General features: G+C 53.0%; 1 protein-coding gene across 12 annotated transcripts; it reads left to right on the forward strand.

Moving 5' to 3' along the window:
- Nucleotides 1-7,609: 7,609 nt before the first annotated feature.
- On the forward strand, nt 7,610-51,644 carry TLE3 (TLE family member 3, transcriptional corepressor). 12 transcript variants are annotated; one of them, XM_036028627.1, is made up of 20 exons: nt 7,610-8,737; nt 9,318-9,418; nt 9,902-9,965; nt 10,894-10,938; nt 26,405-26,467; nt 27,968-28,072; nt 36,484-36,688; nt 38,255-38,271; nt 41,741-41,860; nt 42,645-42,695; nt 43,361-43,513; nt 43,960-44,101; nt 44,599-44,798; nt 45,548-45,648; nt 46,431-46,680; nt 47,035-47,282; nt 47,737-47,884; nt 48,655-48,805; nt 49,653-49,729; nt 50,433-51,644. In XM_036028627.1, the coding sequence occupies exons 1-20, from the start codon at nt 8,381-8,383 to the stop codon at nt 50,538-50,540; spliced, it is 2,706 nt and encodes a 901-aa protein (XP_035884520.1). In that variant the 5' UTR covers nt 7,610-8,380; the 3' UTR covers nt 50,541-51,644. The 12 variants fall into 12 exon arrangements, with proteins under 12 accessions (XP_035884520.1, XP_028361250.1, XP_035884534.1 ...); XM_028505449.2 differs by having other exon boundaries at nt 45,572-45,648; XM_036028641.1 differs by having other exon boundaries at nt 44,599-44,783.
- The last annotated feature ends 17,923 nt before the right edge of the window (nt 51,645-69,567 follow it).

The raw sequence follows: 69,567 nt of genomic DNA on the forward strand, positions 1-69,567 counted from the left end.
GTTGCTTCAGACTCCCTTCTACAAAACCTTAATTCCAAGAAGAGCACCCCCCAAAGAAGGCAAAGTATACACCATTCCTGGCCACTTCTCCTCTCCCTCCAACCCCCAGTTGCACATGACCTTGACCTCTCTAGCCTTCCACCTTGATATTTCTCAGAACTAAGCCAACAGCTACTTGTCTGACTATTTTCCAGTGTAACACAGATACCCAGAGGGCCCAGTGGTGTAGGAGCTACCAAGGAATCTCAGAACCTCATCTAGAGCCAAGTCTTCACAGACAGACTTCATTTGAATGGATACACAATTGCTAATTTATAGGGCTACCTTTAAATTTGCTTAATCTGTACACAAGGTCAGATCCCAGAGCCAGTTGGTTTTACCCGGTCTTTTTTTTTTTTTTTTTTTTGCGGCAGAGGGTGTAGAGAGCACTGAGACTAGAGAAAAGAGAAGAAAAGGGGTCTGACAACCCTGGTAAAGAATGTGACGACAGAGAGTCTGAGTTCAACAATCACTCCTTCCCTACCTGCACACATATTTTCCTTCCTGTATCTCAGTTTGCTCATCTGCAAAGTAGGAATGTAGAGAACGACTCTATTTGTTAAGATTGAATAACGTAGTATCTGTCAGCATTTCTCAGCGTCAGTGCTATTGGTATTGGGGACCAGGTACTTTGCTGCAGGGCTGTTTTGTGCCATGTAGGATGTTTATAGGCATCCCCGGCCTCTACCCACTAGATGCCAGTAGCACCCCTACCCTGAGTTGTGACAACCAAATATATTGTCCGATGTCCCCTTGGGAGCAAAATCATTTCCTGTTGAGAACCACCTGTGTATGTGAATGTCACTATTATTGTATGTATGTGACAAACACAGAGTTATCAAGTCATTTACTGAAAGGACAGAAAGTTGAGAGCAGATTTAGAAGTGAAAATCAAAGCTCAGTCAAATCTCCTCTCCTCTCTCCTCCCCCCACCCCACCCACCATAAAAGATCAGGTGGGCTCGGTGCGAGCTCTAACGCAATCGCCCAGGTAGACCCAGAGCACGCCCCTCCACTGGCCTGGATCATTCTTGCAGCATGGGCCTCACCCTTGTAAAATTGGATGCATTAATGCCAGCAAAATATTTCTTAATCTCCTAAGCCTGTGCTTTGAATCCTTAAAAAGAAAAGAAAGAAAGGGCACAAATCTTTTAATTAGGATGCCCAATCACTTCAGTAAATATTTACCCGGTTGGACATGAGGCACGGACACCCTGCACCATCAGTCAATAGAGGTCAGCGCAGGGCACCTCAGGAACTGCGGGGTGCAGCTCAGCTTGGCTTTGGATGGTGTGTTGGAAGGATGTTTCCAGTCATGCTCCTGCTAAAGACAGGTGAACAAACACATTTTTTGCCTACTCTGCATACCCGCCCCCCACTATGCCCCAGGTGGACACCCGGGCCTCCATGTAAATCACTGCATGGCTTCCTTAGCTTTCTGGAGAGAAGTGGTGGCTTTCTCTGCCAGCTGGGCCACCAAACAAACCAAACTATCCTCAACGTTCTCTGAGTGTCCTGGCTGGGCACCTGGGCCCTTTCTGGAACTCTCTCCCTTCCTCTCTACTTGGGCACACCTAGGGCCACCCTCCACAGGCAGCTTTCCTGACCAACCCCCACCCTTCTACCCTATCTGCTTCCCTGCGTAGACTCTGTTTAGCTCTTCAGGGCCTACACACAGGCTGGAATCAGGAGCTGTCTGGCCTTGTATATGTCCCAAAGACAAGGGCTTCACTTAGATTTTGGTACCTACCAATTGGTCTTACATAGAGTGGGCTTTGTGTGAAGTGCTACCAGGTAAACAGTCAAGTGCCACTATTCCCATTTTGCAGATACAGACACCAAGAACCTGAGAGAGAAGGTCCTCGGGCCTCCTGACGCACATGCTGGAGCTGCCACACGACACTGCTGAGTGGATTCCTCTCTTCTAACGTTAGGAGTCTTCAGAGACAGATTTCATCGCAGCCCTGAAATGGAAGTGGGAATGAGGGAAGCAAGCTCTTAGCTTCCTTTCTCAGGGAGCAAAGATGCCTTGTCAGATGGCAAAATACAGACAGAATCCAAGGAGGCAGGCTGAGGGGGAGGAAAGTGTTTCCAAGAGAAGTTTTGCTCATCCTGGCTCCACTGCCCACTGCAACTTCTGTCCATCCTTCTGGGCAGAGCTCAAGTTCTGCCCTTCCAGGAAATCCTCTGGGAAACCTCCTTCCTGACTCCTGTTCTCCCTCAGGGCCAGACTGCTTTATACTCATATACTTCGTTGTTGCAGTCTCTTCTCAGAGGTGCTATGGGCTCCACTGCTGTCCAAGTCTTCCGATTTCTCTACCTCTGCCTCATTCCTACACCTCCATTTCCACAAGGCTGTTGTCCCCTCATTCTTTCCTCACCACTCCCCACACACGTCAAGAGTCCTTGGGTAGCAGGGATTGCCCAGGTCATCTGAGGACCATGATAAAAACTGGGAATTCCAGAAGAGAGGGGAAGGCCTGATGAACTCAGCTGGATGGGGTGGGTAAGGTGTGTGTGTGTGGGGAGGGGGATCTGGGTGTTCACAAATGTGTAGAAGAAGTTTGGGGCTTCTGCTTGGTTTATTCCCCACAAGGGCTGGGACTTTAGACCTTCCTCTCTCTGCAAGCATCCAGAAAATGTATGAGGAGTTGAATCACTCACTTGTTCCACATCGTCATCATAGCCATTAACTGTTCTTAATCACCTAATGTGCCAGGTTCTCCACTAACTTCATCACATGCATGATCTTCATCGATCCTCAGAACTATCCTCTGAGGCCAACTGGATTGTTATGTCCACTTACAGATGAGGAAATAGAGGTTTAGCAAGATTAAATAAGTCCCCCAAGATTGCATAGTTTAGACCAGCCAGAAAATTGGAAGCAAGGTTGGGGAACCCTGGGAGGTCCTGTGACTTTTCAGAGCTCAGCGGCCTTCCTTGAAATGAGGTGGCTTCAGGGGGAGATCTATAGTGGCTCCCTGTGGGATTTCCTGGGGCCCTCCAGCATCCTATGGTCTGCCTTGAAAACCTGATCTGCATTTTCAGGAAAGCCAAGTTGTAGAGACAGTGGGGAGTGGTGGTGAATATTCTAGAGCTGAATTGCCTGGGTTCAATTCCATAAGCCACTGAAGTGACCCTGGGCAAGTCATTGTACCACCGCATGTCAATGCCCCTTCTACAAAACAGGGATGATACTGATAGCAGCCACTTCATTCGCTGTGAGAGGATTCAGTGTGTTAACATCTGTTGAGTGCTTAGAACAGTGTCTGGCACAGAGTAAGCACTATATAAGAGTTGGTTAAATAAATAGAAATTCCCTTTCCTCTCACTGTACGGTGAGGTGCTTGCTTGTGGAGGAAGGCATAGTATGACTGGTGGGTAGTGGGAGTGACAGTGGGGGAATAGTAACTGTCCTAGCAATGGAGTCAACAGCCAACAATCACAGGAGTGTTACAGAGTCAAAAAAGGGGGGTGGTCAAGGGAGATTTACCCTCTCTTTGGGCAAGTCCCTACCAGAGACCTCCCAAAAACCAAAGCTAGAAGAGGCTGTAAGGGAAGGGATGGCAACCCCTCCCAAGGCACTGGGATCAGTTCCTCAAACAGGAGGCCACAGCCTGGTGACTGACCTGAGCCAGATCCTTCAATTCCCAAGAAAGGAAGAAAACATTTATTAACGTCTATCTAAACTGTTTGACAATGATTTTTACAGAATCAGAGGAGCAGCTCTTGGAGCTAGCAAGCAGCTGCCCACCAATTGACCCTGCACCCCAAAAGGTGCTGGAAGTCTTCATTCTGGAAATCCAGGCCAGACTTTCTGTCTCACCCAGATGACTTTTTTCTCTTCTTTTTTATTGTGCCAGGAATTCCTCTCCCACGTGGGGTGAAACTCCGAGGTACTCAATTAAGCAGCCAATGAAAAGTCAGCTCTCCGGTAGCAAATGACCCTGACACTTCTGTAACATAAACAGTTGAAACGTTTCCAATTAGAACTGGAGACAGAGACGTTTGAACTCTTTCTCTCCCACTCCCCTCCTTCAAAAATAATTGTCAAGCGCTTTAGACAGTGTGTTGTATACATGTTTTTTATTTTCTCTTTCTCGAGCATAAAAGAAATTTATTTTTCTCCTTGTTTTTCTTGATTTGTGGGGGTGGCATGGGAGTGGGGGTAGAGCGGCGTGGTAAGCTTAAAGGGGTGCTGGCCTAGTTAGTTACCTCCTCGCTCCTCCTCCTGCTGTTCCGGCTCAGGCAGAGCTCGAGAGCTGGAATTGACTCTGGATGCGGAGTGACTGGGAGCCAGCTGCGGGCAGCTGGGCCTGTGACCCTACAAAAAGAGCTGGTAGTGGATGAATGAGTGAACAAATATGAACTCATGCCTTTCCTTCAGTAAATCTTCGCACGGATCCAGCTCCAGCAAGCAAAGTGGGAGCTGAGGTTGCCTCCGGAGTCGGCTGCTCTGGATTCGAATGCTGACATTTCTGCCCAGCTTGGGGCAAATTACTGAGTTTTCTCGGCTCCCCCCCGCCCCCCACTCTGTTAAAATTGGCGCTACCAGGTAGGGAGAAAGGTGAGGAGAGAGTTCTCTCCTGGGTAACAGTTACCTGGCTTGTACATTTAAGCGCTCCAGCGCAGTTCTCATTCCCAACTGCCAGGCCAAGTCCCTCACAAGCTGCCACCGGCTCCTCAGGGGCCCGACCCAGCGCTGGCGCTGAGGTTCACAGGTGAACTCTATAGGAGTCTGTCCTGCAGAAGCGCCCTGGATCTTGGGGTCCCCAGTATTAAGGACGTCGGGACAGGAAGGCAAAGCTGCCGTCGTTTTCTGTCCACAGTCCGCGTAGACCTGACCTGCGGGCCGGAGCTCGTAGGCCAACTGTGAGCGTGCGCCGTCTGAGCCAGTCCAGAGTGAGACCGAGGACTGAGAGGCCTGACGAAGCGCCGAGTCCCGGCATCTTGAAGGCATTGTGTTTAATAAATCCGGGCGAGACGTATACCCGCTCACCCCCCTCTGCTCTAGGCTCCCAAATCGAGACCTGCTGTGGGATCCCCAGTTATGGGGTCTTAAACACCTTCTACTTTGATTTAGCGGCTTCAAAGAAATCGCTTTAAAGTTCTCCTCCTCCCATCCCCCACTCCTTTTTTACAGGCCACCCCTCTCCCCCACCCACTCTTTCTAGGCTTCTGGACAACAAAACACTTAATGCAAGTTTAAGAGCGGAGGCGATCTTCAGGCTTCCTTCTTGCACACTGGCCGTAGAAATTACCTGTTTCAGGCGTGCGCAGGAGTCGGGGAACCGTGGAGTTTGGGTGTTTTTTCCTTTCTCTCTCTCTCTCGCTCTCTTTTTTTTTTTTTTTTTTTTTTTGGTTTGTGTGTGTGTGTTTTTTACCTTTTATTATTTAAATTGATACGTTTTCATTACTAGGGAGAAAAATAAAATATTCCTTTGATACACAAAATCAAATTGATATTTAGGCCTCTGCTTACTTTTTTATGCATGGCTCCTTTATACCACATGGTAGTGACAGATTGTTTGAGCTGGAAGGAAAAGCCATTCAAAGCTAATTAAGCAGCCATTCCAAGCACTATTTGCAAGCGGGAGGCTCAGAAGCCTCCGCGTTTGTCAGCGCTCCCCCACCCCTCGTGGTTTTGACTGACAGCTCTGGCGCGGACTGACAGCTCCTAGTAGCTCCACCAATCAGTAATTGACATTCCCCTCAGCGGCCTCTGATTGGTCTTTCGAGCCTGGCTTGGGGGCGGGGCTGGCGGCCCCCCACGTGGGAGCAGAAGGGAGAAAGAGGGGGGGCTGGTAGGAAGCGGGAGCGCCCACCCGTGACGTAAGGGGGAGGGCAGAAAAAGGGGGAGGGGAAAAAGGAAGCTCCAAAGAGGAGCCATTTTGTGTCTAATGAATGCTGCGGGCCAGATTCTTGCATCTGTCGAGCTGTGTTTCTCCCCACCCTTCCCTTCGGTGCGCGCCGCACACGATTTATGTTTTTTATTTAGGAAAATAAATAAATGAAGAGAGGAGCGCTGCTGGGGAGGGCGGCCAGAGCGGGCGTGGAGAAGTTCAGCTCCGAGGCAGGCGCTCACGTGTAACTCCCTACGCGCCGGCCTCCGAGCACAAGCTCAGTAGCAGCTCCTCATTAAGATGCATAAGCGAACTCGGCTTCTAATGAGGGGAAAGTATAGATCCTGGGGCGGGGGCGGCAGCCACCGACCAGGGGGACGTGCGGGTTGGTGGAGATGCAGGAGGGAGACCCGGGGACCGCCCGGGCCCGCCCACGCGGAGGACGCCCCTGGGGTCAAAGGTGCGACCACTTCGGCCTCGGAGCTGTTTGGGAGTTACTTCCCCATGGCCGGTCCGCCCTGACGTAACCCTGAGCCCTTGAAAGCTAGGTTATCCGTTTGCAGGCAAACTGGCCGGGAGTTGAGTGGTCTGTTGAGGTCTCTAAGACCTCGCGGGGAGTCCTGGAGTCGCGCACCGGGATGGGTGAGCATCTGTGCCCCCCGGGGCGTGGAGGTTGACGGGCATACTCCCACAGGCATGCTCGCGGGCCCCTGCACAGGCCCTCCGCTGATGCTGTGATACTGGCGTTACAGGCTGAGAAAACCGGGTCGGAACTCGGGGCACTCTGGTCGGGCGGGGCAGGTACGTCACCCCATTCCCTACTTCTCTCCCCCGGCCTCGGCGCACAGTGAGGAGCTGCGGTCAGGGCGTCGCTTATCCCCAAGAAAGAGCCCCGAGTGGGGACAGCGAAAACTGAGCCGGTTGTCCGCGGGCGGGCCAGGCCCGCCCTTCTGCACTGCCCTCGGAGCAAGAGTTCCCCAGACTTCTTTTTCGCAGGCATCCGTCGCACATCAAAGACGTATTTATTTGACTTTTCGAAAAGAAGGACGAATGAACAAAGAATAGTTGGGGGCTATAGGGAGTAGGGTGCTGAGGAGAAGGAGAGAAGAAAGGGACACCCTCAGTTACGAGCAAATTTTTAAAGGTGGGATACAACTTTGGGAGCCACCATTTTCTTCGTCCTAAATCTTGTGAAGTGAAAACATTAAAGTGACAAAGTGATTTTGTTTGTTTTATATAGTATCTAATTGGACCGCTCTGCAGACCTAATGAGATTAAAGGGAGGAATCGTTTGCCGCCACTGCAGAATAAACTGATACATTACACCAGCCACAGGTTTTGAGGATTGTACAGCTTGTCTTTTTCCCCCTTTTGTTATTATTCCTGTCTTCTCTCTTTCTCCTCCCGCCAAATAGTTATTTGCTAGTAGATCGTGGGGGGATAAGAAGTGGAAAAAAACTCTAGCAGCCCAGGACTATAATATATATCTATTTATTATATGCCTTTCGGTTAATTCCTGATCTGAGGAGCGCTGTTTTTCACTCTCATGCGAAAGTCACCAGCGGGTAGGGCCTGATTGCTAGTTTTTCATGCATAGTTTTAGACACAAGAGGGCATTGTGACGTTGCGCCTGGCGGCGCCCAGTCGCAGCCCGAGCCCAGTGGCCCCACGTGGGGGCCCTGCGTTCTCATTGGCCAGCGCGGGTGAAGCTGCCACATTATTTTGTTACTTTTCAGTCCCTATTTGGAACTGCTCTCGCGGCAGTTCAGACCTCGTGCTCGTCCCCCCTTGTCTGTCTGTGTGTGGTATCCGCAGGTCCGGGGCACTCTTTGGGGTGTGTGTGTGTGTGTGTGTGTGTGTGTGTGTGTGGTGTGTGTTTGAGGGGTTTGTCGGGGTGCAGACCGGAGAGCTGAGCAGAGCCGAGGGGAAGGAAGCTGTAGAGCTCCCGAGTGTCGGGCTGCGTCTCCCCTCCGGCGTTCTTTCTACTGCCAGAGCGCTCCGAGGTGGCGGAGGCGGCGTCGAGTGCTCCTCGTTGGAGACGCGGCGCTTGAGCTGGGAACAGCTAGGACCCCTTTGAGAAGGCTTCCTGTGCCCGCTGGAGTTAGAATGGCAAGTCGGCCGATTTGCACGCACTGAGCCGGAGTTTCCTCCTCGGCCCTGGGAAAGGCTGGCGACTGCGGCGGCGGCGGCAGCGGCAGCAGCAGCAGCAGCAGCAGTAGCAGACGGAACAGCAGGCTCTCCTTTCCGAGGGGGGGCGTCAGGAGCCCCGCTCCCGCCCTCACCCGCCAGAGCTTCTGCGGCCCCTAGCCGCTACCTCGGAGCCGACCTTCTTCCTCTTCAAGCCGACAGTCACCTCTGGGCTTGGACCCGTACGCCGCGAATGCTGGGGCTGCCCCAGCGCGTCCCCCTCCCACCTGAGTGATTGGAGGGGGCCTGCACTCGCCCCAGAAGAGGCTCTGGCCTCGGGACCCCCGCGCCGTACCCGCCGGGGAGGAGACGATGTCCGCTCAGCTCCCGGTTCTGACGCGCTCCACGCAGCCTGGGAAGGCTGCTGGCCGCAGACCGCCGAGCCCTAGGCTCACAAAGCCCGCGTCCGCCACCCGGCCTCGGCGCCCGCCGACGACTTTGCCGCCCGCTCCGAGGCTCTTTGTCTTCGTTTGGGGTGGGCGCCCGACTCTGGGATTTCGCTGCGAGAGCGGGCTGGGGGGGCCGGGGGCGAGCTCTCGGTTTGCCCGCCGCCCCCCTCTCGGGCTTGGTTCCCCTCTCCCCCGCACCTCCCCGGCCCGGGCTCTCGGCGCTTCCACGCTCTCAGAATCACGACCCCTCCCTGCCATGTATCCGCAAGGCAGACATCCGGTGAGTAATTGCAATTCGGTTTATTTAAGCATCTATCATGGCTGGGTAAACGAGGCAGTTTATCTGGCACCTCCATTTTGCTTGTTGCTACCTTTCTCCTGTGTGTGTGTGTGTGTGTGTGTGTGTGTGTGCGCGCACGCGCGCGCGTTCACACAAAGGGGACGGGCGGGGGGCGCCGTTGAGAGAGGAGGTTCATTCCACCCGAGTGGCACTGGGGGCTGCCTGTGTTCCCAGGGACCTGTTTGTTTTCATGCTGTCCCTGCTTCCTCTCCTAAGACTCCCAACTCAGCCGCTTGTCTCCTCCTCCCCCATCTTACTTGGGAATGTGGGGGGCTCTTCCTGAAAGGAATGGGAGCCCTGCAGCCCATAGGGAGGGGTTGGGGCGCCCCCCTCCTGCCCCGTCCGGGAGATGAGAAACTTGCTGGGAAGGTTCTCGAGGGCTGAGACGGTGTCTTCTCCCGTGGGGCGGGGACTGGGGGTAGGGTACCTAGGGGCAGCCGCCGAGGGGCGCGGGCGGTTGGAGCCCCGTCTGAGTCCCCTCTTCCCTTCTCCCTCCTTGTCTTGTTCTCGTGGGCTCCAGGCTCCCCATCAACCCGGGCAGCCGGGATTTAAATTCACGGTGGCTGAGTCTTGTGACAGGATCAAAGACGAATTCCAGTTCTTGCAAGCTCAATATCACAGGTAAGGCCGCTGGGGGCCGCCTCGGGGCTGGTGAGGAGGGGGCGTCTCCACCTGGCTTCTGCCAACCCCCACGGAGACGGTGGGGGCTCGCGACCTCGGGGCGGCGGGGCAGACGGGCCTCCGCCTTTTGTTTCCCCTTTCCAGGCGCGGCGCCTTAACCCTTGGCTGCCCGCAGTCTCTGGGCTCCCTGTGCCGCCTGCCGGGTCCCTGGGGTGTGGGTCCGGGTCTTGGGTGGGCTTGCTCCGGGTTCTGGAGATCGAGAGCGAGCGTCAGGTCTTGCCTCCCTGTGGCCGGCATCAGTCTCCTCAGTCCGCCGCGGGAAGTTTTAGTTGTTTTAACTCCCCTTCGCCCTGAGGCTGTGGGGCAATGGGGTACCTTGGGGGGTGTCAGGGAAGTGGGTAAGTGGCTCTCAGAGGCCTTTGGTTGGAGCCTTGGGGAGACCTGGCATGCCCCAGGCCTGAACCTGCTGCTCCTGCCTTGCAGCCTCAAAGTGGAGTACGACAAGCTGGCGAACGAGAAGACGGAGATGCAACGCCATTATGTGATGGTGAGAGGCTGTGAGGGCTGGGCTGGCGGGCGGGCACGCAGGCAGGAAGGCTGGCTGGAGTCGATTCCCGCCACCGCCCCCCCCACCACCCCAGGGCCTGCTGGAGGAGGGTGGTTGAAGGAGGGGCAGAAAGAGAACCCAAACCCCAGGCCCGCACTTCTGCGATACCTTTGTGCCCCTTTAGTTCATATTTTGAATGTTTCCCAGAGGGCTGGTTGCCCTATCTTGGCAAGTAGGACAGGGCTCAGTTAGCCGACATCAAGGGTTGGGTGAAAATCTCCCTTAGAACCCTCCTGGGAGTGTTTGGAAACTTTGCTACCCCAGGGATGTAGCCAGAGTGGGCCATAAGCCCTCCCGGCTACCTCCTTCCTTCCCCAGACATTTCTGAGAGTGGAGGAAGAGCCTCCACTGCCTTCTTAGGGATTTCCCAACTGAGAATCTTATCAGCCCCCGGGGCAGTAGATGGCCATTCTCCCTTTTTCCCAGTGTCTGTTCCAGCCAGTTTACATCATTCCTCTGTGAAAGGGCATGGAAGGCACTTAAGCGACTCCCTGCACTGCTTTCCACATAAGAGGCCTTCGACACATTGCTAAATAACTCTCAGAGGACAAGAGGGTCCCAGTGTACACACGATTCCCTGTTGAACCTGAACCTTGTATAAACAGGATATATGGCACATGCGGTGCTTGTGGGAGGGAGGGAGGGCCCAGCTTCTCTGGCTACTGGATGTATAATGTTCTGTCGAGAACAACCCTCACTGGTGTTCAGCCCTTAAACTATTCTAGTACTGGCTTTGGGGTTTGATTTAAAGTACTTTAGCAAATGTATCCTGAAAGTACAATTTGACCAAAACCTTCCCAAAAGCTGATTTAGGAAAATGAAGAGATTTCTGTGTTTGTCTGTTAATAGCAGTTGTTTTCACTTTTAGTACTATGAGATGTCCTATGGCTTGAACATTGAAATGCACAAGCAGGTAAGTACTTTTCTCCTTTAAAATATCTATATACAATTTTTAAAAAGTTATATAGTGCATGGTTTGTCATGGCCCCTTCTGTTTGAAAACGAGCCTAGTTTTTCTCTGCCTCCTACTTCTCCTTGAAGAGTGAATGGATCCAGTCCTTGAAATACGGGGTCTGAGGCTTTGCTGATTTCTTGAACATTGAGCTTTCAAGCTTGTGAAATTTGTCCTTGTCTCAGATTTTGGCGAGGATAAAGGAGCAATGGGAAAGTTGTACTTTCAGGATCTTCTTTAGAACTCCTGAAACCCAGAAGTGGCTGGCTGCTTTTATCTGTTTTAATGTAAAATTCTCAAGAGGAAATGCAGGAGAGGGTGTGTGTGTGTGTGTGTGTGTGTGTTTGCTTGCTTGCTTGCTTGCTTGCTTGCCTGCATGAGCAAAAATGTGATGTTCTTTCTGCCTTGATAAGATTAAACTTCAAGAGTCTTAAAAGCTAAGCTGAGCTGTCAAAACTCAAATGGAACAAGTCACTAACTGCTTAAAAATATAACTGGAATGAAATAAAACCCTAATGCCCTGCGTTTATGAGGGAGCTTTCTCATCTCTTCTTAATTGAAGGCAACCTCCTTCCCATTTTACAGAGAAGGAAGGTGAAGAGGAGAGGTGAAGTAACTTGCCCAGGGGCAGCCTGGCCAGGACTTTTGAGATGGCTGGGAGTTGAGCTCACCTTTGAAATCCTGAAGTCAAACCAGTTTAGCTAGTGTGGTGCTGCTTGATGGATATGTAAACTACCTCTTATTGTCACTCTTCTAATAACAGTATACCTCCAACTGAGCAAATACAAACACCCTTTATCTGGGTGCATATCAGTAAGTAGTCCCTGGTGCTAGGCTGGGCTTAGAAGAGGCCTGTTTGTGTATTTGTGCTCCAAGGAGAGGCTGCCTATAATTTGGCTTGGCCAGCGATTAGTGTTGGCACGTATAAATGGCACAGGCCTGTTGTTCTTTTTAACAATTGCTGTTCTTGAAATCTCAGAAGGCTGTTGACTCATGCTAGTCTTTGGTGACCGTGACTTGAATGGATTTTCTGCTATAAATTAACAGTCGTTTACAAGGTTTCAATTTTGCTGTTTCAGGGGGCAGGACCCGGGGCAGGTGAGAAGGGCAGGTGACCTCTGGAATGCTCAGAGATTCCTGCCCGCTCCAGTGGCTTGTGTAGAGCCTTGTCAATCTGTAGTTTCCTTTCTCCTCCTGGAGGGAGCCCCAGTGTTGGGTGAAGGGCAGCCAGAAAGGGGCCTGAGTTTACTGAGCAACGTGGGAAGCCAGTTTGTGGCTTCCTGAGGGATTAGCTCTTTAGGAAGGCACACAGAAATCATAAACAGATACCACGTTGTATGTAAAGGTGTTTCTTCTGGGCAGAATGGTTCAGCCCAACCTGAGGTGGAACTAACCAGTTCTGGCTGGTGCGGTAAGATTGCTTGAAGTGGAACTGGGGTCCCAGGTGTTCGTGTACCTTTGGGGTGTTATGCAAGGTGCCATATCCTCCCTTTTTCCACCTCTTCCCCCTCCCACCCCCATCAGCGCTTAATATCTTGGGTGTGTTTAAAGAGAGTAATTGTACCCAGGTTTAAAATTTATAGCAGCAGTTATTCTAAGAGCTTCATAATTAAGGTGTAATATGTTGTTGCATGTTGAGGTGTTCCTCCCTGTGTCTGGGAGTGAATGGTTCTTTGGCAGAGGAAATCCATCTTGGCTGGTGGAGCACAGCTGTTCCCAGGGTCCTGAGGACACTGAACTCGGGAAGAGTTAACCACCTTAACGCATTTGGTGGTGGGGTTTTCATAAAGAGCAGCTGTGTGCATCTGGGGCTTCTGGCCATTCCCCAAGCAGGGTTCTTAGGGGGAGAATGCCTGAGGTTTGGCTGCATCGGCTCATTTAATCCTGTCAGCTGCCAGAGGCAGATAGATGGATTCTCTGTCCCCTTTTATAGGCCAGGAAAGGAGGCTTCAGGGACGCCAAGTGGGCAGAGCTGGGACTCAGATCTGTGCCTCTAGATTCCCAGCCTGGTGCTTCACCCTTCTCGCCTCACCTTTGCCTTCCAGCCTCAGTTCCCATCTGCTTCCCATCACGGATGTGTGTGTTCTGAATGCTGTGCCTTTGCAGGGCTTATGGCAATCTCTGAGTTGGGTGAAATCACCCTGTGGCTGTGTAGGAACAAAGAGACGAGGAGGTGAAGAAACCTCTGCTGAGAAGTGCAACCCTGACCTAATGGGACCGGCCACTCCCTGGGCTTGTGAGCTTTCTGCTGCAGAAGAAAACCGGGCCACTAATTGTAGTGTGGGGTTTGGGTGCATTTGGCGGATGGTGGTTAGGCCTGAGCAAACAAGTTTATCAGCTGACCTGTTTAGCGGTTGACTGGTGTTTTATCTGCACACACAATCAAGTGACTGGAGTGCTTGAATTATTCATGCAGTGTCCTGCCCTCTAGACTTGACTGTTCGTGTGATTACATCTGCCTGGAACAAACAGGCTGGATTCTTCATCTTTCAGCTCAGGGCGGGGGGTAAGGACTGTCTGTACTTTTTATATAATAGATGATCTCCAGAGTTAGCACCTTGGGAAGTGTGGCGGTCCTTAGTCTGCTTTCTCGCACGCACATCCTCTTACCACCACCACCATGGGAAATGCCTATTAGTTGGGAACCACAGGTTCTGTCAAATGGGCCCTGTATTGACAGAGGGCAGCTGATAAGGTGCATCCAGCCCATTTTTATTTTACTGAGAGGTTAAATTCATTGTGGCTGGCTCCTCTCCTGGCTGTGTCTCTGTCTGCCTCTTGTTCTTTTTCCAAGCTGTCAAACCCCAGAGAAGTAATAAATGCTTTCTCCTCCCACTCCTCTGCCTCCGTCCCTAATTATGGTAAAGTGAAGATTACAGAATCACAGGCCTGGCCTAAAGACTTGAAGAGGTCACTCACCTCCTCTAAGCCCTTGCTTCCAGGCAGGATGTCAAGGGTGATTCAGCGAGGCCGGGGAGGCGAGGATAGCTCACCAGCTCATCAGTTCCCATCTTGTTCCTGCGCAGGCTTTGCAGTGTCAGCCACAAATCACAAAGCCACTTAGAAACAAACGCGTCATCAGGCCGCTCTGCGTCCTCTGCCCGTGAGTGCTGAGGGTTTGAAAGAGGACTTGAGGGCTTTGATTTGGGGGAAACCTCATGCCAGCACTGTAAGGTCACCTTCTTCTAGAAACTGAGTGACTCTTCCTCTAATTTCCTTTTGCTGTGCCGGAGCTGGGAAAGCCCTGTGGCTTCTCACCCAGACCTTTAAGACACAGATGAGGAAGCTGAGGCCCAGCCGGGAGTCGATGCGTCCAGAATCTTCCAGTCCCTTGTTAGCAGCAGAACTGCCACCGCAGCCTTTCCTCCTGACCCCAGGTCTCTTCGGCCAGACTCAGGACAGGAAGAGTCCCCGTGAACTAACTAATAGCACTCTGTGAACTAACTAATAGCACTCTGTGCCTTTAATTACAATTGCTTCTTTTTGTGCTGTTATCTCAAGAGCCTGAGGCTACAAACCTGGCTACACCAAAGTCCAAAGTACCCCACTTTGGGTTGTATAACCAACCATATCAGCTGAACCCTCTTGTCTGTGGTCCTCTTCTGAATTGCTAGCTGCTTGCACAATTAGTGATGTGAGGTGCGGATAATACATGGGATGTGTAAGTAGAAAAGGTCCCAGAAAAGGTTCATGAGGGAGGTATAGTGGTCAAGCCTGTGGACTTTTTACTTGAGGATACAGAAACCCATGGGGGTGGCCCTGAACACAGGGCTGAGGGAGAGATGGGAAACCTCCACTAGTCACTGCCCCTCTCTGTGTCATCTCCCGTAAGTCATGAGGGGCTTGGGCTAGAAGATCTCTATGTATGACAGCTTGAAGTTCTGTGACCATTGCGAAGGTGTGGGTGGCCAGAGGGAGCTAGCAGGTGGCAAAGTTACCAAGACCTGCCCAGGAGTGGTCTGCCTTGGTGGAGAGAAGGTGACCACTCTCAAAGTTGACGGGGACACCTGTTTGTGTGGCACCTTTGTTGAACTAAGAAGAGATCCCAGTATCATTTCTGGTCACAGTGCTGGCATCTAAGAAGCCCTCTGCACCGTGGTTTCCATCTGACTTTTCCTGCCTTGCCACTCCTACCTGGAACAGTCCCCTCTAGTCACACAGCTCCTGTCACTGTCCTGGGTCCCCACCTCACTTGGCTTTGGGCTCTGCTGAGCTCAGCGCTGTCTTCACTTTGTCCTGTCCCCTCAGAGGAAGTCTGCCCCCACCCTTCAAGACTTCCAGCCTTCTCTAGCCCCCGTTGTTGCTGATGGCGTTGTACGGAGTGGGGGTGTGGTGCTTCTCTGGGTCTTTTTCTTCTCACGTGTTTGATCACTAAATGACCTGGGAGATGGGCAGATGCTCCCTTGTCCTCACTTTGCCCATTAAGGAAACTATACTGGGAGGGAACCTGGCTCCTAATTTAAGACTCTTTGCATGGACCGTCTGGACGAGGAGGCTCCAGATTGCGTAGAGCTCTCTCTCTCTGGATCCCTTCCTCCTCACCTCATATCATATAGAAGGGTCTATTCTGTGTCAGAGTTCATCTCCGTTTTTTTGTTCCTGCATAGGGAAATGTTTTCTTATCCCATCTGCTGTACAAAATCCTGGGACACCAGGAACAAAAAGGTGATCCAGGCCAAATCTCAGTGGGGTGTCCCCTGTGATATGGCAATGGTGATGTCCTTTCCCCCACTTCATTGTCTCATTTTTGTGGTAATGGAGGAAGGCCCTCTGCTGAGATGTCTTATGTGCACTTAGTACATAGTAGTTGCTCAGTAAACAGTGTTTGTTTTTCTTTACCCAGGGTAGAATTCTGATTGCCTGTGCCCTGTGAGTAGGAAGTGGAGGTTTTAATTGTGGGCTGGCTGCTGGCTCTGCAGGCTTCCTCCTACTGCTCAGCATTCAGTTTCTTCATCAGTCAAATGAGGGGGTTGGCTTCATTCCCGAAATGGTGATTAGGGGCCCGGGATGTGCCGGGTGTGGGCTGACGCTGGTGAAAGAGACACCCTTCCCTCTACTGGGGAGCTGGGCATCTAAATAAGTCATTGCAATGCAGTGAGGTAAGTGCTAACATGGCCGAGTGACACAGGAGGAGCACTGGGGACAGAACAGCTTATTCTTCCTGGGCGAGGGGAGTCTGGTAGAAGGCTGCCCCTGAGGGCTGTTGCTTAAGCCACGTGTCAGAGGGAGGGCAGGGGCTTACAGGCTGCAGCAGCATCAGAGATTCCTCCAGGGGTGGCAACAACTCCATGGAAAGGCAGGCAATGTACTCCGGAAGCCACAAGTCCACAAGTCTTAGGAGTAGTGTGGAGGGAGTGAGGCGAGGTGGTGACATTTTGCAGCGGTGATCTCTGAGGCCTCTCCGCTCTCACACTCCCGACTCTGTGGCTCCTGCCTCCCCATATGGCTCTCCAGCGCTGGCCTGAGTCCACCTGCCTGGGGTGGGGGTGGGGGACACTGTGTGCTTCTGCCGCCTCACCTCCCCTGTCTCCGTCCCCACCAGAATATGCTGGTTTGAACTTTATATCCTAATGTGGTATTGTCTCCTTTCTCATATTGATAATTCCGTAATGACTGGTTGTGACCTGCCCCTCCCCCATATTTAATTCTCATCAGCCCAGCTCTCCACTTTGCTATTAATGATAGCAGCCAGCAAAATAGCTTTCAACATGCCATTGACAGTCTGGTTTAAGAGCGCACTTGAAGTAGTGCTAGACAGCTGAAAGCACCCATAATTGTGTACCAGAGTGAGAACTGCGTGCTCAAGGGCCTTGTTTTTATATGCTTAAAGGGACAATATCTTGTTTTCAGCAAATGCTCTCTGAGACTCACAGCCAAGATGCTTCCTTCCCTTCTCTCTTTACTGTTGCTACTTTTGCCTTCCAAAGTGAATGTTGTTGTTTTTTGTGTTTTTTTTTTTTTTAAGTTGGGGCTAGGGAGAAACTTAGGGAAGGGGCTTTTCCTGCCATCCAGTAAGTAAGGATGATTCCCTGGATTTGTTGCTGCGAGTCATCCCTGGCAGACAGCACGCGCAGGGGAGGGCTGCACCGCCTGCTTGAGGGTTCTTAGGACCTGGCGTTTCTCACTGAGATTGATTTTGAATTCTTTTGTTTGCTAAGGAAGTTGCACAGTCAGCACAGCACAGTAGGCAGGCAGGCTTCCTAGCCGTCTTGGTTGTTTAGGCAGAAGTCACCTTTGTGGGGGTTGTGGGGGAAGGCTTCTCCGGTTGGAGAGTCAGATCAGGGATCTCTAAGCCCCTTTCAAATCAGAGGTTCTAGGTGGCTGCTTTTGTGCAGGGGCCCCTTTGGAAATGTGAGGCTGGGTGGGGCGGAGGTTTATCTTCTCAAGTGGAGGCTCATCCAGGCTTAGGGGTTTACCCAGGGGCCCCATTTATTCAGCCCTGAAGATTTTGCCTGAGAACAATACCTCCCACCCCTTCACCCCAGCCAGCTTCATTTGTTAAAGATGCAACGACGTTTTTTTGGGAAGAGGCTCTCTCCACCCACTGTCACCAAAGCCTCCCTTTACCAGTTGTATCCATTGACGGGTGTGGGAAGAGCTTGTTCCCAGCATCGGGAAAGCCCGGGGCGGGGTGGGGGGACACCCTGCAGCGGCAAGTCCTTTGGGTCTGGAACCTAGCTTTGGCCTGCTCTCTCCTTGGGGGTCCTGGAGCAGGGACCACCACCACCACCATCACCACAAAGTAAGCCCAGAAAGAAGGCTTTTGTTGAGGATAAACAGTTTGGAAGTTTTGATCTTCCAGATATCATGGGTTATAATATAACCCTAAGTAGCACTTGATTGTTTATAAAACAGATGAGACATTTTCATCTTAGGAACCTAAAACAATAGGCATTTGGTCCAGACAAGCAAACACCAGGATGGAAGCCTCAGAGTGCGGTGTGAAATGCCTGGGCCTGGAAGATGACCTGCGTCTTCCCGGGCCCCAGAGAGCTATGCTCTTATATTGGGGGTGGTGGGGCAGGGTGAGCAGAGGGGTGTGGACTGACAAGGCTGTGAGTTCCCTGGGGGGCAGGCCTGCTGGTGTTCACAGAAGCCCAGCGAACTCTGCACGCTGCTCGGCTCCATGCTTGGATGCACAGGGTACGTTTTGAGGGGGGCTTGAGTGGGGTTATGTCCAGACTGGGGTTCTCCCTAACCCTGTGTGGCATTATGGGCTTTCTGGAAGGGAAAGAAGCCTTTCTCTGGCTCCTGAGAGAAGCCTGTTGGCTGTAAAAATTGTGATTCTAGGAAGAAATGTGTCATAAACCTTTATTTTAAAGTGTCTGTAATGTAGCTTAAGCATTTTTTTTTCCATCTCTCATTATGGATAGTTGAAGTGTGAGGGGAGGGAAGGGGCGTGAGTGGAAGAAGTGGCTTGGAGGAGAGGTGACCCAGACAGGGAGTGAGGGGTGGGGAAAGACAATGACTGGCTGAATCCGGATTCCAGGAGGGACTGAGCAGCGGGGAGCCCCTCAGGTCAGTGGCCGGGAGGTGCAGCAGTAAATCGTGCTTGTCAGCCTTGACTGTCTCTAGGCTGGAGTTCAAAGTGTTTTGGCCTTATCTCATTGCCCTTCTAAATCCTTGATAAGCATTGTTCACAGCCTTTCAACTGTGTGTTTTTTATTCTGAGGGAAAACTCTGCTAGCCTGGTGGGGCGGTGGGTTTGAGAGGAAGCCCATCGTTGAACAGGCTCTAAATGACTGATTGTGATTTTGATGGCCTGTGAAGTGCCACCACTCTTGCCGTCCTTGTTTGGGATGAGAGGACACTCTGACCCTGTAAGGGACGGGCGGGCGTGCTCTTGGGTTGTGAACCGAGGGGTAGGTGGATAAAACGGGCTCTGTTTCTGTCCACAGGCTGTCCCCTCCTCTACACCTCACTTTCCCTCCCCTGCCACCCAGGTTTCCCAGAGAACCCTTGTCTCTTAAAGGTCATGGCCAATGTTTCATTTGTAGTACTGTCCTCATGGAGAGACCCCCCAAATTTAAGAAGCCACTGCCTCTGCAAGGGCAGTGTGATTTTTATGGCCTCCTGGGGGACAAGGGGAGGTTTGCATAATGTTGGGGGGAGGATTAGGTGGGGGTTTGCTGTGGCAACCTAAGGGATGAGTTGAGAATTTTTCCTCCGTGTGGGAGTAGGCCAATGGAATCTGGGGAGGTGGGGGAGGGGCAGCAGGTTATGGGAGCCAGGGAGAGGGTAGGGGTGCTGGCGCCTGGGATGAATGGGCAGTGTTGGAAGGTGTAATCTGAAAAGACTTTCCCATTCTGTCTACACAGACAAGCTCTTTGAGGCCATCCGCCGGAGTAGGGAGGGGTGGGAGGCAAGCAGAGTTTAATGTGTTTGGGAACCGAGAAATTAAAGTGAACAAATATTTAAAGATTACTGGATCTTGTTAACAGGAAGCCCTGTGGATGGTAACTGAGAGCCTGAGAAATGAAAGTCTTGGAGCCTTAGAGCCAGGGAGGGGCTTAGCCGTCATCTGGGCCAGGGTCCCTCCCGTGGAGTGGTGTCCAGCCCACGCTCCTGAGGATGGGCACGCACTCTGTGCACAGCACTTAATTCAGTTTTGAGGTGATCATACAGGACGACTGCACTTAACAGACACTGAGGCCTGAGTGCGGGTCACAGCTGGGGCTGGAGTGCAGGTCTCTGGATTTTGCATTGCCAACTCTCTCCAAGGTCAGTGGCCTGGAATCTTCCTCTCTTCCCCCCATTTCCCACTTCCTCACCTGGCCTTACTATTTCCAATTCGCTTTTCCCCTAGACTCTTGGCAGAAAATACCTGAGATTTCTGGTAGGGAGAGAAAGGGAAGGCACATTCTTTCCAGGGAAGCACGTGGAAAGGTCGTGTCATGAACTCCGCACCTGGCACCCCCTTGCCTTTCTGATGTTGTAGCTGGCTGAGGGTGTCGTGTCGTGCCCTCTCTGCCACCCTTGCCCCGTGTGAAGGACCCGGGGTCTGGTGCACACGGTGTCCGTCCCAGCCTGGCCCCAGCCAGCATCCCTCTCCCTCCCACGGGAGACAGATCCTCAGGGTCACACCAGGGCCGGGCCTTTTCTTGTGCGAAGCCCTCCCAGCATAAAGAATTCAGCAGGCTTCTTCGGAAACATAAATATTTAATGGTGTTGTAGTTATATATAATTTGATCAATATGTCAGTGCTAAAAGGGCCTTTAAGGAGGCTCCCCTATCATTGAGTGATCTGTGATGTAAGCCTCCCAGCCACCCCTCCCCGCCCTCCAAACAGGGGTCATTATCTCCCTCTGTTGCCGAGTGGATCATGTGTGTGTTTGCCCCCTTCTTACAGTCACCGGAGCTCCTTTCCTCTGGAGCCTGAGGCAGGGGCCTGGGAATGCCGGGCCAGCTTTTGCTGGAGGTCTCGCCCCTCCCTGTCCCTGGACTTCCCTCTCATCAGCAATAAAATACCCACTTGCTTTATTTCAGCTTAGTCTGAGGAGAAACTGCCTGTCAAGGAATGTCATCTTGTAGTTCACTGACTGAGGGCCTATCGCTTTAGAAATTGCCTTGGAAACGCAGTGGGGTGTTTTAAGTTCAAGTTGCCCAGACACATTGTTCTGCAGTCTTCCAACATGTGATTGCTGGATGACTGTGGCACCCGGCTGCTGGAGCCTCCCCCTTTTGCACAGCCCCCCCAGCCCTCCCTGTGCTCCTGTGATTTTAATTCAAGATGAAGCAGATTGACTTTGAGCACTGCAGGACTTGAGTCAGAGAACCTGGTTACATCTGATTCAAATTCAAGAACCCCGGAGTGGACCGAGTCTCCCTCCCAAAATGCACATGCCTCAAGAAGCGGAACCGGAGGCCCAGCCCCCAGAAGTGTCCTCTTAGAGGTCACTTGGCATGCCAGGCTCAGGGCTGAGTTGAAAACCATTTCCACCTGGCTGGGGGGTGTAACCCGTGCTCACGTAGACAGGCGTCTTTTCCTCATCTCGTTTTTCTCACACACACGCATACACGGGAGTCCTGATTCACAGCACGCCACCCTCGTTGTCCCAGGAAGGAGTGCTGGTTGTAGAAGTGAAACCAGGAGCCTCGTGCTGGACCCTTGGCGTCTCACAGACGCGGAAGTTGCTGATGCTTGCCACTAAATGGTGTATCTTGAAGAGGCCTTGCCTGGCCGTCTTTAGCTCACAAGCAGTCTTCCTTAGTGAGTCAGAGAACCCAGACAGTCACCTGACACGCACTGATCTAGGACATCAGTGCTCTGTGACAGTTGTGTGCAGTTTTCGACGGTCGCATTCAAATGGCCCCTGCTCTGAAGACTGGTCGTGGGGCTGAGCCCAGCCCAGCATCACTCCTCATCTCAAGGTGGCTTGCTTCTCTGCTTGGCCTCCAAACTCAACCCGTGCACTCTTACTGAGCTCTACAGAGTCTACTGAGGAAGTGAAAAGTCGCAGAACAATTCAGAAATGTTGAGCATTCTAGACTCTAAGTGGAAGCTATCCAGTTCCCTCTGTTTTGCAGACGACAAAGCTGAAGCCCAGCGGAGGGGAGTGATTTGCCCAAAGCCTTACAACTAGATGGAGGCAGGGCTGGGAGTAGAGGCCAGGTCATTTCTGTGTGGCTTTGGGTCATAACGTACTCTTTAAAATGGCAGGTTTCTCCCTCTCCTTGTTTTTATTTGGGTGAGGTTAAAAAGAAGTGAACATTTTCAAGAGCCAACTGGTACAGCCACTTGCGCAGTTTAAAACTGAGTAGTGGAGAGACCCTCTGATGGAAGTGGCTGTCAGTTGCGCCTTGAGCAGTCAACTCCACGGGAGCGGTGGGTGGGTGGGTGAGGGGCACTGTCCAAAGCCAGGCTGGGTGCTGAGGCCGGAGCAGGGGGTGGGGGGGAAGGTGAGGACCACGAGCAGGTTCCCTCTCTGTTAATGTAGTGTGCTGGGTCAAAGGCCTGAGGGTGACAAGCAGCAGCAGAGTGGACGCTGGCATGCTGGGTGGGGGAGAAATGCTTTTAGAATGCTCAAGTATCCTCAGTTTACAGCGAGATGTTTAGGGGTCCTGCTTTCATAAGGAGATGATGGGGCCAGTGGGAGCTCCTAAGGCATGTTGAGCAGATTGCTCTTTGGGAAATTACACTTGCCCCCCACTATCTTGTTCCCCTCATTCATCTGCCTAGCAATCTCGACAGAGACACGGGGCAGATGTTACTCCAACGCCCAGTTGGGAGTGCAGAGTCTGAGTTTCGCAGGGTCTCTGAAGTGCCTGTGTCTAGTAGATTAGTTTCTTCTGAGCAACAGTGTTTTTCCACCAGCAACGCCGCCTCCTTTGAAGCGCACTTGAAAGGGAACTTTCAAAGGCAGCATCAGTCTCCCCAAACACCTTTTTCCACAGGAAGCAGTTTCTCTGCCGTGGACACCAGCCACTTTGGGGCTGAGGCTCTGGCTTAAAGGTGGTGGTTTGGCGGGACTGAGACGGAAAGAAGGACGGAGGGTGGCCTTGGCGATAACAGAGCGCCCTGAGCTGCCAGGAGGGGTTTCCAGCCGATGATGGCCCTCCAGTCTGTGGGTGGTGACTGCCCCGATTGTGGAAGCCACATGGCTGGGTGTTCTCCCCCTCTTGGAACTGGTGTTCAAGTTGGATAAAACGCTGTTTCAACAGCTGCTCTAATCAGAAATGCTGTTGATCATTAATCCTGATGGTAGTTTTTCTTTCAAAAATACTTCTCTAAGTGCTCTCAAAATGTGGAAATTTGGCTTCTTGGTAGGAAGTCATTTAGTGATGTTGCTTAACTGCCGAATATCAGTTTCCTCATCTGAAAGATGCAGATTTTAATAAGCGCCTTCCGTGTAGGACGATTGTGTGTTCACACGTAAAATGCTTGGAACACCTGGGGCTGCGGATGTTGGCTATTATTATTGGCATTGTTGTTAAGAGTGACTCTGTCCGGCCAACTTTCTATTTTCAGGAGCTTCCCCTCTTGCCGTCGCCACCCTCCGAGAAATCATCGTGAAAGAGATCGTTCGGTGAACAGTTTTCCTGTTCACTCGCTGACTCACCGGAGCCATTCTCAGGGTTGGGTGGCCTGTGTAGAGATGGGCAAGGCTCATCTGCTTCCATTTTTTAGGGGGATGGGGAGGGGAGTGCCGCTCAGCAGCAGGTGATGGCACAGTGGCAGAGGGGTGCAGTTCGCATACTTTCTCCACCCCGACCACCCTCCCCACAACCCAGAGAAGCCCCCACACTCAAGGACAGGGAAGCTGTGGTTTATTATAATAGATTTCCAATTGTAAGACCACCCCCCTTTCTCTGCCAGCCCCCCAACCCTGTACAGTCTCTCCTCATGGTAAACCCGAATTCTAACTGCCACCCAGGGAGGCCTCTTGTCATGGAGGGCAAGCCCAGGAGAGAGCCTGAATGCCCAGCCCAGGCCCCTAGAACATTTCATACCTGTGTGAGCTGTTCTGGGGGCCTCGGTTGGTGTCTGTGGTGCAGGGAGTCAGGTGGAGGGGGCAGAAACTGCCTTCAGAGCGGTGCAAGGGTGAGTCTGAGAGGGAACTTGCTCTACTGGTGCTGCGTGGTCACCTGGTGGCCCGGACACCAAGCCTTGAGTCAGGTGCGGCTACGCGAAATCCTGGCAGATCCCTCTCCTCACAACGAGAGGGCGCCGGGCTCCTGCCAGGTCTCCAGGGAAGATCCGTCCACTCAGGGGACACCTGTGGCTGTGTGTTTGCCACCCGGTGTGGGGAAGGGGGAGAGGAAGGTAAGCTCCTTTTTCCTGTAACTACCAAGACCCTGACAGTTGGCCTGTCTGCTAAAGGAAGTAGGCGATAGCTGGGAACCCTTTCATACATAACTACCGACCCTGGATTGAGCAGGAAGATTTGAGCCTGCTGCCTGCCCTGCTGGCTGTGGGGAGGGGGAGGGGGCCGCAGCCAGAGACCGCCGAGGTGGCTCATGGTTGGTCTGGCCGGACGGCACTGCCTCATCCCGTTGGCAGAGGGCTTGACTGCCGCCCACCCCGCGGCCCAGTAGTATGTCAGCGCTTCATCCACCGTGGCCCCTCTCGCAGATGATGTCCACACTGGGGCAGGCCCAGGTCAGCGGCTGGGGGACACTCTGTACTATGAAAACTAAATGCAGGGAGGCCAGCGAGATTCTTCTGGCTAAACATTTATTGGGCACCTACTCCGTGCTAGGCATTGCTATGGTAGTTATTTGAGGTAAGAAGCCTTGGACCAGGGAGCTTCCTGAGCACTAAACCTCGTTTGTTTGTTTTTGATGTATCTTTCTCTTCCTATTTGGCACATAAACGTGTGACAGTTCAGTGATTGTGTTGCTCTCTGCAGTGTTGGACTGAGGTGCTGCAAGATAGCTGATTGTTTCTAGAACTCCTGCCACATAGGACACTGACTTTTCTTTTTTAAGATTTTATTTATTTTATTTTTAGAGAGAGGGGAAGAGAGGGAGAGAAACATCAATTGGTTGCCTCTCAGGCCCCTAACCAGGGACCCAGCTCACAACCCAAGCATGTGCCCTAAGGGAAATTGAACCGGTAACCTTTCGGTTTGCAGGACGATGCCCAACCCACTGAGCCACACCAGTTAGGGCACGACCCTGACATTTATATGTCATTCTCCTTCCCCACTGTCAGTTGATAGGGGAGGGAAAAAGGAACAGAAATGAGAAAGGACTCTTATTTTGGAGTTGACTCTTCCCACTTACCTAGATTAATAATTTATACAATAAATACTTAGTAATCTTCCCAGGTTCCTTACAGTATGAATGACAGGTGTGTAGTGGGTGGAGTCCAGGGATGCTGCTAAAAGCCATACAATGCACAGAACAGCCCCCACCCAACAAAGAAGTATTCAGCTCCAAACGTCATTGGCATGGAGGTGGAGAAGCCCTGAGGTCAGTGTCCTTGCTAGAGTGTGCCCCAAATGTGCAGATGAGGCTATGGGCCCCGTGACACTCCCCCACCCCCCTGGCAGTGGAAACCACTATCGACACTCAGTTGCTCTGGGACACAAGGGACAGTCCTTCACAACAAAGAATTGTTCCGCTCCAGATGCCCACAGCGAGAAACTTGGGCCCTGTTCACCCTTCAGGAGAACCTGTTCCTGAGAATCTGAGAGTTCCCGGAGAGAGTGGCGATCGTTTGTCCCTACCCAGGAGGCCCTGATACAGGGACACACTCCCTGTGGTAAACCCTGCCGCGGTGGCCGGCAGCCCCAGGACATGGCTGCAGAGGTCTCTCAGGTTCCCAGTGGATGGCTGGTCTCTTCACAAAGCACAGGCATCCTCCCAAGTGCTGGCCCCAGGAAGTCTCCACACACCCACCCTGCCCAGGTCCAGAGGTCCAGGGTCTGTTTGGAAGCCGACAGACAGCGTCGTTTTTACTTTAAGTGCACAAGGATCTCTCATCCAGAATAATTTGATGTGCAGATGATCACATGTGTAAAGGCTGTTGTCATGGTTTTGTCTCTGGAAGATTGCTGTGTGCTGATGAGAGCTTTGCAGCCGGTTTTGGGACCTCAGTCCCGGTGGCCTCAGGATTTAGAACGAGACAAGAAAAGCAGTCGTGAGACTTGTCTGTGGGCCTAGGCCTTTCCCGTCTGCTCAGTCAGCCGTTCAGCACCGCTCTCTTGCAGCCGCTCCTGATCCGAGGGTCACAGGACACTGGTGGCAGAAACAGTTGGTGTTTTTCTAACTGTGGTGATATCTGGAGTGTTGTGGGGGGGGCGGCAGAGAATTGATTTGTCTTCTATGATGAACTTCCATGAAGGCCTAGGGACCTAAAGAGTTACCTCCTGAGCTGCTTTTTAGGGGAGGCAATGCTTTACCCTAAAAAAATGGCAGTGTTAACTGAGAGATTTCAAGCTGGGCAGCACATAGATGGGAGAGGCAGAAATGAAAAATGGGGGTGCAGGAGACCTCGCAAGCTACATAACAGTTTGTGTGAGTCTGGCCCCAGGGAACCCAGGGGCTTCCTGTCGCCTCCTGATTTGTCTGGGAGCCAGCCCTGCTGTTGCCGTGGGGGCCCTGGGCCTGGCAGCCCCGTCCTCCCCACACTGCCCTTGCCTCTTGTAACAGGTGTACCGGGGTGTGCAGTGTGCGTGGTCGTTCTTGTTCGTGTTGCTCTGTTTTTCACAAGGGCTTCTATCCGGAGGAGACAAACTATACTCTGACCCACACAGACCTGATAGGAAATCGGAGCTCCCCCAAATGCAGGCAGCCTGGCTGGGGGTAGGGGGGGCTGGAAGATTTCTTTGTGCCACAATTTAGCCAAGAGGCTCCTGAGGAGAGTGGAAAAGTTGGAGCCTCTGGGAGGGTCTGTGGTTGGGGACTTTGCACTTGTACTGTCTGCCGTTTCGGTGACTTGATTTATTTGCCTGAGCTTTATGAGGTCTCTTTTCTTTTGCAGACAGAGATTGCCAAGAGGCTGAACACAATTTTAGCACAGATCATGCCTTTCCTGTCACAAGAGGTAAGACCTCCTTTTGCTGTGTCTTCCTTTAATTTCCAAAACAGCCCACTGGCTGGTTGTGTCTCACCGGAGCCCCCGCCCCTGTTCATTTATACCGACTGAAGTTGAAGTTCACAACCTAGGGGTTTACAGAGCCTTCTCCAGCCAGTTCAGGGGCAGGGAGCCATACCAGAGAGACAATTTGCTTATTCTTCTGGTAGAACTAGTTCTCTGCCACTGCCTGAGTCGAGAGAGGAGGGTTCTGGCCTGCGGCCGGGGTAGCAATGGTCAGCGGGTGCCTCTGTGCCCCCATGGACTATCCAAGCTAGCCTCCACTTCCATATGCCCCAAATTCCACACCTGGAGCTGCCTAGGAGCCAGGAAACCTGGCCAGTCAGTGCCAAGAGGGGAGCCAATACCCAGAAGGAAGCCCACCCTTCGGGACAGAGTATACTTGGCAAAGGCATGGCTTTCTTGGTCATATCACTTTCTAGGTCGCTTTCCAAGGGGTCCCCTACCTAACCCAGGGCCTGAGCTAGTGGAAATGTCTCCAAGGAGGCTTCTTGGCACAGGGCAGACAGGCGGGCTGCCTGAGAGGCCCGTTTCCATCCAGCAGAGCCCACTCCAGCTGAGGCGGACCTTGCCCACCCCGCCCCTCTGGGGCAGGGGCCTTCTCAGCTGCCCCTGAAGTCCTGGGCCCGAGTCAGAGGAGTGACCATCAATGATTGAATTCAGGGTAATGCTGTGTCCTCAGAGCTTGCAGCCCAGTAAGAGAGAGGGCTGCAGACGAAGGGGGTGTTGCCTCAAGGCTGAAAGGAATGAATGCACCGGAAAAATGCTTTTTTTTTAGACTTTTTTTTAGAGTAGTTTAAATTCATAGCAAAACTGAGTGGAAAGGACAGAGATTCCCACAGACGCCCCGCCAGAGTGGGGCATCGCTGCAGCTGACGCACGTACCCTGGACACGTCTCTGTCACCCGGAGTCGACTCCCATTTACATCGGGCTCGTTTTGCCGCTTTTCTTTCTCTTCCTACCTAGACATATGTTCTTGTTTTCTCTCTATTTAGATACAGATTTGACTCTACTTAGATACATGTACTTTTCTTCTGAACCTTTGAATGGCAGCCGCAGACACCCCAACAGCATGGGCAGGCTCCCGAGTGACTGTGACACCGTTACTGCGCTCAGAGCGTTAATAATCCCTCTGTAGTGTGTTCCGTGTCTAGCTCATACTCACACGCATGGGAGGAAGTTTCTTTGCACGTGTGCTGGAGGGAAGGTGATGGACTAATTCCCATCTTTTGGCTCATTTATGTTTTAACTTAAAGCAATTCATGGTGAGTTCTGATGACAGAAGTAGCACATGCTTATTGATGAGGGTTAGAGAAGGAGAGGTGCCCTGTCCCCGTCCCACCTGTCTCCCAGGCCAGCACAGTGGGCCTCCCCCGCCTTCTGCTGGCGCTCCCTCGGTGGCCGCCCACCCCCAGCGGCCGCTGCTAACCCCGCCCCGTTCCCTCCAGCACCAGCAGCAGGTGGCGCAGGCTGTGGAGCGAGCCAAGCAGGTCACCATGACAGAGCTGAATGCCATCATCGGGGTACGTGGACTCCCCAATCTGCCTATCACCGTGTGTATAGCCCTTTTATTCCTCTCATTTATCATAACCAGAGGTCGATTTTGATCTTAGCTGGCCTCAAAGAACGGCGGCCCCAGGACTCCGGCTCCTAAAGCATTTCGTGGATCCATTTGGGGCTCTCTCCCCACTGGGTCCCCAGCTGCCTCCCAGTCCCCAAATTAAAGAGGTGCTAGATACGTCTCAAGTCTACCTCTAAACTCATCATCCCTGTCTTCCCTCAACTTCTGGTGTTCCCACCACTGAGGGGAATGGGCTCTGAGATCACTTTCAAGGCCAGGTTGACTGGTGTGGGTCCCCAGCCTCCTCCTCATGCCTCCCCAGGGGCCTGTCTGCTCTGGGCCCCCTCCCTGGCAAAGGTCTGCCCTTCTTTGGCCACCTGGGATCAGAACTGTCTCTGCTGAACTGTTGATGTGAAACGTGCTGTGGAATTTGGGGTTGGGCCTCGCTGTCCCGTGCACTCAGCTCCTGCCTGAGCATTCCTTACATGCCCTCGTGAATTCCAGCTGGGGTGCCTAGACAGGTCGTCCTGACCTTCTAGGTCAAGTGAACAGGAAAAAATATCCCAGGGCTCTTTGTGGGGCCCACTTCCGGTCTGGCCCCTTCGTGAAAGGAAAAAGCCAGATCTTTCCCCAACCCCTGCCTGGCTTGTATCTGTAAAGTATTTCTTGGATCCAAATGGCATCTTTCTCTTGTTTCCCACTTTGGTTGAGACTGCGGATGTTTAAGATAAACGTCTGAGGAAAAACAGCTCTTCGGTGTGACTTTGGACACGGTTTTCACTTTGGGGTATGCCTATTCACGTACTGTCCCTAAAGATGATAAAATTCAGGGGTGGGTGAGATCACCACTTCCCATCCACAGACAGGTGGGTTGGGTCCCTGAGGGGCTCTTGACAATATGGGTTCCAGGGGGGTGGCCGCAGAGTTTTTCCCCTTAGGTCTGGAGGCTGGAGTGCAGTCTGTTTTTCTGAAGTTTTCCAGATCATTCCGAAGGATAGTCAGGCTGGGGAAACAGTGGACTTGATTGGCTGAAGCCCCTGTCAGCCTGAACATTCTGGGATCCTGGTTGGTCCTCATTCCTTTTTTCGTATGTGAGATCATCATTTCAAGGTGGGACTGCAGGCCCCCGTGTTCTGCTTAGTGGGGTGGAAGGTAAACCCTTGGTTTCCCATTTTGTGGCAGAAAGTTGGAGACTTATGTTCTAGTTGTGTCCTTTCCCATGTGACCTGGGCAGGCCCATCTCTTCCTCCAGCCTCAGGTTCTGCATCTGTAAAAGGAGGGGGTGGGGCAGCTCATCTCTCTGGCCAGGAGTGTCCAGAGCCTGAGGTCAGGGTGACAGAGTGATGCTGGTCCTGACTGCCCATCACACCACTGGGACTCGTGATGGTTCCATGGTCCCGAACTTCCGGTGCCCCACGGCAGCTGCTGAATGCTGCTGGAGCCAGGTGTGAAGCACTGGGCTGGCCCTGGTAACACTGGTCAAGGAACAGACCCTCATCTGTTATGTGGGAGGGACGGAGGGGTCTGTGGAAGGGGGCCTGTGAGCAAATGGTCAGTGTTTTTAGCCATTGAGTTTTGGTAGGCAGCACCCCCAGGGGGAGAATCGTGACATTGTAAAGTTTGATGTTTCCTTAAGATCATCTAGCCCAGTGTCGGGGCCAGATGCTTTGGTGGAGGCAGGGCTGTCTTTTGCGTTGCAGGGTGTTCAGCAGCGGTCCTGGCCTCTCCCTGCCCCTGGACGCCAGCAGCAGCCCCCACCCGCACTGTGACACCCAGCAGTGTCTCCTGGTGGAGAGCCTCTGCTGTCTCTCCAGGGGTGTCCAACCTTTTGGTCTCTGGGCCACACTGGAAGAAGAGGAGTTGTCATGGGCCACACATTAAACACACAAACACTAACGGGAAGAAACAAAAAAACTCATAATGTTTTAAGTAAATTTACAATTTTGTGTTGGGCCTCATTCGGAGCCATCCTGGGCCACAGGTTGGACACCCTGACAGACAACGCCCTCACTTTTAAGAGAGGAAAAGTGATTCGTGGACGGTCACATACTGTTTGGGGACAAAGCCTGGGAGAGGCCCAGGGCGACTCCCAGCCCAGGGCTTGGCCCTGTCCTGTGTCCTTTGTCTCAGTGGTTCCTTCCTGTGTCAGTGGCTCTGCCGACAGCGGCAGGAGGGGCTGCAGGGGCGTCCAGCGTGCTGTGCATTCTGTCACGTGAGGTTTCTCCTCTCCCAGCTCCTCACCCCCATCGCCTTTCTGGGACGAGCCCTCCCCTCCGCGCAGTGGCCACAGTAGAGTCCCCTCTCCCCCTCTGTCTCCCTCCTTGGATGAAAATCCTCTTATGAAAATAATTTTTTTTTAAGTTCTAAGAAAAGAGTGAAACTGGGGAAGAAGCACTGCTTGGATTAGCTCCACTTCCTTTAAGTAGTATTTAGGAAGCTACAAGTTAGGTCAAGGCAGCTCCAGGCAGATATTGGAATTCAATTAAAGCCAACGAGTAGGGCCTGTGACCCCCATTTTCAAGGTAATTGCTTCTGCGGCTCTGAGTGAATGCAGCCGTCGCCCTGTCATTAAGCAGGCAGCCGTCTAATCGCCGTGCCTGACAGAGCCTCACAGGCAGGAATTACGGACGGCTGAGGCCCGCTGCGCTGGGAGCCGGGCTGGTCTGCACACCAGCGGGGAGGCGGTGGCTGGTCTCCTCAGGGAGGACTGGGGAGATGGGCTCGAGAAGGAAGGCAGGAGGCCGGAGGGCCATGGGCTGGCAGCCAAAGTGTAGGCATCTGGGGCCCAGCTGTAAAGGGCAGTGATGCGAAGGGCCTAGGGGGCTCTTAGCAGCAACTAGTGGCAATGCCCACGGTGCTGTTGGATTAGCAGCTCTAGAAGGGTAGTAGCCAGGCCCCTGGTCTTGGAGTTAGGAGGCTTAGGGCAAGTTGCTTGATCCCTCTAGGCCTCAGTTTCCCCATTTGGGAAAAGCCTGAGAAGAGATAAACAGGTTTCATATGATATGCCTGCTTCAATCTGTCGTTTAGGGCTCTCTTGGGCATGGAGTTAAAGGATTCTGAGGCTGCGTCTTGGCTCAGCTCAGAGAGATGAGTTAGGTACTGTCTGGTGTGGGCATGCCTGGAGCTAGCGGCATAGTTATTGCGTGGAGTCAGGGGTTTCTAGGGTTCCTCCCTTCCCGGTAAGAAAGGCCAGGATCCAGCATCAGGCTGGCATGAGAGAGGGAAGGGGGCAGATCAAGGGATCCCAGGCGTCCTGGCCCAGCCCACCTACTCCCCTGTGGGGCCGCAGGGAACGCAAGTGTCCATCTAAGGAAGACAGGCCCCAAGACGTCTCTGCTGGCTGGAGCCTGGCAGGGCCCAGTTGCTGCTGGGCCCTTATGTTACATGCCCTTTATTCGTGGATCCAAATTATTGGGGGATCCTTGGAAGGTCAGGATTACTGAGCATGAGCAGGGAAATTTTGTCCCGTGGAGGCAACTTGCGGAAGCATCCCCAGGTGCATTGAAGACTCTGAGCCGACGTTACAGCAACCATTCAAAAACCCTTGTTTAACGACGCTCTGTGCTGGCCCAAGGTCACTGACTCTGGAGAGTGCAGGGGCTCTCACCCCACCTGCCCACTGACAATTTGGTTTGCATTTCCTTGGAAGTTACTAGCGGAGGAGATGTTATACAGTGTAGACGTTTTTTAAGCCGGGGATGAGGAGGAGGAAGCGGGAGATTGTGTCCATCTTGTCATGGACTGGAGCGTTTTGAAGCCCTGCCTAAGAAAGATTCTTGCCTTCACTCCAGGATGTTGATGAGTTGGATCAGTTGATTGAATTTCACGTGAGGGAGAAGGATGGCGAGTGTTTCCTAGAATGCATCTGTCTCTTTCAGCCAGGCGGCTGTGGTGGAGAGAAGTAATGCTGGGGTTGAGACTTGGCTCTGGTTGCTTCTGCAAGAGTCATCCCTTAGCCTCTCTGAGCCTGACCCATTTCTGAGCTGGAATCCGAAGGTGGTTGTCAGCCCTAAATGCTGTGGACCCACCAGCCGTGAGACACAAAGGAACAAGCGGAGGCCTGGGCCTGCCCTCCCTCTCCTTGGAGGGCAGGAGGTGTTCATTCCATGCCTTGAGGACTCTGCTTCCTTTGGTGGGCATCCTCAGTGTGTTGTGGCTCTGGAAATGCTTAGAGAACTTCACTAGGTTTAACCCGAGTCATGCACCTGAGAAGCGAGGCATTAAACCAGCTCAGTAAGGCATGATGTGTGTAATCTGGTCACACATACCCTGCAAACGGGAGCTTGCCCTCAGCGTCTCCTGCAGGCAGCCACACCTCCTAAGCCCAGGGCACATGGCACACGAGTGGAGGGAGGATGGGGATACACGAGTGCCCCGCAGGACATGTCCTCGGACATGCCTGTGTTCTGGTGTGAAATGTTAAAGGAAGACGTGCACTCGGGTGGGCTTGGGTCCAGTTTCCTATCCCCACTTTTGGGATTGGAGGTGGCAGGGGATGGCTGACTGGCTTTCACACCACGGATGGAGACGTCCCAGTAATAGAAGGAACAGTAGAAACGAGGCAGGCTGCTGCCACATGGTCAGCTCAGGCCCCTCCTTGGACTGTGGACTCCGTTCTGTTTTTCCCCAGTTGAAAACATAGTCACCCTGTCACTGAGATGCTCTGTTTCAGCACATTGTCTTCTGAGGTCAGGGATATGTCGGGGTAGAAATGCAGCCGGAGCATGGCCGTGGGCCTGCCTACCTGCCTGCACAGGGGCTGGGGCTGAGACGTGGGGATGGTGAGACGAGAAGATTGTTGCCCATTGCCAGCTGGCTCCCCCTGCCCACTGGGGAGAAAACTGTGTTTCACTGTCTATTGGAATGAAGACTGTTGTCAGTAAGTAGGCCCCTGCCCAGCCAGCCCTGGGATCTGCTCCCACCCTGAGAGGGAAGCCTCGGAGGCCGGCCCTTCCGTTCCTGATTCCTGGAGGCTGTCGGGCCACTCCTGACTGTGCCTTCAAACCGCTCAGGGGAGACCTGGCTGGGCAGGGGTGCTCTTGTACTAGAAGATGAGAAGTACACGGAACCATGGCAGTTTCTTGCTTTTGTTGCAAAGAAGACACTTGTGCTTTACATGCTAATGGCAGAAGCCACTCTCAGTCTTGGAAGTTCAGCATCTTCGAAAGCCACTGTTTCCCAAGTTTCTGATGCTGTTTCACTTATTCATGTTTCAAGGAAGTAGGAAGCCCCACTGACGCTCCTTGTGCCAAGTAACTTTCAGCTGCGTGTCCATGGGCCTTGGAGAGGAGGCATGGATCTGGGAGGTGGGGGCCACTATTGGGCTGAGCCGCTCTGCGGACTTCCTTCCCAGCCTGTCCGTGTTTACCTTTGCTGGGCAAACATGCCAGGTGCCATGTTTGAGGTGCTAGGATGTATCAACCAGGTCCCTGTTTTTCTGGAAGCCACTAGTTGCCAAGCAGCATGCACATAAAGATGAAAGAAGTAGTTATATTTGTGGTCCAGTCATAGTTTTTGCTGATGTGAATTGAACACCTCCTTTGCTTTTGGGCACAGTAAAGCATGTGGTTCTTGCATGCCCCAAAGAAATGGGCTGCACTCTGATTCCCATTTTGTGGATGAGGAAACTGAGGCTCAGAGAGGTCCTCTGACTCATCTAAGGTCTCAGCTGTTACAGGACAGCTGGACGTCCACCTTAGTCTGTCTGGCTCCAGAGTCTGAGCCCTCAGAAGTCTTAGAAGGGAGAAACTGGCCGGGATGATGGCGGCTTCCAGAGGAAGTGGCATTTGAACTGAGGAAAGATGAGCCTAGAAGGTCAGGTCAGAGGGCAGGTCTTGCCTGGTAAGGTAAGAAGCAGGGTGTTTGGAATTATTTAGCAGAGTCTTTCCATGGGCCGGAACGTTCAGTAAGCTCTGTCAGGAGAGCCGGAATTGCCGATGGAGGCGGTAGCCTTGTTCCCCAGCAGCAGAACTGCACCTATGAAGCCATTCTCCTTCCTCTTTCCTTTCGCCCTCCAGTGATCTTATTGGCCATACACCATAAAGAACAGATTAAATACCTCCATTCTTGCTTTCTAGGATTTTACTACATAGTTAACCTTGGTAGATTTAGAGTGCCTACTAGCACATGGTCTAAAATCACAGGGCCCCCAGTAGAGACTCATTTTAAAACTGGGTATTTAGATAAAGTGGAATGGTCCAACCACACCAGGGAATACTGTGCGGCCATTAAAAAGGAAACTTGATTTCTTCATAACACTGTAAATTAAAACCCAGTTGGCCTGAGCCAGTGTGGCTCAGTTGGCTGGAGCGTTGTCCCATACACCGAGGGGCTGCAGGTTCCATTCCCAGTCACGGCACATGCCCAGGCCGCGGGTTGGATTCCCTGTCGGGGCGCGTGTGGGAGGCCGCCAGTTCATGTTTCTCTCTCACACCAGTGTTTCTTCTCTCTCTTAAAAGCAGTGAAAAAAAATGTCCTTGGATGAGGATTAAAAAAAATCCAATTATATAGCAGTAAGGTTAACAAGAGCCCATTTGTATAGAAATACATTTAAAATTTGTGGGTTTCCATGAAGGAAGTCTAGACAGATGAATAGTGTGAATCTAAAGGGTAAGTGTTTTTGAAAAATTTTCTTAATTCAGTTATTTGTACCTGATGGTGAGCAGGTGCTATTTTTGTGATGACACAAACATCACATTTCCTTTAGGTCCCAGGCCCACCAGAGCCTGAGCGCTGGGTCCCTGGGACTCCAGCCGCCTGGCCCTGGGCTTGGTCCCAGCCTGGGCAGTCTGGGGCAGATCTGGGGTCGGCCGCACTGGGACCAGTGCCCACCAACAGCTTCTGTAAACCACCCCACAACAGACAGCCCAGGCCTGGGCAGCAGGTCCTAGCCTTTCCCCCGCAGCTGAGAAACGAGCTGTGTTTCTGGGTCAGGAGCACACTGGTAGCTGCAGTTGCCACCAACTTTGAGGTGGGTCAGTTTGGCAGTTTCCCTCTCAGCTGGGGGAGAGCGGGGTGACCTCTGACCCCAGATGCTGCCTTGTGGAGCCCCACCTTCAACCAGAACTGTGGGCCTTTACTTTGTTCTGCCATCTGTCCGCAGTGGCCCAAAGGCCACAGTTAACATTGACAGGCAAGCTTGTCAGACTTCTGCTCTTTGTCCCCCCTTAAGAACTCTTCTTGTTTTGGGGGTCTCCTTAGGAATATTCTCTGGATGAGGATAGTGGTCGATTGAGTTGAGTCCAGACCCCACTTACTTGAGATGGGACTTGGGTGGTTACTGGCCACCCCCACTCCATCCTCCTGAGTGTGTTTGCCATCTGTAATAGAGGCACACCCTCCTTTGTCAGGTGGTTGGAAGGGGCAGAGATAATATTTGGAAATGCCCAGCATTCATTAGTGTTGGTTCCCTTCTCTTGTGCTACTTGAGAAGAAAGATGTGTGCACAGCATATTCAAGGCCCCAGCCACTCCTAAGAAATATTTTGATCCTGGGAAGGATTTGGCGTAATCTTAGGAATGTAACGATAAAGGGCCTGTAGTTCTGGTTGCTGGGGATAGACCTAAGCCTGCCTAAGCCAGTGCGTTGGGTGGAGGCAAGGAGGGGGAAAGAGAGGACCCTGATGCCAGTGCTGGCTGGGGTGGCGCGGGGAACAGGGGCCACGGTCCTTGACTAGCATTGCCCTCTTTGCTATTGATGGTAGTACTGTGTTAGTCAGGCCAAGGTTTTAGAGAGAAGGCGGGGCATTGTAAACTCTCTGCTAAATGTTAGCTGCTGTTTTGAGTAACCTGCCTGAGGTCACACAGCTGGTAGGTGCCCAAAGCTGGGGTTTGAGTCCTGAACTATCTGCTTCCAAAAAGTCAGCTTTTCTTGTTCATTCCCATGTCCAGGGACATTAGGTGTCGTTTCACTGGTCCCAGCCTCCTTTAGACCTTGGGACTTGGCGGCTGTAGCCAGCCCTCGCTCTCTAAGGCAAGTTCCTCAGCATTAGGGAGCCTCCCTTGGGATCTGGGCTGGGTACGGGGCACTGGCTGCTAACAATGAAGCCATGTAAGCATGAACGGACGTGGGGTGTAGGAGCTTAGAAAAAGATGCCCTCCACTGGGAGAGAGCCCTGATGACTCTGGTTTTTAAATGCATGATTTTATCTTGGACTTCTAAACATACGCGGAGAAATTCTATCTGAATTGGGTGGAGGGACGGGTAGAGTTCAACATAAATCTTGAATCTAAATTGCAGTCCATCAACAGACTTCCTTCAGTACGACAGCATGTGGACCGAGACGGGGACAAAGGTTTTGGGGGGCGTTTTTTCCCTGCTGCCACATGAAGGAGCAAGAGGGATGGCCTGTGGCTTCCCCTGCCCTCTTCTGCATAGCTGTGCTCACCACCAACTTCATTGCAGCAACAGCAGCTCCAGGCGCAGCACCTCTCCCACGCCACGCACGGCCCCCCAGTCCAGTTGCCACCCCACCCATCAGGCCTCCAGCCTCCAGGGATCCCCCCGGTGACGGGGAGCAGCTCGGGGCTGCTGGCACTCGGAGCCCTGGGCAGCCAGGCCCACCTGACGGTTAAGGACGAGAAGAACCATCATGAGCTGGACCACAGAGGTGCGGCCTGGAGCTGGGGCTGGGGGCGGGGCTGGGCTGGGGGCAGGGGTCCTGTAGGCTCCACTGTGAGTGGACAGAGAAAATGCTCTGTCCCTAGGACAAGAGTTAGCAAAAGATTTGAAGCCATCTCTTAAATTCCTGGTGTGCGGAAACCAGAGCTCCCAATCCCTGATGTGCCCTGGACTCTGCCCTGGAAGACACCTTGTCCATTCAACCTGGAGCACCCTCCCGTCATCCTGGCTGTACCCTGCCTGTCCTTAAGGGCCAGCCCCCGTCCCATGCCCTCCGATGCCTTCCTGGCCAGGCTGGGGTCTTTTACAGATTGCTCTAAGAGCTTAAGAGGCGGAAACACAAGACTAAGCCCTTGGTTACTGTCCTCTTATATCCTGTCCCTGGAAAATGTTTTGTCCTCACCAAGATCATTATTCCTCTGAGGACAGGGGCCAAATTCCTGGGTGTCAAACTTAGCATATGTGTCTCACCAACACAGGTACCTTGGAAAAGGTACATAGTCGGCACCCAGTAAAGATGTGTCAGCTGACTGCCTTTAAGGAGAGGCAGCAGTCATGCTACTGCAGGGAGGTGCTCCGAGAGACTTGGAATGCGGGCTTGCCCCCACCCTGCCCTCCCTGTGAGGATCCAGGAGGCTGCACAGAGTCGGCCCAAGTGGAGGACTCTGGTTGGGAAAGGGAAGGGCCTGGCTTCCTGGGAGACCCTTTCAAATCCTGCCACCTTGTGTGGTCTGCCCTTCAGTATTTTTTGTAGCTTTATTGAGATATAACTGCCACACAGATCATGTAACTATAAAGTATGCAGCATGATGATTTGTGTCGCATTTAGGTGTTCACTAGGGCAGCACCTTCCGAGGCCCCTGGCAGGGCACGCTCGGGCACTGGGGGCCTGGCGTGTCACCATCCTGCCCTGGCCGGGCCCCAGGGTGGTAGCAGGACGCGGGACCAGAGATTTCCATTTCTGTCCCTGCAGCAGGTGGTCCTCCCTGCAGAGGGAGAGGCCCTCCCCACGGCGGACAGGAGAGTCCGTTGCCAGTGCCGACCGGCAGATAAAGGCTTCAGCTTCCGGGGGTTTCTGGCAAAAAAAACCCAGAATGGTGCTCCTTAATAACAAATGCCAGTCTCACAGCTTCTTTTAAAAAGCAATAATGTTCTCAATCCCAGGTCCCATGGATATTTTACATAGCATGACCCTTCCCAAGTTAATGGCTTAAAAACTGCTGACCAGTAGTCTTGGTGTCTTTCTTGGCGTGTCCGAGAGAGCCAGGCCACAGGCCAACATTCCCCGCCCCCCCCGACCCCCGCCACCAAACTGGTGGCCTAGGGAAGCATGGGAATCAGGGCAGTTGACTTCCACACTGAGGAACCTCGCCGAGTTCCCTGCCTTGGCTGACCCGCAGTGAAGCCAGGCCTGCTGCTCGTTCGAAAACCCATCAACTAGCAAAGGATAAAAACTGGCTGGATGAGACTGACTTTTTTCTGTTTCTTTTTGTTTTTTGTCTTTTTGTCTTGGGGGCCCTGACCTTCCTCCTGTCCTGACCTTCGGTCCCCAAAGAGAGAGAATCCAGTGCGGTAAGTGCCAGCACCCTGGAACCAATTGGGGGAGTTTGCGGTGCTGGGAGTAGGGGACCATGTGACCTTTTGGTGGGAGGGGGGAGTGTTGTCATGAACTAGGAGTTGTCGCCTGTTGAGAGTGACCTTCAGTGGGGGAAGCCTTCACCTCCCCAGGCTTTGGCCTGTCATTTGTCAGATGAAGAGCTTGGGCTAAATGGGCTCTTACGCCCTTTATAGGACAGGTGACTAACCGGAGAGGTCGGCTGGCTGGCGCTGGGTCCTCTGCGGGGGTCTGTGGAGTGTCTGGGCTGCACCCAGGGCTGAGGACCCGGGTGCCCCGCCCCCTGGTGGGGGTACTTTCCCATTCCCTGGATTGGCCGCCCCCATACAATCCTGTGTCCCCGTTTCCTCTGAACACCTGAGGTTTCTTCCTGTTCTGGGTCTAAGAAAGTGCTAGCAAGTGGGCATTAAGGCCAGGCTGCCAGTGTGCCTGCCAGCTCTGAGATTTGCCGTAAATCTTTCCGATCACACTGAGGCTCAGAGGTTCTGTTTCAAGTGAATAAGCCTTCTGAATAAGCACAGTGGAGTCTGGATAAAAAAAAAATTCTCTAGCGATTAGCAAAGCTATTTTATTCCTCATCGCTGTCCTTGTATCTGGGGCCATCTAATCTGTTAGGTTGGCCTTGGTTATTACCTCGTGTTAAGTAGGACTTGGAAGGTCAGGCACTTAACCAACCATCCGCCCCGGCTCGCCTTCGCAGCCTGCTGCCCAGGCTGGCTTTAAACCTCCCCTGAGCAGCGGTGCTCCTGTTCCCTCTTGGACTAGCCTATGTGCTTTGGAATCCAGGTGCACGCTTGGGCCTAGGGGTAGTTAGGTACATAAGGAGTCACTGAAGGCGAAAATCCATTTTGATGGCTTTAGTGTTGGTCCTCAGAAAGTGGCATTTGTGGAAGGGCAGCTTGCCTCAGAGAGGGCCCACACTGGACACCTCGTGGCTTAGGTTTGGTTCTGGCTGCATGGGACATTGGATGGCTCTCTTGGCCTCTCTCGGGCTCAGTTTCTTCATCTCTGACATAGGCATCTTCCTGCCCAGCCAGCCTCTGAGCTTAGTGAGGAAGACACCCCCCACCCCAACCCTGCCCTGACCAGGACATAAGGTCTGGAGATGACCTGGTTAATGGACCTGCTGCAGAGTGAAATGGGTCATTGAAGCCCAGCACCCTCCCTGTCTTCACGTCATCCTCATCCTCGCTGCGATTTGCTCTTGGTTTTGTGCTCTAGTTTATGAAAGCTTTCTGCTAAAAGAAACCCACGGGGAACCCCCCCAAGAACTGAGCTCCTCACTCTGTGACACTCGCATATCCGTGCACCTGAGACTCACAGAGCGGGGCGGGGAGGGGCGCAGGCTCGGGCCCCCGGGGAGTCCGGAGGGAACGAGTCAGGATGCCATCCTGAGGCTGGCTGGGCGGCTCGGGAGAGGCAGTAGGCTATGCGCATGTGGGGATGGTGTTTCAGGGGGTGTAGACTGAAGTAATCAGCCCTTTGGAAACCAGGTTGTCAACAGATGTGGCCCACGGCTGGGAGGACAGGCCTGTGCCCAGATGGGAGGGGGGACGGCTGGACGGGCTGGAAGCTGTCCCAGAGGGGTTAGTCTGGAGTCCAATTAGAGGTAGCTTCATTCATATTTCCTTGCCTAGCCGAAGCAATAAAAAATACTTAGTTTTTTGGCTGCCTGCCAGCCAGAGGCGGGCTGGATCGATGCCGCTAAATGCCTGACATGACTCTCCGGTAGCAGCGAGGGTTTTCAGCCTGACTGCATGAGAAGAAAGAGCTCGCTGTTCTCCGAGCCGCGCTCTGGGTCGCAAGGAGAAACACGAGCTGCTGCACGCCCCCTCCTCTCCGCACGCCCGCGAGGACAGGGCCTGGAAGCATTTCTGCTTAGCACGGGGCGGCCACCATCGGAGGAAAGGAAATGAAATGACGGTGATTTTTCTGCCAGGCTTGCAGCAGCTAATTGAATTGCGGCCGTGCGCACATCGCCGCCACTCACTCGGCTGTGGGGAAGGTTGAGCTGCAGTTCCATTATAACCTCCATTTTTTTCTTCAAGGCTTGATAACTCTGCCATTTTAATTTTGCTTCAGGCAGAAACTTGGCAGGGAAGGGCTACCCAGAAACTGGCTTAGCAAAGGAAATTAAGTTCTGTGGCTGGTTCCCCAAACACTGGCCAGAAAGTAGGGACAGAGAGGTGCACATTCATCCCACCTGCCTCCAGGTGCCCTCTCCCGGACACGTGTCCCTCCACACTGTGTGGGGTGTCGATGGCCCGGTCCTGCCCCTCCCTCCCTGGACTGGAAGCTCCGGGAGGGCAGTGTTGGGCCCGCTGCTTCCTCCACGCTGGGCCTCCCTCCCCCCAGGCCTGATGTAGGGCGGGTGCTCAGAGCAGGGGTTGGTGGTGAGGAAGTGAGGAAAGGTTAGGGATTTGGCTCTTAGACCAGAGTAAACCACAACAGCCCCCCTGGGGGGGGGGTACTGATTCTGACTTGGTTGTCTGGGCACAGAGGTTTGCTGGCAGGTGCCACCCCCTCTCTCCAGCCTGGTGCTGACAGCCACGTAGTGCTGTTCCTGGCCGTGGACACGACCGAGGGCCTGCGGGTCCTCTGCGGGTGGCTCCCTCACCTGGGAGCAGCATCGTTCCCAGGCCGCTTGCGATGCTCTGCTGCCTCAGCTGCTGGCCCATCTTTCCTCTCCCCAGGCCTCGAGTCCTGAAGTGTTCTCATCCTTACTTGCTTCCTGTTTGAAGGGAGAACTCATTAGGCTCTTCCAGGCCTTCTGGAACTCGGCTTTCCTTCATGTTGCCTCCTGCTGGTGGGCCTCGGGCACACTTCCCGACCTCTTTCCCATTGTGACAGAGGAACAGGGGGGCTTGTCACCTCCTTTATGCTCTTCCGCATCTTTGGAGGGAAGATGGTGCTGTGTTTTCTGTCTCTCTGTAATCCTGGCATTTCTCTAAAGTTGCACCACCACTGAGAAAGCCTGTTGGCTGCCACTGTTCCTAGAGGGGTCAGTAGATGAAGTAGTTTCCCTCATGTGGCCCCAGTCTGTCAGCCCCGATCCATCTTTCAAGACTTGGTGCAAATTTGGCTTATTCCTTCTTAGAACGCCTAAGTGTGAGAGGCACGAGATGGCGTGAAGGGAGCAGGTGTGACTCCCGCCCTGGTGGAGTGGAGCATGCAGCCTCACAGTCTAGAAGGCACAGGCTCACCGCAAGGTTAATTGCTCGGTGTAGCATAGCAGTGGCTCTGTGCTGCTGCCAGAGCCTCTCTCGGGGGACGTAGTCTGGGGAGTCACGAAGGCTTTCCTGATGAGGCACCGATGCAGCCACGACCTGCGACACGAAGGACACCTCCAGTAACCTCCTGAGTCACCGTGCTTAGCTGTGACTGTGTGCGTGAAATGTTTACACTGAATCTCCTTCCCACTTCCAGAATAACTCAGTGTCACCCTCGGAAAGCCTGCGGGCCAGTGAGAAGCACCGGGGCTCTGCAGACTACAGCATGGAAGCCAAGAAGCGGAAGGCCGAGGAGAAGGACAGCCTGAGTCGATACGTGCGTCTGGGTGTGGTGGGCTCTGCTGGGGCTGCGTTGGGCAGGCAGGGGCGTGGGAGAACCCGCAGGACCCGAGCTGTGAGTGAGTCACAGAGATAGGTGGGGGCAGGGATAGGAGTGGTGGAGCCTAAGGGAGGGGAGGAGGGAGGGGTATGGGGGGAACTGAGGGCACCTCCTATGGACAGGCCAGCAACCCCAGCTGCTATTGCGGCCCTCCCGGAATGCCCAGCCTGCTTCAGAAAGCCGTCCCTGGCACCTCGTACTTTGACCCTACGGCGTGGTCGTGCAGTGTGCAGGGAGGAGAGCTGGGACAAAGGGAAGGGCGATGCTGTTCTGGGACCTGGTGGTCTCACGCGGAGCGCTGTTCAGTCATTTGGCCGCTTGATGACTTTGGGAGCGTTGCACAGCTGGTCTCAGCTGCATTTCTGGGCGACAAGGCTCATCTTCCCTCCCACACAGAGTGTGGAAATGGTGAAGTGAGACTAGTTCACTTCCTTGTAAATGATAGCAGATATAAAACCCACTGGGAAGTGGTGTCTGGCTTCAGAGAGACAAGTAAGGGGCTGAGAACTCTAATGGGGCAGGTGTTGGTGAGGCTGCCAGTGCGTGTGGGGGCAGAGTGACCTCAGAGCTAGGAATCTGCTGAGGAGGGGGGCTGACTTTGGCAGGCCTCGGGGTTTGGCCTGGACCAGATCCTGGCTGGAGGAAGCAGGGTGAGGCTGGTTCATGCTCACTGTGGGGTGGGGAGGGAGTGGCCTCTTACTGGCTTGTCTCTCGTTTGCAGGACAGTGATGGGGACAAGAGTGACGATCTGGTGGTGGATGTTTCCAATGAGGTAAGGGCAGACCCGGGCTGCAGAGTGCCCCTCGGTCTGGGAGGTTTGAGAGTGCTGCTTCCCTGGGTGGGAGCTGTGTCTCAGCTGCTGTGCTGACATTATTGGCAGCCTGAGCAGGGCGGTGAGGCCTCTGAAGCTGGGCCGTCAGGCTGATGGGGAAGAGCAGGGCAGGGCTTTGCTGCATGGTGGCTGGGCAAGCATGGGCAAGTGAGGGCTTCCCAGGACAGGTCCCCAGATGGAGACCCTCAGAGACCCCAGAGCAGGGCCAGCGCCGGTTCCTCGTGTTTCTCTAGGTCAGCTGTGTTCCGCCCAGCACCCTGGGCTCTGGAGGAGGGGGTTGTGAGCCCCTGGGGCAGCCTCTGCAGACAAGGAAGGGCTGAAGCAGATCTGCCAGAGGCCCAGTGGCCCAGATTTGAGTCCTAAACTGTGTGTGATTTTGAGCTGGTCACCCCATCCCCACCCAGGCCTCAGTCTTCCCACCTGGGGGTCTAAGGACTCAGACTAGATCATTAAGAAGTAGTCACCCCCGACTTCGGGGTCCCCAGTCTGTGGCAGCCAAGCTCCTTTCTCTGTCACCTGTTCCCACTCCCTTCCCATCCCAGGGCTGGAAGGAGTCTAGGCTGGTGGTTGCTTTGAGTACAGTTCTATATCACTTGTGTTTCTAGGACCCAGCAACTCCCCGGGTCAGCCCTGCACACTCCCCTCCTGAAAATGGGCTGGACAAAGCCCGTGGCGTGAAAAAAGACGCCCCCACCAGCCCCGCCTCGGTGGCCTCCTCCAGTAGCACACCTTCCTCCAAGACCAAAGACCTTGGTCATGTATGTGGGGTCTGCCCCAGTGCTGCAAAGCCTGGGAGAGGGCTGGGGAGGGTCGGGTGGAGGGATGAGGTTCTGGAAGAGACTCAGGAGCTGGGGTGGTGCTGACTGGAGGGCAGAAGGGTAGCGTAAGATGAACATGGCTTGGGGTTTGGCCCAGGTTCAAGTGCTGGCTCTACCACTTCTGGGCTGGGCCCTGTGCTAACTAGTTGCCATTTCTGAGCCTTGGTTGCTGCCTGTATAAAGTGGGAATGGTCACCATAGTCTCTGCTCAACAAGGTCGGGCAAGAATTGAGTGGCTTTTGGGCAGAAGATTCAAAACTGGGGTTGGGGCTGGCCCCACGCTCAGTGTCAATGACCAGCACTGGGAGTGTGGCCAGCTCCGAGTGCCTGGCACTTGGATAACGAGCTTCATGGCTCCCCTTGGTCTCTGTGTCTTCTCCTCTCAGAACGACAAATCCTCCACCCCTGGGCTCAAGTCCAACACCCCAACCCCAAGGAATGATGCCCCGACTCCAGGCACCAGCACGACCCCAGGGCTCCGGTCGATGCCAGGCAAACCTCCGGGCATGGACCCGATAGGTATAATGGGTAGGCATGATGGGGCTGGGGCACCGTGGTTGGCGGGGGTGGGGAGGGGGGTGCTGCCCAGGCCAGAGCTGCAGCTACATGGATGGGCTCGGCTCTCCCCAGGCCTGCCTTCAGGGGGCTACATGGGCAGGTTTCAGGAGGAGAGGAACTGGTCCTTCAGCCCTGATGGTAGGGCTTAGTGGGGCCACCAGTGGGCTAGGCGTGTGCCAGGAGCTGCAGACAGGTCAGGATACCCACTGTTTGTTCCTGCCTCCCACTGTTCTGTGAGGCTATAAACAACCCCGTTCTTTGAGCTTCCATGACCTGCTCCGTAAAAAAGATGAACACTTCTCTCATCTCGAACCTTCTTAAGCTATGGAGACGGGGGTCCCCGTTAGAAGGACTCACCCTGAGAGGATTGCTGCTAGGTGGTCTGGTGGCCTGGATTCTGCCCTGGAAGGAAGGGGGGCCCCACTCCCCTTGACGGCCCCCTCCCGCTGATGCCCGCCTCCTTGCAGCTTCAGCCCTGCGCACGCCCATCTCCATCACCAGCTCCTACGCGGCGCCCTTTGCCATGATGAGCCACCACGAGATGAACGGCTCCCTCACCAGCCCCAGTGCCTATGCCGGCCTCCACAACATCCCGCCCCAGATGAGCGCGGCCGCCGCCGCCGCTGCTGCCGCCTATGGCCGATCGCCAATGGTGAGCTTTGGAGCTGTACGTAGACTTTTTGGCTCCTTTTCGGGGGGGACTAGCAAGGAGTAGGGAGCTGGTGAGGCTTAAGGGGCACTTCATGTACAATAAAGGGGACCCCAGGGTCTCACAACAGGCAACCAGCTGCCTTTGGGGTCAAGTGCTCCTTAGAAACGACTCGGGGATCAGCAGATCCGGGCCCCACCCCAGCCTGCCCGTCGTTCCCTCTCAGGATGCAGCCTCCCTGGCTGCCCCAGTCTGTCCGGGTAGTAGAGCTGACCCCTGTCTCTCTGGGCCCCCCTGGGATGGAGTCCCAAGATGAGCCAGGTGACTCCCAGGGAGCAGGGTTTCAGCAAGCAGGGCTGCATATTACACCAGGGCTCATCTGTTAGTGTTGATGAGCAGTTCGGGCTGGGCTGGGAGAGAGAGGAGTGATTTTCAGGAGGCAATTTCTTTTATCTCCTGTACATGGTGTGGCTTCCTCTTCATGTGACGAGCCCGCTGGGGCACTGCGGAGAGACTGAAGTGGGTGGGGGAAAGGGGAGGCAGAGTGTGCTGGTTCAGAGTTGGGAGGTCCGGACTGTCACACCATCCCTGCCCTCGTCCTGGGCACAGCTCTTGGCCCTCCTGGGCCTGTCTCCTCTGAATCAGTGGGGTCCGCTCTGCTTGTCTGTCTCCGGGGCCTGGAGAAGCAGTGCTGCACAGGCAGGACCCAGGAAGTAGAGGAGAGGAGGGGCCGGGGTGGGGGGATATATGGTGTATCTCTCACGAAGGGCTGGCCTTGTCTTGCCTTACAGGTTGGTTTTGACCCTCACCCCCCCATGCGGGCCGCGGGCCTGCCCTCGAGCCTCACCTCCATTCCTGGTGGAAAACCGTAAGCCCTGGCCGTCTTCTTGCATGCTCCTTGGGGAGGGCAGAGGAGAGCACACGCCCCTCCCCATCCCCTGCCGGGTGGGCCTCCTGCCTTGAGAGGTTCTTACAGGCCAGGCTGTAGCCTCTGTCCATACTCCTGATCAGCCTGCAGTTCTTTCTGAAAGGGGAACTGAGAGGGGTTCGAGGGTATGGTCAGTGGGTTCTGGAAGGGAAGGAATACCGCAGACATTAGGGCCTCCCAATCAAATGACACAGTTGACCCGGGGGTTCCTTTGGGTTCTACCTGTTTGGAACACCCCCAGCTGACACCCACTGTAGCATGCAACAGTAGGCAGATCACGCCTACTCGCCTCCTGGCTCTGATGTGTACTTTATGGTTTATTTGGGGACGTAAACAGGTCCCCAACCCAGTGTCACTGGCTCCTGAAGGAGGAGGTGGCATCCTGCCAGGTCCTTTCCAGGGGTGGTCAGTGTGTTAGGGATGTCGTAGATAACCCTTATCGTAGGTAGTCGGGGAGGCCACTCCAAGGCACAGGTAGGGCTAGTGACCTGGCTCTCGGAGCAAGGATGTGTAAGCAGGAGCAGAAGTCAAGGCAGGAATATTAATCATCCCTCACTCTGGTGGAGCCTAGCCAAGGGAGTTGGGGTTACTGGGTTCCCTAAGATTTGGAGGGATGCTGGAGGCTGGGAGGCCAGTCGGGGTGGTGCCGGTGGAACCAGGTAGGACATGGAGCAACTGGAAAGGACTGGGGACAGCAGAAGTGACAGGTCTCGCCCTTCCAGAGCATACTCTTTCCACGTGAGCGCCGACGGGCAGATGCAGCCTGTGCCCTTCCCCCACGACGCCCTGGCAGGCCCTGGCATCCCAAGACATGCCCGGCAGATCAACACACTCAGTCACGGCGAGGTGGTGTGTGCCGTGACCATCAGCAACCCCACGCGGCACGTCTACACAGGTGGCAAGGGTTGCGTGAAAATCTGGGACATCAGCCAGCCGGGCAGCAAGAGCCCCATCTCCCAGCTGGACTGCCTGGTGAGGATTCCAGGGCTGTGGGCACCTCTGGTGGGCACGGGGGAGCAGAGCAGCTGAGGCCGGGGGAGAGCCCTGTCAACCTGGTCTGACTCAGCCCTGTATAATTGGCTGGGTGACTTCGGGCAAGCTGGCTAACCTCCCTGAACCCTGGTTTTACTAAGTGGAGATGATACTGACTTTCTGGGGTTTGTGAAAAAAAATGCGTGGAAGACTGAAGGGTTGGGAACGACCAGGGGAGATGGCCGGGCAGGATGTGAGCAGGGGTGCTGAGGGTGCTCAGAATTGCTGCTCGGGACTCTCCTGGTCCCTGGGAAGGGAGGTGGGCAACTCTCCACACTGCCCTTCTTCCTCCAGAACAGGGACAACTACATCCGCTCCTGCAAGCTGCTCCCCGATGGGCGCACGCTCATCGTGGGCGGTGAGGCCAGCACACTCACCATCTGGGACCTGGCCTCTCCCACACCCCGCATCAAGGCTGAGCTGACGTCTTCTGCCCCTGCCTGCTATGCCCTGGCCATCAGCCCTGATGCCAAAGTCTGCTTTTCCTGCTGCAGCGATGGGAACATCGCCGTGTGGGACCTGCACAACCAGACGCTGGTCCGGTGAGGCCATGGGAGGGGCCTTGTGCAGATCAGCCAGCCCCATGCAGGATGGGCCCAGTGCAGCACCTTCCTCAGAATGAGAGCTAGTGCAGCAGCGGCGGGGCTGGCCCGGGTCGGCTCGCAGTGTACCTTGGCCGTCTTTGCTCATCACGTTACTGTTCGGCTTGTGTAATCAGCCCTTAGTCGTACAGGGTAAGGAGAGGGATTAAGAATGCACATTGAGGAGGCACCGAGTGTCTGCCTACGGAGATTCCTTTTTTATGAACCTGCCCCTGGACAGGACCCCTGAGTGGATGGGAGGGGGGCCAGGCCTGGCTCTGCTGCGAGCTCACTGAGGGGACGTGGGCACATGGTGAACCCCCTTCTGGGCCTCAGTGTTCTGTTCAGAAGAGGCTGCCAGCTGGGCATCCAGTGGTTCCTCGGCTCACCCCTCCTCCCCACTCGGCCCTCACAGGCAGTTCCAGGGCCACACGGATGGGGCCAGCTGCATAGACATCTCCCACGACGGCACCAAGCTGTGGACCGGGGGCCTGGACAACACCGTGCGCTCCTGGGATCTGCGGGAGGGCCGGCAGCTGCAGCAGCATGACTTTACCTCCCAGGTGGGCTGCCGAGGCTCTTCTTCACCCCCCACCCCCAGAGCAGTGTGTTTCCTCCTGAGACCCACTGCGCTGGGTTAGGGGACCAAGGGGCCCTTATAGGTGATCATTGCCAAGGGATTTGAGGCCAACCTGGGCCATCTGGGAAGGCTTCCTGGAGGAAGCAGCAGTGAAATAGACTCAGCAAGGCCTTGGAATTAGACACATTTGACCCAACTCCTTAGCTTTAATTCCCAGTTCCTCCACTGTTGAGCACTTTGGCCTCAGTTTCCTCCTTTCTGAGATGGGAATTACAGTAGGTAGCTACAGCACCTCCCGGGTCTGGTGTAAGCACCTGAATGGTTCCCCTAAAAGCTGTAGCCATTACCCTGGCTCATAGGAAACATTCTGTAAATGCTAGGTATTATGACTTTTTTGTTGTTTTTATTGCTCATTTTAATGTTTAGTCATACATATTTAATATTTTAGTCTTTTAGTCACTCATTTTTTCTTAAGGTAAGACAAAACTCACAGACAGGGAGTAACCTTGAAAGTAAAAGATCTGTGTCACTCTGAGTGTGAATCCTGGCTCTCGCACTTACTTTCTCGAGTCAGCAACCTCTCTGAGCCTCAGCCTCCTCTCCTGTAAAGTGGGGGGTGGGGGAGTGGCACCCCATACCCTTGGGCTGAAGGGTAGGAGGGCTTGGCTTTGCAGAGGGCGGGTGGGAGGTGATGGGGAAGGAGGGGCGGGGCCTGGAAGGCGGAGAAGGCTGAGCTCATCTCCCCCCTCACAGATCTTCTCCCTGGGTTACTGCCCCACCGGAGAGTGGCTGGCGGTGGGCATGGAGAGCAGCAACGTGGAGGTGCTGCACCACACCAAGCCGGACAAGTACCAGCTGCATCTGCATGAGAGCTGCGTGCTCTCCCTCAAGTTTGCCTACTGCGGTGAGCCGGGGGAGCGGGGGCCCTGGCAGCCTGGCCTGGCCTCTGTGTACAGATGAGGGGCCCCATGCTTACAGTAGGAGCAGAGCCTCCTGGCCCTGACGGGTGTCCCCCATCCTCATCCCTCGAATGCAGATACTGCCACAGGGTACTGAGCTCTCTTGACACCAGGCCAGAGCTAGTTGCTGCTAGCCTAGGGCAGCTGAACTGCAGGCAGTCCCTCTAGCCGGTTCCTTCAGGCAGTTATGACTGCAGCCTTTGGCTGAGAGCCCTGGATTGGACAGTCTGCTCCTCTGCTGACTAAGTGTGCAGCCTGGGACACATCTCATCTTCTCTGACTCCGATGGGTCTTACTCTGTAGCCTGGGAGTAGCACAGCACCCACCATGTGGCTTTGGGGAGCACTGTGCCTTACCACTGGGGGCGCCCTGACAGAGTACAGGTGCCTGCTGACCACCAGCCTCGGTCGGACCTGCAGATGCAGGGCTTGCTTTGCCATTTTCCAACAATTCCTGCTTTCTTCCAGTAGAAACGAGAAGGATCAGTCCACTGTTGTGGCTTTAAAAGAATGTTTTTTGAAACGTGTAATTGCTGTGATTAAGTGCAAAACCTACCTTTTTCCATCTCAGCCCCACTCACTTCTCTCCCCTGATTGCAGAGAGAGGCGTTTTCCAGGTGTCCGTGTATCTGTTATGTGTCTTGCTTACAAAATGGCTCTTGAAAGCGGAGTCGGCTAAGCACTGGTTAGTGGTTCACACTGCGTTTCCATGGCAGCTGGCCAGGTCTGGGGTAGGTCTTACTTTAGAGGGCAGCCGGTCACAACCAGACCTTTCCTTGCTTCTCGCCTACAGGCAAGTGGTTTGTGAGCACTGGGAAAGATAACCTTCTCAACGCCTGGAGGACACCCTACGGAGCCAGCATATTCCAGGTACCACCTGCCATCCAGGTGCCCCTCCTGGTTCTGCCCTGAGTCAGGGCCGAGCTGTGGTGATGGCCGTGGGGAGATCGGGAGGCAAAGCAGGCCCTGCTGTGGTGCTTCCAGCCCCTACCTGATGGGTCCAGTATGGGTCTCCAGAAGCGAGAGCTTGGGCCCGTCAGCAGGACACACTCTGCTGCTGATGGCATCTGACCGCTCAGGGCGAGCGCTTTTAGGCAGGGGCTTTTGTAGGGCTTCCAGACCCGACAGGAGTGAAGACAGACCCCTGGTTCAGGCCCGTGCGCTGAGCACTCCGAGGGGGTGTGTTGGCAGTGGAGTGAACAGGGCAGCTTTTTTCAGAGCGGTGCTGCCTAGTGTTTGAGTAAGTTTGTGTTTCATCAGTAGAAGCAGAGCAGGGCGAAAGCAAGAGGGTCTAGAAAGAGGTGAGAGAGGGAGGAAGCTTTTTACGATTTCTTTACCATCTGGGGCCTGACACTGAGGATGGCAGTGGGCCCGGTCCCCGTGGAGAAGCCCAGGGAAGGGACGTCTGTGAGGGAAGGGGCCTGCCGGGCTGTGTCAGAGGCTGTGCTGCATGCACTCCAGGTGGGAGCTCGGGGGGTGGGGTGGGGGAGGTTCATTCAGAGCATTGAAGTGGTGTGGAGAGAAAGTGACTGCTGCCTTTTTTCCTTCCTGCACCTTGCTGCCTCGCCTCCAGTCTAAGGAATCCTCGTCTGTCTTGAGTTGTGACATTTCAGCAGATGACAAATACATTGTAACAGGCTCTGGTGACAAGAAGGCCACAGTTTACGAGGTCATCTACTAAACAAGGACTGTAACAGGGCTGTCAGACTCTGGGAGGAAAGGACTCAGCTGTGACAAGGAGATCCTGGCGAGGGGCCCCGAGGATGGTGAGGCGAGGATGGCGAGGCTGGCCAGCAGCCCAGCGTTCCGGGGCTGCGCTGTGGCGGCCTGGGAGGGCGCACCTGCACGTCCGACTCCACACCGGGCTGATGCGTCTCACAGACTCCGATGGATTTCTCTCCTCCTCCCCTTCACCGTCCTGGCAGATGCTACCAATAGATTTATTTGGAGACTCGTGGCTCCAGCTCCCCACAGACACCTGACTCTGTCTTTCCTTCCCCTTTCTTTTGATCTGTCCCCATGCCCTGGGCCGGGGACACTGGAGAGGACCACATCTGTGCCAGGGGAGGGGGGTCTTATTTTCCCGCTTGTGCGGCGCACAAGATCTGTGAAAATGTAAATAACAGACTCATGTCTCGGACTGGGCAGCGGGGGAGGAGGCTCCTTCTCACCAGAAACGCTAGCCGTGTATTCGCCTGCTGTATTTGTAATCCACTCATGGTGGTGGTGTTTTTTTGTTTTGTTTTGTTTTTATGTTTTAAACAGAAATTCCTGCAGAGGGAGGGGAGGATCGGGGGGAGAGGTCCCGGGTGGAGGAGGGGCGCTGCAGCTGGTGCCCAGCCTGGCCAGCCGGGGACCCTGGGGCGAGCGTGCCTCCACGTGCGTGGGCTTGGGCGGCCTCCCAGGAGGGCGGAGACCGAGATCGACACTGTGCCCCGACCAGCACTTGAGTCGGGGGCCGGCCTGGGCTACGGGCAACAGAGATGGTCAGAGGTTTCTGTGGCCTTCTGCACTTCGCCTGTCCCTCACTCTCTGTCACTCTCTCTCAGGGCTCTGACTCTTGCTCACCCACCCTCCCCTCCTCGCCTCCATCTGTCTTGGCTGCGCACTTGGTCGTGTTGAGAAATGGAGTCCAGAGGCTCCCTCTTTGTCCCTTCTTCATCTGCGGACAGAACCTAAACCGGACAGAAAGTTAGAAGAAAGCATAGCAACTCAGCTCAGGGAGCTACCAGAGAAAAATAGTAACTGATGTGGGTGCTTTTTTTTTTGCTTGTTTTAATTTGAATAAAGAATTAGAAATGATGTCCTTTTATAAAATGCCTTTGCCCCTTTCCTGCTTGTTATCCCTTCCTCCCCCCGACCCCAGGGGAGAGAGTATTTAGCCTGCAGGATTGAGTCTGAGAGGATTACCCCCCCCACACACACACACACACACACACGCACACACAGCACCCAGGCACCGGGCAGGGCAGCGGGCTGCAGGCGCTGGGGGCCGGGCGCAGACCCTGGCACCGACCCTGGCACACTGGCGGCTTCATGCCGCTCTCAGTCTCTCTTGAGCCCAAACAGGTTGCAAGTGGAATGTCCTCTCCTGCAGGTACCGTTTTTTGCTACCAGTGTGTTTTGAGGAGTTAGCATTTGGGTTTTTTGTTTGTTTGTTTGTTTGTTTGTTTTTCTGGTCTTTTTTTTTTGTCTTCTAAGGAAAAGCTAACGGCCGTTTGAGTCCTGGTGATGGGCTCTCCATGGATGTAGCATATGGAAGATAATTTTTATACTGCATTTTATGGCTTATTTTATAATGTGTGATTCTGTCTGGTGAGAAGGAAGGAGGGCTCCACTGAAAATTGCCTGTATTCAGCGATTGTGCTCCTGTGCCGGCAGCCCCCCCGACCGAAGTGGGCGGGGGGGGCACCGAGACTGGTCAGGTGCTGGGTACCTTTCTGAGGCTGGGGGAGAGGCTGGCTGGAGTCCGTCTCCCTCTCTTTCTTATCTCTGTCTCTGTCTCAGTTGTTCATCTGCCACTGTTAAGGCTGTAGCCACGAGGGAGGGCGAGGGTAGACGTTGATTCCTGAAGAAAAGAGAAAATGAAAAGTCATTGTAATGAGCTGTTTTTATATTTTTAAAAGTTACTATTTAAAGGTTGGCTTGATTGTTGCGTTTTAATTGCCTCCCTCCACCGTTTGTCAGAAGAGGGTCTGGGCCACTGTCACCCTCAAGTCCTGGATTCTGAGTGATGGCCTTTGTCATCTCAAAACGAAAGCTCTTCTCATTTCAAAGTACTTCCCATTGCTGCCCCCCCACCCCCCATCTAATTGTGTGGGATGCTGAAGGGCAGTGTTTTCACCGTTTACCCCTGCCTCCCCTGGCCTCCCCTGGCCGGTCTAAGCCCCAGGGAATGGGTGGGGAGCTGTGACTTCTTTCAGGCGGGCGGGCAGAACCGAGTTCTCCAGGGAAGACTGCAGCAGCTTGACACTAAAGTGTGACACAGCTGTCATTGCAAACTGGAAAAATGTGAACTACAAGTGCAATTGCAAAGTGTCCACAACATCTGGATGCTGAAAACCTGGATCATTTTTTTAAAGCGTAACAAATTTAGATGTTATGGTGGGGAGGAAGGGCGACCTTCCATCCCTAGGTCACTGAGGTGTGTTTCAAGGCGTAGGGGAGATGTGCAGAAGGGGAAAGCGTGCAGGTCAGGGCCCGCTGGGCACGGGGCCCAGCTGCTCCCAGCCTCTGGGTTTCACGCCTCCACTACAGGAGTCTTCCAGAACTGTGGACGAAAGGTTTCCAGCTCCTTATTGGGTCAAAGTCCTAAGTCACAAATAATTGTCTGCTGTCATTTCATACAAGAAAAACTTTTGTTTAAAAAGAGTGACAGAATGAAGCACAGTGTTAAATTCTAAGCCTAGAAAGGACAGCTGGCCTCACACAGGACCGTTTAGCCGGAGAGGCGGCCCCTGGGGCTGGTGGAGAGGCTCCAGCTGCAGTGCAGCTCCCAGCTTTATCGGTCGACTTCTCCCCTTTACTGTTGGCACTGTCACGGATGTCCCATTTCCCCCCAGCCCACCTCGCCCCACCCTCTCGCCCCTTGCCCTCTGGCCATCACCACATGCTGCCTGTGACTGTGTGTATTTATGTTCCTTGGCTTCTCCACTCACCGTTCGTCCAGCACTTCCCCCAATCCCGACAGCCGTCAGTCTGCCATGTGGTGGCTGTGCCCCTGTTTCTATCTTCTTCTTCATCAGTTTGTTTTTTCCGACTCCATGAGGAAGGTCATATGTGTGGAGTAAAACGGCACCTCTTTGGGCCACACTGCTCACATGTCCAGGTCCATACATTGCCTAGAGGGTCAGATGGTAGGCTTAGCCAGAAAAGTCTGTGTGTGCCTAGGACTTGCCTAGGGGTTGCCCACCGCTGTCGTGCTAGCGGTGGAGTCGGAGTGCACAGGACCCAGTGAGTGGAAAAGGGAGACCGCTATGGGCGAATGCTTATTCAGCGCGAAGCCAGTGTTACTCCCATTTCCGAGAAGGGGAGGCATTCTCTGAAAGGCTGTTCTAGAAAGATTTCCTGGTCACCATCCAGGATGACAAGATGACCAAGGTTCAGTCCTGGCCACAGAAGCTCACAGTGGAGGGTGGGGAGAGACAACACAGCCTCTTTACTGGACTTGTGCAAGTGGAAGTGGGGACACAGCTCCAGCTGCTGGCACCCGACTCACGCCTGTTCTCACTGCCACCGTCCTCAGGAGCTCCCCAGCCTCTGCACGGATTCTCACTGCACGGTGTGCCACGTCCTGGCTGCCTCACCCCACCCACCACTCCAAGGCTTTCCATTCGGCTTGTTGGAGACCGAGAATCTTGTCAGTTCCGCAGAAGTGAATTGGTATTTTAATGATTGATTGATTGACTGATGGGGTGCTTCTTCCACACTTTAACCCTGTGGGGAGGGCCACGCTCATGGAAAAACAATCCAGTACAATCCTTAATCTGCCCAGGTGCCCCGTGCCCCCATCCCAAATGGCAGAAGGCCTTGTCACCATTTGTCTAGCCTTTTAAAGTTACCCCCCAACCTCCTCCTTTCACGCAAAAGCCCTGGCTTGGACCAGTTAGCAATTGCACCACGCCTGTTTGCTTGTCTGTCTGCCCAGCTAGACTAGTTCCCCTGGAGGACAGTGCCCAGGACTTAACTGGCTCTGGGCAGTCCTAGTGAATAGTGAGATGATCCTTCTGGTCCTCAAGTGAGCAGGGCGTCACGGTGCTGGGATCTGAAACCCAGGGAAGGGAGATGGCTGCAGTTCTGCGTGCTCTCTTGTGCTGCCTTTGCTCCAAGTAAGGAGATTGGATTAGACAAAGAGGATGGAGGTGTCACGGTGTTAGTTCACATCGGGTTGTGCATAAGTGTCTAGGTCATCCCTAGCAACAGCGGAGGCGGCATCTCTGCTGGCCTGCCTGTCCCTGCCCATCCATCACTGTCGCCTTCCCTTGGCCCCACCCCAGCCAGCACAGGCAGTGACTGCCCTAGTCTGTAGGGTCTGCAGGAAGGCACAGAGAGAGACACAGCTGGGGCGCTGGGTGTTGTGGGCTGGCCATCCAGTACCCCATGATGGTGTAATGTGAATTTTTTTTCCAAGATCAAATTTGAAAATGAGTATTTTTAATACGAAGCATAGCAAATAAATGTGATTGACATTTTTTTATTTGCATGGTTAGGCACCACTTGATCTTTTTGCATGTGGTCCTCTATTCTGGTACCCATGAAACATTTTTAGACATTACCCAAAATTGGGCCTTTGAGATTTGAAGACATGTCTATTCTGAGCCTCTGATTTTTTACATGGGACAATTGAGGCTCAGAAAGGACAGGTGACTTACATGAGTCACGTAGTCTGAGCTGAGATTACAGACCACACCTCAACCTCCCTAAGCCCCTAGCATACTTGGGAGCAGGGGAGGGTAGAGAGGAGCTGCCCAGGGGGCAGGACTGTATGGTGTTAGGAGGATTGGAATCCAGGAAATGAGGCCTCCTGCTCCCTGTCCAGCAGGGCCGGTGAGGAAGTTCCTCCCCGAAGGGAGATGGCCAAGAAAAGTCATGGAAACCAGCCTTCCACCTCAAGAATATCCAAACACTCATTCACCCATCTTGCTCATGCTTCCATCTGTCCATCCATTCATCCATCCATCCATCACCTGCCCATCTATCTGTCCATGTCTCTAGCCATCTTATCCACCCATCCAGCCAGCCAGCATTTATGGGGTGAAAATCTAACATGTGTCAGGCATGGTCCTTGGTGCTGGGATACAAAGATCAATGGGAGACAGTGCTTGCCCTCACAGCTCTCAGCCAGCTGAGAGAAACAGTCACATCGACTGTTTCTAATTGTCACTCCATGAGATATGTAGCACAAACCAGAAGCTGGCCCAGCACACGGCGGAGACATTACCCCTGGTGGGGACCATCTGAGCAAGGGTTCCTGATAGGTATGAGCTAAACCGAGACTTGAAGATTGGAGAGCTGCTGAGCCAAAGGGGGGGCAGGGGGGGACGTGTTCTGGGAAGAAGGAACAGAATGTGCTAAGGCCTGGGTAAGAGGGAAGACTGTTACCCTCTGCTCCTCTCCTACCCCACCCCATGTGGTTTTTGCTGCTACCCTGCTCCAGCTCAAATCCAGTTTGCTCAGGTCCCAGTTCCTGGTGATGTTACCCTGGCCAGTCTCCTGCAGTGCAGGAGCCAGGCCAAGATTCTGCACCGAGCAGGATAGTGAAACTCAGGAGGGGGCTGGGCAGAGCCAGGAAAGGCAGGAGCTTGGGGAGGAAATGAAGGGGCTGGGCTGCACTTGGGGGGCCCAGAGAATGCCGTGATGACCCTCAGGGCTCTGAGGGAATGAGGGCTCTTATGGAATATCGTCCCATAACCAAAAGGTCATGGGTTTGATCCCCAGTCAGGGCACATGCCTAGGTTGTGGGTTTGGTCCCCAGTCAGGGTGCCTACATGAGGCAACCCGATCCTCTCGATGTTTCTTACATCGATGTTTCTCTCCCTCCCCCACTCCCTTCTCCTCTCTCTAAAATCAATAAGTATGCCCTTGGATGAGGGTAATAAAATAACAGCACCAACAATGGGCTCTGTGCACTGCGTTGTTGTACATGGTGACTCCCTTCTCTGGGAGTCCAGCCATCAAAGCTCAACCCATTCATGCAGCACCTTCACAGACCGTGCACCTGCCCTCACTGGAACGCCTCACTGGCCCTCTGCACAGCACTATCTACACTCCTTAGCTCGTTGCCAGACCCTGCTTGCTTCACTGTGCACACCAGTCCACACACCACCAGTGCCCTAAAAAGCAGCACTCTGATTTTAGGCTTCAGCCAGCAATGTCCTGCATCCTTCTTTGAACACCTACTCATACTCGAGGGCTCAGCTTCAGTGGTACCTCTTTCAGGGAGCCTTCTCTGCCCCGCCCCCACTCCTCTGGCCTGGGTCGGGCGTGTCTCCTCCATGCTCTCAGAGCATCCTCTGCCAGCTCCATGGCGCATACCAACCAGTGTGCTATGACTGTCAGTTTCTTGACATCATCCTTTCATCAGATATCCACTTGACCCTCCCACCAGACAGTGAGCTCTGAAAGCAGAGCTCTATATCTTGTCTATATCTTGTATCTCCAGGACTTAGCACATAGTAGGTGCTCAGGAAATGTTAGCTGAAGTGTATGTGATGAAGATAATAGCTAATATTAATAGAGTGGGTAGTATATGTCAGTGCTTTGTAAACATTGTCTAATTCCATCCTTATAACTGCCCTTCAAAGTCAATGCTATTATGCCCATTTTAAGATTTTATTTATTTTTTAGAGAGAGGAGGAGGGAAGGGAGGGAGAAATAGAGGGAGGGAAACATCAATGTGAAAGAGAAACCTTGATTGGTTACCTCTCCCATGCACCTCGACCCTCACATGCCCCCTGACTGGGGACCAAACCCACAAACCAGTCATGTGCCCTGACTGGGAATCGAACTGCCAACCTTTCACTCTGCCAGATGACGCCCAACCAACTGAGCCACACTGGTCAGGTTGTTATACTCATTTTATAGATGAGGGAACTGAAGTTCAACTAGCCCAAGGTCATACAGCAAGTAGCATTTCTATGATGTGCTGCTGGCTGGCTGGCTGGCTGGCTGGCTGGATGAATGGGTAAATGAATGGTGGACTGGCTGCATCCCTAGGACTGACTCAGAAGTTTGGAAAGAACTGATCTCACAGGTGGAGGAGGAGATGAGTGACCTTGAGATGAAGAACGTAGGAAGGAAAGTCAAGGGACAGATGTGCCCTGTGACCAGCTTAGGCCTTCCTCGTGTCTTTAGGGAACCTCTGTCATTGACGAGACAACTGCACAACATGCTCACCCTGACCCTGAGCTGACCTCTGAGGCAGATCACAGGGCATGGCTGGTGGCGCAGGGGTGGGCCCTTGGGACCTCCTGCCCTGCTGAGGTGAGATGAAGGAGTGGGACAGGGCCATGGCCCTGTCTCTCCTGGACGTCACCAGTGAAAGCCTCCCTGTGCAGGTATTTCTGGTCATAGGTGATAAAACTTGAAAAAAGCCGGCCTGGAATCTCCAATTCTGGCAAATGAAATAGCAAACTAATAAGGATTCCCTTTAACCATGTGGACAGACTGACGTGTTGGACAAAATTAAACAATTTTACTAGCCTACCTTGAAGGAAAAGGAATCCTTTAATGTCATAAATAAAAGACTTTATTTAAAGGCAGAGTGAGGAACACTCAAGCTCAGAACAATATGTAAAAACCCCATAAAGCAAAAAATGATGGAATTACAAGGAGAAATGGGAGGTCTTAACGTACCACTAACAGAAATCAGTAGATTGAGCTAAAAGAAATTTACAAGGATATAGGAAATTTGAACAACATAATTCCTGAACTTGAGACATAGAACCCTATGACCAGCTACAGAAGAGCACAAATTATTTTCCAGCAGACCTGAAACACTTAGTTGTTACCAATCAAAAGAAGTAGGTAAGGCATGTAACAAAATTTAATACCCATTCGTGACTTTTCTTAAAGTACCAAACTAGAAATAAAAGAAAATAGTCTGACACTGGGTAGCTAAACCAGACTACGGACCTAATACTAGCCAAAGGTTAAATTTTAGAAATATTGTTTTAAAGTCAGCAACAGAATACTTACTATTACTGCTTCTATTCAATATAGTGCTAGAGGCTCTAGCCAATGCAATACAACAAAATAAAGAATAAACAAGGTAAAATGATTAAATTGAAAGGAAGTTATAATTATTTCCAGATGATATTACTGTATACAGAGAAAATATACAAACAAAACAAAAGTTTAGTTGCTGGACTTAAGATCAACATTTATTAAAAAGCACTCATCGATAAGCAGTAACCAATTGGAAAATGTAATATAAAGAAATAAAACATATACAATAGCAACAAAAACTGTCCATGAATAAATTAAGTAAACCTACACAAGAACTTTATGGAGAAAAAGATAAAATTTTATTGAGGAAAATAATTTTTAGAAGACCTATATAGATCATAAGCTATGCCATATGTATTGATGAGAAAACTCAACTTTATTAAAAAAAAACTGTCTTTGCCACTAATCTATATTGCAATGCTAAACAAATTCCAAGTAGGGTGTTGGTAAGCTAATACTTAAATTTATCCAAAGAGTAAAGGACCAAGAAGGACAAATATATATATTTTAAAATATTTTGTTTATTTTTTAGAGAGAGGTGAAGGAAGGGAGAAATAGAGGGAGAGAAACATCAATGTGTGGTTGCCTCTCACGTGCCCCCAACTGGGAATCTGTCCCTCAACCCAGGCATGTGCCCTGACCGGGAATTGAACCAGCGACCCTTCAGTTTGCAAGCCAGCACTCTATCCACTGAGCTACACCAGCCAGGGCACAAATATAATTTTGAAGAAGAATAAGAAAGGAGGACTTGTCCTTCAGATATTAGACTTACTATAAAGGTACAGTCAGGAGGAAAGTGCTCTTGGTGCATGTATACACAAAAAGACCAACGGAACAGAATGGAATCCATAAGGAGACCTCCGTACAGAGGAGGATCTGACTATGACCTAGGTGGTGTTACGTGTCAGTAAAGAAAAGCATTATTCAGCAAACAGTTGTGGGACAAAGGTCATCCTTATGGGGAGAAGATGGAGCTCTACCTCACACACTGCACAAAAATAAATTCTAGCAGGATTAAAGTCTTTACACTTTCAGGATACAATATTGGAGAACAACTGAGGAAGTAAACAATTATCGAACACAACACAGAAAACAAAAGCTATAATGAAAAAATTAAAATGGATCAATTTGGCTATGTTAAAATTTAAAACACCTGTACAGCAAGACATGCCATAAAGTTACACAGCGTGAGCCCTGTAAATGCAGCCCCTCTCACTGACAGGAAAAGGGGCGCCTGGCACACGTAACGAATTCTTCCACAGCCATCTGTGAAAGCACACAACCCAGAAAAGATGAGTGGACGACAGAAGCGGGCGACTCACAGGAGAATGGCCAGTAAACGTGGAAGTGCCACACCTCACCAGTTACCAGGGAAATTCAAATTAAAAACAGCAAGGAAGTACAACTCATTTCCATTTGGTTGGAAAAATTTTGAGTTTAATAATATGAAGCTTCCAAGAGGATGAGGCTTGATTAATATGTCAAGGCTGCTTGTGGGAGCAAACCTGAGCCACCCACTTTGTGGAGCATCTGACACGAGTCAAGTAGAAGAAACACAACCTACAACCTGATCCTCCGACTTCCAGGCGCGTACCCTAAGGAAACTCTTAACACAAGTACACAGGGATGTGCATGGAGATTTCCATAGCCCCATTATTTGAAATGGCAAAAGTAATTGGAAATAACCTGTCCATTATCGAGGAATCAGTAAAGAAAAAAATCTGTGCGTTTTTGTATAATGAAATTATACACACACACACATACACATTAAGATGCATGAGTTAGATGTTTATGCATCAACCTGGATAAATCTCAAAAACAATGTGTGAAAAGAGCAAGTTGTGAAAAGGAATACATGAAATGGTACTACTTATGTCACGTGTAAGCCCACACTAAACAATCATAAATTTGAACACACATGAACAGGAAGAACGCAGCACTGCACCGGGATAAAGGTCACCTGCGGGGGAGGAAGGGGGACCAGGCTCCGGTGGGGGCTCTGCTGTGCCCGTCCCGTTGTGTTGCCTTTAAAAAGATTTGAAGAACATAATCCAATGTTCACATTTTAGAAACCCGTGTGGTAGCTTTAGTAGCGTCACATTCTCTGTTCCTTTCTACAAGTTTGATATGTTTCACAATTGAAGATTAAAAAGCCACAAAAATCAGGTCTTCATACTAAATCATCCCTGTTACAGTTTCTGGGGACTAAAAGCCAGCTTTGGGCGTGGCGGGCACAGGCCGGGGTGGGGCTCCATGCCCAGCGGCATGGGAGTGGGGCCCCAAGCCCACTGTGTCAACTCACCTCTGCCGCCGGACCTCTCCCATCCTGTCTCTTCTCATCCACGAGTGAGGCTTGAAGGCTGGAGGAGCAATTTTTGTGTCCCCTCCAGCCTAGGTATTTTATGGCTCTAATGATTTTGCAGGTGTGCAGGTGCAGCTGTCATGCAGGGACAACATGGGTTAAGTTTGCTTAGCTGTTCATTGTAAAATGTGCTGGATGGTCACCAAATAGCGAACATTGTAATGAACCTCCATGTGTCCATTGCCCAGCTTCCACGGCAGCTCAGGGCTGACCTGGTTTTCTCTGTGCCTACCCGTTCCACCAGCCACCGTCACTGGAGTGTCAGGCAGCAAGTCCCAGACGTCTCACCATTTAATTAGTAAATATTTCATTATCTCCAAAGGCAAGATCTATTTTAAAAATATACAGCCAAGGGAATATACTCAATAATATTATAATAAGTATGTATGGTGTCAGATGGGTATGAGACTTATGGATGGTCGCAATGTTCAGATGTACCTGAAGCTAATATAATATTTGTGTCAACTGTAATTGACAAATAGATGTAAAAATTTTTTTAAAATATAGTCATAATACTAGTAACCCACCTAAAAATGACCAATTATCTCCAGTGTCATCAAACACCTCATCTGTATTTCAACTTCCTCAATTGTCTTATAATTTTTTAAAAAAACTGTTTATTTAAATTGGGACCCAAATAAGGTCCACACAAAGCAACTATAATTGATATGTCTTTTAGATTCCTCTTTCATATTGCTTTCTCTCTCCCCCCTTCCCTCTCTCTCTCATGTATGCACACACACACACACATTTATTTCTTAAAGAAACAAAATTATTTGTCCTTAGAGCCTCTCACAATCTGAATTTTGCTGATTGCTGAATTATACTTGGTCTTGGAGATTGATAAGATCCAGGCTAGCGGGGTGGGGGTCGGGGGTGGGGGGAGGCAAGAATACCTCACGGATCCATCAGGAAACACATACTATCTAGATGCTTCTCCTTTTGTGTTAGTTGTCATGGATGATTATTGCCTAAAGTCACAAATTTATTAGGGGCTAAAAATGGTGATATTTTAATCTATTGCTCCATCTATTTGCTTGAATACTACTATAAAGAGAAACTGCCCCTCATCGACCATTTGGCAATCATGAAGCTTAGTTTAAACGCAGAATAAGTGCTTGATTCATTTGCTTTATTTGCAGTTTTTCAAAGTAATATGTTAGTTTCTTAGTATCCTCAAAAGCTAACTAATTTTTAAATCTTATTATGAACTTGTGGATTTAAACATATTGAATCTTTCAGTCAGGAGAAACCATTTTTTTGCTTCTCAAATCATCCTATTTTAGGAAACCTCTTGAAGATGCCTTCCAAGTCTTTTTGATAGGACTCTAATAGTCGACAGCCCCATTGCTTTCCAATGTAAGACAATGTTTCTGGCTCACCTCGAACGTTTTCTGTCCTAGATCTGGCGCCAGCTATTTCTCCACGGAGCCCTAGTTCCTTATAGTGGGAGGTGGAGTTAGAGACCATAATCTGGGAGCTAGGTGTGCTAAATGCTAAGGACAGGTCAATGTTTATAAATCCTTTTAGTAGCAGAGCTGAGAAATATGTGCATTTGTGTTTATGTATTTGTTAAACACAAAACACATCATGACATCTATTGATGCCTCTAGCTCAAATTCAGGGTTTGCAGGTTTTTACTTAAACTTATTGATCTTCTATTTGAATTTCCTGTCAAAGGAAATTAAATTCTGAGTAGTTTACACTTCAGTGATGGTGAAGTTCAAATCATTCTTTGGTTGTTATCTATTTACGGCTTGCCACACTCTCCAGCTAACGGTGAACTTCATGAGAGTGAAGGCAAAGTTTGGATCATGCTGTATTCCAGGCTCCTGACAGAGTACCTGCTGCATCGTAGGTGCTTAATAAATAGTTACTGAATGCCTGAAAGAATGTTTTCAATGAAAAGTTTCCTCTTCTTAAATAGAGAAGTAGGGTGGCTGGAATCTGAAAACTAGCTATCTACCCACCCACCTGTTAACTCAATAAATAATACAGAACACACCCAGTATTGGATGGAGGCTAAGAACACAGGGTAAAGAGATGAGGGGTCAGTTCCCTCCAGCAATGTGCTGAGTGGGGAAAGCAAGCTCCAACAGTTGGAGCAATTATAAAACAGTGTTATTCACAAATAGTGGTCTGGACAGCATCTGGTGGGGCCTGAGGAGGAGAGCCTGGCACGTTCTGGAAGGGTCAGAAAGAGGGATATCCACGAAGGCTTTGCAGAGATCACACTCATCCTGGGTGTTTAAGGATGAAGAGAGGTTTCAGTTGGGAGAAGGAAAGGCATTTTAGACATGCTAGTCCCTGAGTTGCCTGTCCCTCGGTAGTGCTGAGTTAGTTTGCTGCTGATGGCTGAAGCTTTGCAGGTCCCTTGAGTTGGGGCCGGGGCTACTCCTTGGAGGATCCCTAGTGTCTCCCCTGAGAGAGCTGCAGGAGCTGTCGGAGTGAGGGAGGGAGGAAGGGAGAGGGAGCCCCAGGCCCCAGTCACTTTTGGGAACACCTATCTGGTGTCCCCACTGCCCAGAGCGCTGTTCAGGAACTACCCTCAAGGGCTGTGCATGCAGGATGTAAATCAGTCTGTTCCTCAGCCAAAGTAATTTGCATTCCAGCTTGTTTGGGGACATACTCCTGAGTCCCTGGGGAGTCCCAGGTCTCCACCAGTTGACTCACCATCACCTTTTCATCAGGGGAGGCACCCTCCGTGGGCCCGGCAGGCCTGCTTCCAGGAGCCACAGCTGCCAGGCCTCCTAGTGTGGGGGGGCGCCCTCCACGTGAGCAGGGCCGCCTCGCACTGCAGAGCGGCTGGGGCTGCGGATCAGAGAGCTGCCTTCGTCTCTGAAACACCATTCAGCGACATTTTCCCTGGTTTGCCAAACCTTACTGCCCAGGAATAACTTTTAATAGTATTTCTTTAGACAAATTCATCTTTAAGCCTAAAAATAAGTATTTTTAACTTTATATTATTTTCCTAAATAAATCTCACTCACCTTAAAAAAAAAAAAAACTATGCTAGTAACCGCAATGAAAGCAAACCGGAGGGGCCCTGCCTCCAGGCCTCCTCACTCCCTGCTGGTTAGGAGAAAGTGGTGGGGAGGGGACGCGCAGTGTTTGAGGTGCTGAGGGCCCTTCGCACCCACTCAGAACGTGCTCCTTGAGCTGATCAGAGTGATTGAGAAGCAGAAAGGGAGTAACTTTTCTGCTCTGTGGGCCCATGCCCGTTCGTCTTTCTTAAAAGTCTTCCATCTTACCTCACTTCTGAAAATCAGATCCAGTCCAATGCCCCCGTTACAGATGGGGAAACCGAGGCCCACAGAGCACAAGTGACTTGGATCGGAGTTCCATGGAGGCAAGACTGCTGTCAGCCTCAGTCTCTCTGTGTCCCTAACTCCGCTGGCGCTGGCGGAGTGGACGGAGAGGACGAAGAGGACGAGTGGGTAATCTCATACAGCTGTGAGTCAGGACTGAAACTAAAACCCGGATTTCTTGACCCCGAGCGATGTTTGCATCGCAGACTCCCCCACCCCACCCCAGGCCTCCGACACCTCTCCTCAGCTTCCTCTTTCAGTTCTTCTTGGGGAATTCCAGGGACTGTGTGTCTTGAGCAGGGCGGTGTGGTCCTGCCTGGACCCCGCTCTGGTGCCCTGCCTCCAGGTGTCCCCTGTGGTCGCAGCCGGTCTCCAGTGGCCTGAAGTGCGATGTGCAGGGGAGAGAGGGCAGCAGCCCCGTCTTCGCTCCCTCAGAGGCTCTGAGGCCCGGTCCTATCTGGCCTGTCTGGGGGCAGGAGGGAGGAGCACACAGAGAGCCCGCTGGGCTGGACTGAGGGGCCCCCCCGCAGGCATGGGAGAGGCCTGGGCTGGGCTGGTGGCTCTTGTCCCTTCACCTTCCCTCCGTTACTCTTCACTCTGAGGACGCTGATCTTGCCCCACCTGTGGGCTCGGTTCTGTGCTCTCCTAGGCCGGTCCTCTGGAGCAGCCATTTCGTCAGCTCTGGCCTGGGCCACACTCCCACCCACCCAGAGTCAGCATCGATCCAGTTGTCCTGAGACTTCAGAGATAAAGAGGGCCCAGCCCTTCCCCTCAAGTTCCTGCCAGGGTTGGATGTGGGGGACAGAACTGTCCTCATGACCCCAATATTCCTTGGCCAGTGCTCCAAGGGAAGTGGCCTGAGAATGTGGGAGCCGAGAAGATGGGCGCCCACCTGGCCTGGACGTCAGCATGGCTTCCTGGAGGAGGGAGGCCTAAGCGGGGCTCTAAGGGCCAAGTGGCATGAAGAAGGCCGAGGGAGGAGTGGCAGTGCTTCAGCCTGTGCATGTGCAAAGTCAGCACGTGCAAAGGCCCTGGTGAAAAGGCAAGAAGAGATAATACTCCCTGGAGAACACCTGAGGGGTCGGGTGCATCCTGGGAACCAGGGAGCCACTGGCAGTTTGCATCAGAATTTGGGAGTTGGAACACGAGCTACAGCTGTGGCATTGGGCAGGGCTGCAGGGCTGGGCGGCCAGCTGCCCGACCAGGACCACGGTGACCGGCTCCAGAGCCTGGCACAGCCTGAAAAATGTGTGGGGTGAACCTTAGTCCCCCACACCCACTCCGTCCCCCACACCACCTCCAGTCAATAGGGGCTTGTGAGGGAGGCTCTTCTGAATGGAGGGCGGACACACGAGCTGGCCCAGCACCCAGGCGTCCTGCTTCCTGGAGGCCTGGTGTTCTGGGAAGGCTGGGGTCATTGCTGCCCCTGGAAAGGCAGCCCCACCTGCCCTGTCCCTCTGTCACAGCAGTGCAGACCCCAGCCTCGGACTTTGCCTTCCTCTCTCCCCCCTAGTCCGTCTTGGCCACTGGCCCAGAAGCTGCCTTGTCTGAATCTGATGCCTATTAGTCAACGACCATCTCCTGCACCCTCACTCCCCCAGCAGCCCTGCCCTGTGCCTAGTGTCCCCTGCATTGCTCCCATGGGCCCTCCTGTTACCACTCTGGACTCATTTTGGGGCCCCTAGGGTCTCAGGTCTCAGCCTGGCCCCTCCCATCTCCAGGCAGTCCAGAGTGGCCCCTCTCTGCATGTCCTCGGGAGAACTAGGGCAGGTGTGAGGCCAGGCCCTGCCCCAGGCTTACTGTGTGTGGTCCTCCTGGGTCTGTGCCTCAGTTTCCTCATCTGGAAGATAGAGGTAGAGAAACAGATCTCAGAGTCCCACCCTCACCTCCATTGGCTAAACCCAAGAACAGTAGTATTGTGGCCTCTCCAGATCCCTCTTCTTCCAGATGTTGGGCTTCTGGGCAGCCACATCTGCAGAGAGGGGTACAGGCGCAACTCCCCAGGCCGCACTGGGCCCTGCGGTCCCAGATTGGGCAACCCTGTTGTGGTGGCTCTCTGCTGCGTGGTCCTCCATTGCTGAACCCTCAGGTGGCCCTGTGCTGAGCAGATGGCAGGGGAGGCACGCGGCAGCGTCAGCTGCTGTTATCTCTCCTTGATGACACGGAGTGTAAATTTTGTTGGCAACACTCCCTCCTGCCTCTGCATGCCACCAGCTTTAATCACTGTAATTGAGTTATAATGAATGATTGTGTGTTCGCATTGTCTGAGCCGGGCGCAACCAGAGCGAGCCAGGCACAGCCGCCCCTCCTGGCTGGGGGGTCCTCTCCGCCCTGGGAGGGGCGTTGTCCTCACCCCCGGGGCTCCTGTCTCTGTACGGAGGTTGCCACCCACCACAGCGGCCCAAGTTTCTTCTTCACTTTATCATTTTGAAATGGCAATGAATTCAGGAACAGGGAAAGAAGAAATGAAATTGGAGTGGCTGAAATCCTGCCCCTTAGCGATAACCACCCCTGCCCACTAACATTCTGGTGAACATTTTCAGACTTTTCACCAGGCGAATAGTTACAGCTGCTGCCACACAGCACCCCCCACGCATCACTGTGGCTGACACCGGAGGTGGGGCTAAGTGAGTCGTCTGGTGTGCTTCACTCCCTGCCACCAGCAGCTCCAGGAGCGGGCACCCAGTGGCCCTGTTGTGCAGAGGAGGCGCCTGAGGCTCGGGGAGCTGAAAGGACTTCCCAAGCTCAAGCAGCTGGAAAGGGGGCTGCCTGTTTCAAACCTGGTGTCTGAGCCTGTGCACCTCTGCTGAGAATGCAAATAAATTTAATGGATTCTATACCTCCCACCCCCCAGCTCTCCCCAGCCTCTGGTGAGCAGGAGAAAGCAAAGCTGGCTTCAGAACTTCAGAATTCTTTCTCATTCCAAAGTGCTAGTGTTCATCCAAGGGGAGTGAGTGCTGGGTGGCCCTCTTCTGGGAAAGCAGCCACCCAGCCAGCCCCCTGTGGGGACTCTTGGGACCAGGGAGCCTCCCTGATCCACACGGCCCTGCTGGCACTGCCCCTTCTGAATTGGAGGCCCTAGGTAAGCTGCTGCCCTCCATGTGTGAGTGAGGGGTGAAGGGAGACTTCCCAGGGGTGTTCTGCCTGTTGTGGCCATTTCAGGGCCCCTCTGTGCAGGGTAGGCAGGCAGCTGGTGTGGCCCTGGTCTCTCCTGGCTCTGTCACTGAGCCAATGTGGGTAGACCTCCCTGAGCGAGGGCAGAGGGAGGCGCTGGGGCAACAGACAGGGCCACCTTTGCCCGGACACAGCATAGGCTCCGGCTGGGGGCTGCTGGTCCCTCCACTGGGCCAGGGCTCTGTCAGGGAAGTGAGGGGGAAGGGCTGGAGTTTGATGGACAGGACCACGGCAGCCAGGAGCTGGGGCATATCCCAGCTCCATTCCTGACTTTCTGCATAACTTCTACCGGCCTCACCCTGCCAAACTTCCTCTGAACTTGTCCCAACTGATGAAATGGGTGGGGGGCACCTGATTGCCTCTTCCACTCTTCCAGGCCATGTCATTAATTTTTATAGTGTGATAGCATTATTACATATTTATAAGAATAATATTCACATATAAGTAATAATTATTATTATAGCTGACATCTCTTGAGACAGTATGTGCTAAGCACTATGCCTCTGTGCTGTGTCTTTTCTCTTGTGACAGAGAGTGGTCCTTTTCCACCCCCGCATATTGAGATCCATCCACAAGTCGATGCTTCGGGGCCTTACACCCTGGGCTTTAAAGCTGAGCTCTGTGGGAGGAGTTGGCCCTGTCCTTGGCCTTGGACCCAGGCTCACCTCTCTGGATCTGGATGGAACAAGGTTCGTGAGTCTCCTTGTCTGAGGCAGCCGTCAAAACAAGTCACAGCAATTGTTCTTCTTGGAGTGTTTCTTGGTGAGGTGTTTCAAGTGGCCTTTGGAGAACCGCTTCTCAGAAAAAACAAGGATTGCTTTTGCCAAGTGTTCTCAGTAAACAACATTCCCCAGGTTTCAGGTTTTCCAGCTACTTTCACCTTCTGCTTTGATGACGGTTCTGGTTTCTGGGATAAAAAGTCCCTTTACCCGCTGACTGTGAGCCAGGAGAAGCCCAGGTGCCAGCCCTCATGTTTCTGGATGCTCTGGGGCACAGGGACGCCAGCGCAGAGGGCAGCCCTGGCGCTTTCACCATCTCCTCAGAGACCTCCCACAACCCCTGTCCCAGCTCCATTTGGGGGACGGGGAATCTGAAGCACAGAGGGGTAGGTGACTTGCCCAGGGCCACAGAGCTAGGCGATAGTGCAGTGTGCTGGCCACTGAGGGGTGAGCGAGACACTCATGGCCCCGTCCTCTGGGGAAGGCCTCAGGCCCAGGTTGAGACACACCTCAGGGCTCCCATGACAGCTGCGGCCTCCTGTGAGACACTCACAAACACCCCACCATGAGCCCATGGCCTGAGCTGCCGGACTTGCCCATCGAGGCCACACTGGAAACCCTATGAGCTGAAGGGGTGGAGTTCCCAAGCTGTGGGACTCCCAGAGACTAAGACACTCCCACAAGGTGCAGGCGGCTCCCAGGGGCCACTGTCCCCCCCCCCCCCCCGCCCCCCAGTAGATGCTCAGAAGCTTCTTCTAAGTGGGGCTTGGCACAGGTCCCTGCAGTCCACGTGCTCGACCAGCCACCTCTTCCGTCTCCGTGTGGGGCCTGCCCTCTGCTGCTCTGCTGCTTTCTCCAGGGTGGGGGAGAGGTTCTGCTCCACAGAGGCCTACCTGCCCTCCCTCAGCCACCACCCCAGGGAGACACAGCCCCTTTTGACACCTGGGATTTCCTCTAGGGACGCAGGCTCTTCACTGGACCTGGAGAAACCTAACTACTTTAGACTTAGCCAAATAGTTGCAGGCCTCAAGTCTCCAAGGACCTTAAGTTTTTTCCCAAGTGGGAATGCAGTGGCCTGCCTGGGGCGGGCCGACGGCCACGGCTTCTCCCAGGGGGACAGGTGGCCGTGCAGTGGGTGGAGCACTGGGCTGGGTCTGAACTGGCTCTTCCCTGGCTCTGCCCCTGATATGCGGGTGACGTTGGAGGAGTCCATCTCCCTGGTCCTTTGTTTCCTCATTTGTGAACTGCATCCAAATAGACCTATCTCCCTGGGTTATGAGGTTTGAGAGAAGCTCATGTAAAAATGTGCTTTGTGAATAGCCAAGCGCTGCCTGTGTGAGGATGAGGAACTGTTACCATGCCAAGGTGTGTGGCCACTCCAAGCTGACCCTCAGCCACCCGTGTAGTTGGTGAGTCTGT

This window comes from Phyllostomus discolor, chromosome 1 (assembly GCF_004126475.2).
Source record: "Phyllostomus discolor isolate MPI-MPIP mPhyDis1 chromosome 1, mPhyDis1.pri.v3, whole genome shotgun sequence".
Classification (NCBI taxonomy): domain Eukaryota; kingdom Metazoa; phylum Chordata; class Mammalia; order Chiroptera; family Phyllostomidae; genus Phyllostomus; species Phyllostomus discolor.

Bases quoted from the DNA above. Each gene is read 5' to 3' on its own strand.
- TLE3 (XM_036028627.1), top strand. From the start codon at position 8,381: ATGTCCGCTCAGCTCCCGGTTCTGACGCGCTCCACGCAGCCTGGGAAG. The intron at 9,966-10,893 runs GTGAGAGGCTGT...TTTCACTTTTAG, and splicing joins TGCAACGCCATTATGTGATG to TACTATGAGATGTCCTATGG. The intron at 26,468-27,967 runs GTAAGACCTCCT...CGTTCCCTCCAG, and splicing joins TGCCTTTCCTGTCACAAGAG to CACCAGCAGCAGGTGGCGCA.